This window comes from Paramormyrops kingsleyae, chromosome 19 (genome assembly GCF_048594095.1).
Source record: "Paramormyrops kingsleyae isolate MSU_618 chromosome 19, PKINGS_0.4, whole genome shotgun sequence".
Taxonomy (NCBI): Eukaryota; Metazoa; Chordata; class Actinopteri; order Osteoglossiformes; family Mormyridae; genus Paramormyrops; species Paramormyrops kingsleyae.
Genome location: NC_132815.1, coordinates 9,677,823 through 9,749,462, shown reverse-complemented (window position 1 = coordinate 9,749,462; position 71,640 = coordinate 9,677,823). Strand labels below are relative to the sequence as shown.

The following is a 71,640-nucleotide window of genomic DNA, read 5'->3' as shown; positions in this document are numbered from 1 at the left end:
CTACAGAAGACAGAAAGGAGAACTGGATGATTAGCTAAGAGGAAATTCGAGGTAGTTTAATGGTTGTGGGGGGAAGAGAGAAGATCAGGTAAGTAATGAACATTATCAGTCATCACATGCTGAAAAAGTTTAGTGGTAGAAAGGCATTGACATGTAATATTTTGTCCGAGCATATTGCAGATGCATTTGAAAGAGTTCTCTCGCAAAGATCAAAATCTGGGGGAAGAGAGCAATTTCAGAAAGCATTTTGTGACTGAGCATATTGCATATACATTTGCAAGACAGCTCTTTCAAAGCTGAAAATATGGTGAAGAGAGTCTTTAAATGAATCACTCAACCTGATTTACTAAGTTTTGCAGTAGGCAATTCAGATGTTATGGGAATCAGTGACAGGATCTGATGAAGAGTGATACATACCACGTGTTGTACTTGGTGTTGTAGTGGTGCTGGTTGTTTCAGTAATTGTGCTGGTTGTTTCAGGAGCTACAGGAGACACAATGGACAACTGGATAATTAGCTAAGAGGAAATTCTAGATAGTTCAATGGTTGTGAGGGGAAGAGAGAAGATCAGGTAAGTAATGAACATTATCAGTCATCACATGCTGAAAAAGTTTAGTGGTAGAAAGGCATTGACATGTAATATTTTGTCCGAGCATATTGCAGATGCATTTGAAAGAGTTCTCTCGCAAAGATCAAAATCTGGGGGAAGAGAGCAATTTCAGAAAGCATTTTGTGACTGAGCATATTGCATATACATTTGCAAGACAGCTCTTTCAAAGCTGAAAATATGGTGAAGAGAGTCTTTAAATGAATCACTCAACCTGATTTACTAAGTTTTGCAGTAGGCAATTCAGATGTTATGGGAATCAGTGACAGGATCTGATGAAGAGTGATACATACCACGTGTTGTACTTGGTGTTGTAGTGGTGCTGGTTGTTTCAGTAATTGTGCTGGTTGTTTCAGGAGCTACAGGAGACACATAAGAACATAAGAACATAAGAAATTTACAAACGAGAGGAGGCCATTCGGCCCATCAAGCTCGTTTGGGGAGAACTTAGCTAATATCTCAGAGTTGTTAAAATCTTATCTAGCTCTGATTTAAAGGAACCCATGGTTTTAGCTTCCACTACAATAGCAGGAAGACTATTCCATACTCTGACTACACGCTGTGTAAAGAAGTGCTTCCTCAAATTTGTTTTAAAATGTTCTCCCGCTAATTTCCACTTATGGCCACGAGTTCTAGTATTTAGACTAATATTGAAATAGTTATTTGGCTGAACAGCATCCAGACCCGTTAGAATCTTATAGACCTGAATCATATCCCCCCTTAGTGTCCTTTGCTCAAGGCTGAACAGATTCAGTTCCGCTAACCTCTCCTCGTAAGACATTCCTCTAAGACCAGGAATCATTCTCGTAGCTCTTCGTTGCACCTTTTCTAAGGCAGCAATGTCCTTCTTGAGGTATGGTGACCAAACCTGCACACAGTATTCTAGGTGGGGTCTTACCAAGGAATTATATAAGTGTAACATCACCTCCCTTGACTTAAACTCCACACATCTAGAGATATAACCCAACATTCTGTTCGCCTTTTTTATTGCTTCCCCACATTGGCGAGAGTGGGACATGGAAGCATCAACATACATACCGAGATCTTTCTCGTAATCAGCTACCTTTATTTCAGTGGAACCCATAAAATATCTGTACTGTATATTTCTGTTCCCTGCATGGATTACCTTACATTTATCTGTGTTAAATTTCATCTGCCAAGTATCAGCCCATTCGCTAATTAAATCCAGATCCCGTTGAAGCCTCTCTGCTGCTAGATTAGTATCTGCTACCCCGCCCACCTTAGTGTCGTCTGCAAATTTAACCAGTTTACTATATGTATTCGTGTCAATATCATTAATGTAAATTAGGAACAATAGTGGTCCTAAAATTGAACCCTGCGGTACCCCACTATAAACGGAGGCCCACTGTGACATAGTGCCTCTAATAACTACTCTCTGCTTCCTATCAGTTAGCCAGTTTTTGATCCAAGCTGCCACAGTTCCTAAAATTCCTGCAGCTTTAAGCTTTAACAAGAGCCGTTTGTGGGGGACAACATCAAAGGCTTTCTGGAAATCTAAGTAAATCACATCGTAGGCCTTTTTGTGATCAATTTCACTTGTAGCTTCCTCAAAGAACTCAAGCAGATTCGTTAAGCAGGATCTACCTCTCCTAAATCCATGTTGGCTATCCTTTATAATGTTATTTGCATCTAGGTAATCTACCATTTTCACTTGAATTATAGCTTCCATTATTTTTCCAGTAATGCTAGTTAAACTGATTGGCCTATAGTTTGCTGGATTACTTCTATCCCCTTTTTTGAATATGGGTGTTATATTAGCATGCTTCCAATCTGATGGTACCACACCCGCAGATAACGATTTCTGGAATATTAAAGTCAAAGGTTGGCTAATAATATCCCTCATCTCTTTCAAGACTAAAGGTAAGATGCCATCAGGCCCCTGCGATTTATTTATTTTGAGTTTAGCTAGGCTTAGTGTCACATCAACCTCAGTTATACATATATTGGTTAAAGACGATGCTGTATTCGTATTAATTGGTGGTAAGTTACTTGTGTTCTCTATTGTGAACACCCTTGAAAAATAATCATTAAACTCGTTTACCATATCAATTTCATTATCAATTATAAGGCCCTTACTATCCTGCAAATTAGTGATTTCAGCTTTTAGTGCTCTCTTAGAGTTAAAATATTGGAAGAAACCTTTACTGTCATGCTTAGCCTCCAATGCAATTTTTCTTTCTACATCCCTCTTTGATAGCCTAATGTCATTTTTTAACTCTGCCTGTAGACTTAGATACTCCTGCTTGATTTTGAAATCATTAGTTATTTTCCAGTTGTGGAACAGAGCCCTTTTCCTCCTGACTTTATTCTTAATTTCCTTAGTAAACCACCTTGGTTGTCGTTTCCTAGATTTAGTTTTGCTGGAAACAGGTATGAAGTCCTCTTGCACTTGCAACAATGTGCTTTTGAAAAATTCCCATGCCTCTTCAACTGTTTTGCTATTTAACTCTGTCCAGTTTACAGTTTCTAATTTCCGTCTCATACCATTAAAGTTAGCCTTCCTAACATTGTATACTTTTAATTTAGACTTTGCTCTTCGGACACTAAAATTAACCTCAAATTTAACCATGTTATGATCACTACCGTACAATGGGTCTAAAACCTCTAATTTTCCAATCCTATCCTGGTTATTACAAAAAACGAGATCAAGAAGGGCTTCTCCCCTGGTAGGAGTATTAACAAACTGAGTAAAAAAACAATCCTGTACTAATTCCACCATCTCAAGTTCATTTACAGAAGAGCCAGAGACTGTGTCCCACTGTATCCCAGGTAAATTAAAATCACCCATAACCACCACATCATTTTTATTACTCATAATCCTGATATCATCATATAATATTCTGCTTTCCTCTACAGCTACATTAGGTGCCCTATAACAAACCCCGACAATTAGGCCATTTGAATCTTTAGCATCAAATGGACAACTGGATAATTAGCTAAGAGGAAATTCTAGATAGTTCAATGGTTGTGGGGGGAAGAGAGAAGATCAGGTAAGTAATGAACATTATCAGTCATCACATGCTGAAAAAGTTTAGTGGTAGAAAGGCATTGACATGTAATATTTTGTCCGAGCATATTGCAGATGCAATTGAAAGAGTTCTCTCGCAAAGCTCAAAATCTGGGGGACGAGAGCAATTTCAGAAAGCATTTTGTGACTGAGCATATTGCATATACATTTGTAAGACAGCTCTTTCAAAGCTGAAAATATGGTGAAGAGAGTCTTTAAATGAATCACTCAACCTGATTTACTAAGTTTTGCAGTAGGCAATTCAGATGTTATGGGAATCAGTGACAGGATCTGATGATGAGTGATACATACCACGTGTTGTACTTGGTGTTGTAGTGGTGCTGGTTGTCACAGGAGCTACAGAAGACAGAAAGGAGAACTGGATGATTAGCTAAGAGGAAATTCGAGGTAGTTTAATGGTTGTGGGGGGAAGAGAGAAGTTCAGGTTAGCTATGAACATTGTTAGACATCACATGCTGAAAAAGTTTAGTGGTAGAAAGGCATTGACATGTAATATTGTGACCGAGCATATTGTATATGCATTTGCAAGAGTTCTCTCGCAAAGCTCAAAATATGGGGAAGAGAGTCTTTAATTGAATCACACAACCTGATTTACTAAGGTTTGCGGTAGGCAATTTACTGCAAAGTGCGCCATTATTGAATGCCAAATAAAACATGACTTATTTTGCATTTCCCTTGGTAGAATGGGCGTCTCATTATTTAAATGAACTGCCTGCGTCTGTCTCCATCAGATTGTGCATTTTAGTAGGACATGTATAGTACTGGCCATTCCCACTGGAGCTTTTATTTTGATTGCGTCCTCACTCTAATCTCCACTATTTAGTATATCTGGCCTTAAAGGGACAGATACAGATGTTATGGGAATCAGTGACAGGATCTGAGGAAGAATGATACAGTACATACCACCTGTTGAACTTGGTGCTGTAGTGGTGCTGGTTGTCACAGGAGCTACAGAAGACAGAAAGGAGAACTGGATGATTAGCTAAGAGGAAATTCGAGGTAGTTTAATGGTTGTGGGGGGAAGAGAGAAGATCAGGTAAGTAATGAACATTATCAGTCATCACATGCTGAAAAAGTTTAGTGGTAGAAAGGCATTGACATGTAATATTTTGTCCGAGCATATTGCAGATGCATTTGAAAGAGTTCTCTCGCAAAGATCAAAATCTGGGGGAAGAGAGCAATTTCAGAAAGCATTTTGTGACTGAGCATATTGCATATACATTTGTAAGACAGCTCTTTCAAAGCTGAAAATATGGTGAAGAGAGTCATTAAATGAATCACTCAACCTGATTTACTAAGTTTTGCAGTAGGCAATTCAGATGTTATGGGAATCAGTGACAGGATTTGATGAAGAGTGATACATACCAACTGTTGTACTTGGTGTTGTAGTGGTACTGGTTGTTTCAGTAATTGTGCTGGTTGTTTCAGGAGCTACAGGAGACACAATGGACAACTGGATAATTAGCTAAGAGGAAATTCTAGATAGTTCAATGGTTGTGCGGGGAAGAGAGAAGATCAGGTAAGTAATGAACATTATCAGTCATCACATGCTGAAAAAGTTTAGTGGTAGAAAGGCATTGACATGTAATATTTTGTCCGAGCATATTGCAGATGCATTTGAAAGAGTTCTCTCGCAAAGATCAAAATCTGGGGGACGAGAGCAATTTCAGAAGGCATTTTGTGACTGAGCATATTGCATATACATTTGCAAGACAGCTCTTTCAAAGCTGAAAATATGGCGAAGAGAGTCTTTAAATGAATCACTCAACCTGATTTACTAAGTTTTGCAGTAGGCAATTCAGATGTTATGGGAATCAGTGACAGGATCTGAGGAAGAATGATACATACCACGTGTTGTACTTGGTGTTGTAGTGGTGCTGGTTGTCACAGGAGCTACAGAAGACAGAAAGGAGAACTGGATGATTAGCTAAGAGGAAATTCGAGGTAGTTTAATGGTTGTGAGGGGAAGAGAGAAATTCAGGTTAGCTATGAACATTGTCAGACATCACATGCTGAAAAAGTTTAGTGGTAGAAAGGCATTGACATGTAATATTGTGACCGAGCATATTGTATATGCATTTGCAAGAGTTCTCTTTCAAAGCTCAAAATATGGGGAAGAGAGTCTTTAATTGAATCACACAACCTGATTTACTAAGGTTTGCGGTAGGCAATTTACTGCAAAGTGCGCCATTATTGAACGCCAAATAAAATATGACTTATTTTGCATTTCCCTTGGTAGAATGGGCGTCTCATTATTTAAATGAACTGCCTGCGTCTGTCTCCATCAGATTGTGCATTTTAGTAGGACATGTGTAGTACTGGCCATTCCCACTGGAGCTTTTATTTTGATTGCGTCCTCACTCTAATCTCCACTATTTAGTATATCTGGCCTTAAAGGGACAGATTCAGATGTTATGGGAATCAGTGACAGGATCTGAGGAAGAATGATACATACCACCTGTTGAACTTGGTGTTGTAGTGGTGCTGGTTGTCACAAGAGCTACAGAAGACAGAAAGGAGAACTGGATGATTAGCTAAGAGGAAATTCGAGGTAGTTTAATGGTTGTGGGGGGAAGAGAGAAGTTCAGGTTAGCTATGAACATTATCAGTCATCACATGCTGAAAAAGTTTAGTGGTAGAAAGGCATTGACATGTAATATTATGACTGAGCATATTGCAGAGGCATTTGCAAGAGTTCTGTCGCAAAGCTCAAAATCTGAGGAAAGAGAGCAATTTCAGAAAGCATTTTGTGACTGAGCATATTGCATGTACATTTGCAAGACAACTCTTTCAAAGCTCAAAATATGGTGAAGAGAGTCTTTAAATGAATCACTCAACCTGATTTACTAAGGTTTGCAGTAGGCAATTCAGATGTTATGGGAATCAGTGACAGGATTTGATGAAGAAAGATACATACCAACTGTTGTACTTGGTGTTGTAGTGGTGCTGGTTGTTTCAGTAATTGTGCTGGTTGTTTCAGGAGCTACAGGAGACACAATGGACAACTGGATAATTAGCTAAGAGGAAATTCTAGATAGTTCAATGGTTGTGCGGGGAAGAGAGAAGATCAGGTAAGTAATGAACATTATCAGTCATCACATGCTGAAAAAGTTTAGTGGTAGAAAGGCATTGACATGTAATATTTTGTCCGAGCATATTGCAGATGCATTTGAAAGAGTTCTCTCGCAAAGATCAAAATCTGGGGGAAGAGAACAATTTCAGAAAGCATTTTGTGACTGAGCATATTGCATATACATTTGCAAGACAGCTCTTTCAAAGCTGAAAATATGGTGAAGAGAGTCTTTAAATGAATCACTCAACCTGATTTACTAAGTTTTGCAGTAGGCAATTCAGATGTTATGGGAATCAGTGACAGGATCTGATGATGAGTAGAGCTTAGATCGGGCCCAAAAAATTAAACCCGATCCTACCCGAGCCCGTGCACCTTGTGTCCGAGCCCGACCCGGTCCGACACATTAACTGTAATTATGAGTCCGAGCCCGATTTAAACCCGACTATTTTTTAATACGTGAGCCGTTGTAACAGACGTTCTCAACTACAATTCTAAGTTGTTTGAACTACAGAAATTAGTTTAGATTTATCTTAATGAAAAATGCAACAAGGACGAAGCATGTAAACTGCATTGTTTGTTTATTCAGAATGGATCGCAAATAGATCCGAATGAAAAAAAAACGTGAACAATGATAAACACAGAAAATGAACAAGTAATTAACTTTGGATGGCATATTTAATAAATATGATAAGTTTTAGAATATTTTTAAACAAAATAGGTAATAGCGGAACTGTTGTTCTGATGTCCGCAATTATTGAGACACGTTTAGAAGAAAAGCACGTTTTCACTTATCCAGTTCGCTTGCTGCTGGAACCAGTTTGTGTGCTCGGCATCGAACTTTAAGTAAAGGGTTAAGAAAAAGGTTAAATCCTTCCGTAAGCAGCCAACGAGGTATGTGTAAATTGAGTTTTAGTTAAGTTTGTTGTATTTAGCCATGTAAATGCTAACTGAGGTTCGTGTTAACTGTATATGAATTCTCTAAGCTGTCTTTATTGTTATTTATGTTTATATTTCATTTGAATTTCAATGTTTGTTAGCTAATATTGTAAGTAAATGTGCTTGATTTTGTGTTTCCGTATCTGTATTTAGTTCTCACGTCTGCCATGATGGTGATAATAACGAAGCCACTGTCTTTCGAATAAACCGTCGGCTCAGTTAAATGCAAAGGACTCTTGTGCTCGTGTCTTACGGGAGGGAGCTACATTTATAATTATGGCATAGCTCTCCACCCAATTAGGCTAATTAAGTAATGATTTAAAAAATAAAAAAACACACACAAATGCTTGATCATGGCCCCGCCCAGCCCGGCCCGGCCCGGCCCGAAGATAGTGGCAGGAAATATCGGCCCGACCCGGCCCACGGGTCGGCTCGGGTCAAGTCTGGGCTCGGCCTCGGGCAGAGAATCTAAACTCTAATGATGAGTGATACATACCACGTGTTGTACTTGGTGTTGTAGTGGTGCTGGTTGTCACAGGAGCTACAGAAGACAGAAAGGAGAACTGGATGATTAGCTAAGAGGAAATTCGAGGTAGTTTAATGGTTGTGGGGGGAAGAGAGAAGTTCAGGTTAGCTATGAACATTGTTAGACATCACATGCTGAAAAAGTTTAGTGGTAGAAAGGCATTGACATGTAATATTGTGACCGAGCATATTGTATATGCATTTGCAAGAGTTCTCTCGCAAAGCTCAAAATATGGGGAAGAGAGTCTTTAATTGAATCACACAACCTAATTTACTAAGGTTTGCGGTAGGCAATTTACTGCAAAGTGCGCCATTATTGAACGCCAAATAAAACATGACTTATTTTGCATTTCCTTTGGTAGAATGGGCGTCTCATTATTTAAATGAACTGCCTGCGTCTGTCTCCATCAGATTGTGCATTTTAGTAGGACATGTGTAGTACTGGCCATTCCCACTGGAGCTTTTATTTTGATTGCGTCCTCACTCTAATCTCCACTATTTAGTATATCTGGCCTTAAAGGGACAGATTCAGATGTTATGGGAATCAGTGACAGGATCTGAGGAAGAATGATACATACCACCTGTTGAACTTGGTGTTGTAGTGGTGCTGGTTGTCACAGGAGCTACAGAAGACAGAAAGGAGAACTGGATGATTAGCTAAGAGGAAATCCGAGGTAGTTTAATGGTTGTGGGGGGAAGAGAGAAGTTCAGGTTAGCTATGAACATTATCAGTCATCACATGCTGAAAAAGTTTAGTGGTAGAAAGGCATTGACATGTAATATTATGACTGAGCATATTGCAGACGCATTTGCAAGAGTTCTGTCGCAAAGCTCAAAATCTGAGGAAAGAGAGCAATTTCAGAAAGCATTTTGTGACTGAGCATATTGCATATACTTTTGCAAGACGACGCTTTCAAAGCTCAAAATATGGGGAAGAGAGTCTTTAAATGAATCACTCAACCTGATTTACTAAGTTTTGCAGTAGGCAATTCAGATGTTATGGGAATCAGTGACAGGATCTGATGATGAGTGATACATACCACCTGTTGAACTTGGTGCTGTAGTGGTGCTGGTTGTCACAAGAGCTACAGAAGACAGAAAGGAGAACTGGATGATTAGCTAAGTGGAAATCCGAGGTAGTTTAATGGTTGTGGGGGGAAGAGAGAAGTTCAGGTTAGCTATGAACATTATCAGTCATCACATGCTGAAAAAGTTTAGTGGTAGAAAGGCATTGACATGTAATATTATGACTGAGCATATTGCAGAGGCATTTGCAAGAGTTCTGTCGCAAAGCTCAAAATCTGAGGAAAGAGAGCAATTTCAGAAAGCATTTTGTGACTGAGCATATTGCATGTACATTTGCAAGACAACTCTTTCAAAGCTCAAAATATGGTGAAGAGAGTCTTTAAATGAATCACTCAACCTGATTTACTAAGGTTTGCAGTAGGCAATTCAGATGTTATGGGAATCAGTGACAGGATTTGATGAAGAAAGATACATACCAACTGTTGTACTTGGTGTTGTAGTGGTGCTGGTTGTTTCAGTAATTGTGCTGGTTGTTTCAGGAGCTACAGGAGACACAATGGACAACTGGATAATTAGCTAAGAGGAAATTCTAGATAGTTCAATGGTTGTGCGGGGAAGAGAGAAGATCAGGTAAGTAATGAACATTATCAGTCATCACATGCTGAAAAAGTTTAGTGGTAGAAAGGCATTGACATGTAATATTTTGTCCGAGCATATTGCAGATGCATTTGAAAGAGTTCTCTCGCAAAGATCAAAATCTGGGGGAAGAGAACAATTTCAGAAAGCATTTTGTGACTGAGCATATTGCATATACATTTGCAAGACAGCTCTTTCAAAGCTGAAAATATGGTGAAGAGAGTCTTTAAATGAATCACTCAACCTGATTTACTAAGTTTTGCAGTAGGCAATTCAGATGTTATGGGAATCAGTGACAGGATCTGATGATGAGTAGAGCTTAGATCGGGCCCAAAAAATTAAACCCGATCCTACCCGAGCCCGTGCACCTTGTGTCCGAGCCCGACCCGGTCCGACACATTAACTGTAATTATGAGTCCGAGCCCGATTTAAACCCGACTATTTTTTAATACGTGAGCCGTTGTAACAGACGTTCTCAACTACAATTCTAAGTTGTTTGAACTACAGAAATTAGTTTAGATTTATCTTAATGAAAAATGCAACAAGGACGAAGCATGTAAACTGCATTGTTTGTTTATTCAGAATGGATCGCAAATAGATCCGAATGAAAAAAAAACGTGAACAATGATAAACACAGAAAATGAACAAGTAATTAACTTTGGATGGCATATTTAATAAATATGATAAGTTTTAGAATATTTTTAAACAAAATAGGTAATAGCGGAACTGTTGTTCTGATGTCCGCAATTATTGAGACACGTTTAGAAGAAAAGCACGTTTTCACTTATCCAGTTCGCTTGCTGCTGGAACCAGTTTGTGTGCTCGGCATCGAACTTTAAGTAAAGGGTTAAGAAAAAGGTTAAATCCTTCCGTAAGCAGCCAACGAGGTATGTGTAAATTGAGTTTTAGTTAAGTTTGTTGTATTTAGCCATGTAAATGCTAACTGAGGTTCGTGTTAACTGTATATGAATTCTCTAAGCTGTCTTTATTGTTATTTATGTTTATATTTCATTTGAATTTCAATGTTTGTTAGCTAATATTGTAAGTAAATGTGCTTGATTTTGTGTTTCCGTATCTGTATTTAGTTCTCACGTCTGCCATGATGGTGATAATAACGAAGCCACTGTCTTTCGAATAAACCGTCGGCTCAGTTAAATGCAAAGGACTCTTGTGCTCGTGTCTTACGGGAGGGAGCTACATTTATAATTATGGCATAGCTCTCCACCCAATTAGGCTAATTAAGTAATGATTTAAAAAAAAAAAAAACACACACAAATGCTTGATCATGGCCCCGCCCAGCCCGGCCCGGCCCGGCCCGAAGATAGTGGCAGGAAATATCGGCCCGACCCGGCCCACGGGTCGGCTCGGGTCAAGTCTGGGCTCGGCCTCGGGCAGAGAATCTAAACTCTAATGATGAGTGATACATACCACGTGTTGTACTTGGTGTTGTAGTGGTGCTGGTTGTCACAGGAGCTACAGAAGACAGAAAGGAGAACTGGATGATTAGCTAAGAGGAAATTCGAGGTAGTTTAATGGTTGTGGGGGGAAGAGAGAAGTTCAGGTTAGCTATGAACATTGTTAGACATCACATGCTGAAAAAGTTTAGTGGTAGAAAAGCATTGACATGTAATATTGTGACCGAGCATATTGTATATGCATTTGCAAGAGTTTTCTCGCAAAGCTCAAAATATGGGGAAGAGAGTCTTTAATTGAATCACACAACCTGATTTACTAAGGTTTGCGGTAGGCAATTTACTGCAAAGTGCGCCATTATTGAACGCCAAATAAAACATGACTTATTTTGCATTTCCCTTGGTAAAATGGGCGTCTCATTATTTAAATGAACTGCCTGCGTCTGTCTCCATCAGATTGTGCATTTTAGTAGGACATGTGTAGTACTGGCCATTCCCACTGGAGCTTTTATTTTGATTGCGTCCTCACTCTTATCTCCACTATTTAGTATAGACAATTGGATGATTAGCTAGGAGGAAATTCTATGCAGTTCAATGGTTGTGGGAGATAGAGAAAAGTTCAGGTTAGCTGAATAAAAACATATCAAATTTTAAAATGAATCAATCTGAAATATTTTCACGTAACAAACCAAGTTACCTGTTATGGCCACCTGACCAAGACCAGGGGCGTAATAATTATAAACAATGAGAACAAAAATAAACAGTAATAAATATCTTAAAAGAGGCGATTGCATACTGTCAGCATACCTTGCCTGTAACTGATATTGAAGCCTCTTCCTTGAATGCTATCATCCGTGGTGAAGGACACCTCCATGAAGTTCCCCGTGGAGCTGAGGCTTAGTCCCTTGGCAGTTAAACCGCAGAACGAAACATTGTTGCTGCCGGTGTTGACTACGAGCTGGTCATAGATGCACCCCGACACCTTCTCCAACTCAATGTCGAGGAAGGTTATTTGCACGACAAACCCGGCTGGGGCCTGCAGTGTCCACCTGCATGCCTGGTTATTGGGGTAAACTCCGGGGTAGCAGGGGGACGAAAAGGATCCCTCTGGTGCGACCAGCACCTGGTTGCAATCGACCTGACAGCCCAGCACTGTCGAACCACAGTAGAACCACAACGTCACTCAAGACTTCGAAAACCAATCAGGGACAAGGACAGCAAGGACAGTCCAAGGAAGGGGACAATGAAGTCAATACAGGCAGCAGTACAGTCAGGCCAAGGGGGACAAACAAAGTATTAGTGGAGCAGAGTACACAACAGTGTTACCTGCATCATGTTACATGTTCTGCATGTCTTCTAAACAGCTATTAATAATTTAATATGTATAGATCCAGGTGCCATACTACAAGGAACAGAATGTTCACCTTGTATTACTTTCTGTATTGTACTAAAAATGTCCTTTAAGGTCATGATATTTGATATTTTTAAGGCAAACCTAGGTTGAAAATTTAAAGCAAAAGGAGAACACATTCATACAGTAGATGCTGTTAAAAATAGGAACTGGAGATGTTGAGGGGAAAAAAATATCCCAAAGTAAATATTAAAAAGAAGTATATTAAATATTAAAAAATATTTAAAAATTCAGACATTACCTGCTGAAAAAAATATATGTTACATTTAGGAGTATTTTGGGGACAGAACATGTGTAACAAAGAAAAATTATGCTGATACTGAGGCTTTCTGAAAGCGGATATTTGAGCAAGAGAAATACAATAACAATTATTATTATTTTAGCATAATCATTCATGCTCCAGTTTCGTTGTTTGTTTTCATTTTAAGGTTTCTCAGAATAGAGCAGTATTTGGTAGCATGAAATGGACGAAACATGACAGAGCATTCATCCATGTTGTCTTTGGAGTTCATTCATAATGTTCAATTGTTACATATTCCCTTACCTTCTCTTTTGTGCCTGACTTTTACAGCTGGATAGCTGGCATCAATGTTTCTTACCTAAAATATATATTTATATATATTTATAATGATATAATGATAATCCAATGTTATACATTTATCTTGCAGATACTGGCTGCTGGTTCACAGAAATCTCACCAATCATGGTTATTACAGGGTTCTTCAATGGCATGGGAATCTATTGTGACTGTAGCTGATTTGGTCCTTCATAGTTTGTTAAGATGTCTAGAGGGAGCTGAGTCTGTAGCCCCCATTCAACTGGACAAAGTTACGCAAACTAAAAATGTCCTACATCCCTCAGTACCAAATCAGAAGAGCTGGGAAGACATACTGGGTTAGTTTTTCTCAAAGTTAACTCTTAATGCCTAGTGTTTGGAAACTGTTACCTATGCAAATAATGGTTCAGTGAAGGAAACACATTTTTAAAACTGCATCTTTTCTATTTTTTGTAAAATGTTTATTGTTTTATGGCCTCTGTAGTCATGAAATTCTTGAAAGACTAGTGCTTGGCTACCTGAAGAACAGTGTTAGGCCAGCAGATCTGTGGGTGATGCAGTCAAAATACAGCTACATTACATCCCTCAACACCTCAACTGCTCTGGGGTATGTTAGGATACTGCTTTTAGACTTTAGCTCAGCATTTAATAACACCATCCCTGAACTTCTACACTATAAATTACCCTAACTCTGTCTGTCAGAAGACCACTAACTTCTGCACAGGAAAAAGACAAGAAGTGAGGTTTGGGGAATCTGGATCTGCGACGATTGGCAGTCGTCAAAGTAGGCACACTTCCTTTGTTGCTGTTCACCTACACAAATGACTGCACCTGTAACAACCCTTAGTGAATGTATCGATGATACAACAAGCATCCAAGAAAGTAACATGTCTGTTCATTGATTATAACATCTGTATAGTACCCGAAAACAAAAACAAAGGAAGATCCTCTGTTGATGAACCTGAGGGAAATAACTGAATCCTTTACTCTGGAGATCACCCACTTAGGCAATTAATATAGTATTAAATGTCACTAGTGTCAGCGAGTTCCCTATGAAGCACTGACATATTACAACAACTGTATAGTACCAGAAAACAAAAAGAAAGGAGGATATTCTCTGAGTATCTAAGAATTAAAGCCTGACCAACAAAATAATGATCCTCGATTCTATACTTTCATCTACATGCTTGTGGCAGAAACTTGACTGTGGACAGGACACAGCTCACAGTTTTCCACATGCCTCAGTTCCAGTTGGCAGAGTCAGTTTTCAAATAGCACTGCAGGGCAATGGCTGTTCTCTGCCTTGACCTCACTGTGGCAGTGCAACACTTACACATTTACTTACTTCTTATTTAAAGTTTAATTATTACTCTGAGGAATAATTCTAAAATGAATGCATTTACAACAAAAAATTTAATTTTTGTATAGCGCATTATCACAATATTACATTGTCTCAAAGTGTTTTACAGCATCCCCACCCAAAGCCCCCAGTGAGTAAGCCATAGGTGACAGTGGCAAGGAAAAACTCCAGAGAAGGAGTTAAAACCTTGGGAGGGACCAGACTCAAAGGGGGAGCCCATCCTCCAGGGGCCGGCAGGGAGAGTCAAATACAGTAAAATTTGAGACACAAACGGGGAGCAGGGGGGAGATGACAAGGTGCCAACACTCCCTCCAATCGCCAGGCAACCAGAAGGCAGGCAGCGGGTCATACATGGAAAGCAGTGGGTCATACATGAAAGATTTAGTGTAAGAGAATTCTTTAGTGTAAAGATCACTTACCTGGGAAAGATAATCTGGGCTTTCCATGAATTCCTCAGTTCCAAAAATGCATATTACCATCAAGATGGTGATTAATGACAGGTGTTGTATTGCCATCTCTAGATCAAAATAGAAACAAATTGTTTTACATTTTTTTCTAAACTTAGTCATTTTGAAGTCAAATTAAATTAAAATTCACAGAACAGATTTCTTTAGTACTGCTTTCTCATCATGTTTGATATTTTTTTTAGCAGTATTTGTTGTCCTCTTAATCTCTGTCCAGTTAGGAAGATAGGTGTTTATCTGTATGAATCTTTGCTCAAATATTTTGACTGTGATCATAGAACAGGGGTCTCCAACTCCGGTCCTGGAGAGCTACTATCCAGTAAGTTTTCTATCCTACCTGGCTTCTGATGAGCCACACTAGTTCTCAGGTAAATACCAGGAGCAGGTGTGGCTCATCAGTAGCATCTGATTAGGATGCCTCCTGGACGCCTCCGTGGTGAGGTGTTCCGGGCATGTCCCACTGGGAGGAGGCCCCGGGGAAGACGCAGGACATGCTGGAGGGACTATGTCTCTCGGCTGGCCTGGGAACGCCTCGGGATTCCTCCAGAGGAGCTGGATGAAGTGGCCGGGGAGAGGAAAGTCTGGCCGGGGAGAGGAAAGTCTGGCTTTCCCTGCCCCCGCGACCCGACCTTGGATAAGCGGGAGATAATGGATGGATGGATGGATATTTACCTTAATAAAAATGCTATTAATAGTGGTATTAATAGTGTCTGCTGTGAGAGAGAGAGCACTAGAGCATTCAGTATCAGCATGATAGAGGATACGCGACTCATGAACCACATGGGCGCACTTCACTGAAAGCAGCTCGAATTTGCATTGCATGCAAACCATGCATGATTGTGAAGGAGGGTGGGCAGGAAGTATCGCATTCGGTAAGACAAAACAATGATCACTATCCGTAAAAGCATTCCAAACCAGTAACCTGCTATAGCGTCTGGAGTAAAGACAATAGTATGAAAGATGTTAAATATAAGTGTAGGCTAGGCTACTCTGGGTAGGTTCAAGGTTGGGTTTCTTTCATTTTATTAATTATCAGAAGACTTAAGACTTCCGGGTTGAGTGAATGCTGGCGTGATTTGCTGCCGCTGCTCTCCGGTATCTTTTTCTATTTTTCTATTTGGTTTTCCGGCGTCTTCCTCTGCGATGTTGTCTGGTAGGATCTGTGTACTGTTCGTATTTGTCTGGACTCTCCTGTCGTTGGTCCTTCAACCCGGTTTTGGACTTTACCAGTGTACAGCTGACGAGCTCCTCCAACTTCGTTTTCTTCTGGCTGCTCTACCTGCCGGCTGCGCTTCATCTTCACACAGACGCGTGTGCATGCGAATGCGTCGCATTCCTCCCTCGCCGAAAGTATATTCATCGGGGCTCTCGCCGGGATTTTCTTCATGACAAATCCAAACCAATACAGTCATTCTGTATTGGTTTGGATTTGCATGATGGCATCATTACGCAATGACAACACTGTAGCATTATGTATATTACTCACTGACGTTATTCAAATTGATTAGTCATTTTGATGAAAAATGTGATTTAAAATTTGTTAGATATTGTTTTGTATGTTTATTATCACTTTTTACCTTTTAAAAGTAATAACACAACACTTAAAAAGAAAGTGTCTGTGTGGAAGATATGTGCCAATAAATTTGCAACATTTTTACAGAATTACGCATCCAAACACTGTGAGCACTGTATATTTTAGTTTAGGTTTCCATAATTGTATGTCTGAAACTTGAAGGATTTAGCTAGCTACAGTAGTACAAAATATCACAGTGTAATGCTGTTTGCTATTTCTATAGCTATAGTGCAGTGCACAAGAGGTCCAAAGATAAACAAATCATTAATTTAGCTGAACAATATTTTTAAACAGTAATGTATTTATTTTATTTCAGTTTATTTTGGAAGCAATATTTATTGTTTTCATCTGTGTCTTATTTTTTTATTTTTATGGAAATGTTTAACGATAATATCCCTGCTTTGTGTACTGCATGTATATATTGCATGGATAGTTTTGTTTAAAATTTTTATTGCCACACTTCACGAGCATGACTTCTAACAGCAGCTTTGCACTACAGCGCTACCCCAAGCCTGACGTTAAAGTGCACGATTGCCTGGTGGGTTGGCGGTAGAAGAATGAAAATTCAGCGTCACGGACGGTCCAGCACTATGGTGTGCCCAGTTTCACGTGAAGTATGAACCAGACGCACAGGGGATCATATGGTGGCCCTGAAAGCCCCGAGCACGTCAACATTAACACAACGCAAAAAAATGTTTTGTCGAGATGGTTTGGTATCATTCTTTTTGCGTTTTCTTAATGATGTGTTTTCCTAATGTTTTTGCATCATGTTAATGTTGACGTGCTCTGGGCTTTCAGGGCTCCTATAGGATCAGGAATTGCACACACAAAGAGGAACATAGAAGGAGATACGTACAAGCAATCAGGAAAGACTAGGGAGATCGTACACTCAATAAATGTACAGTAAGGCAATTTCTCACACTGGGTACACTTGATAACTTTCACTGAAACATATTCCCATTCTTACTATTTTATTACTGGTATAACTATTTTTTTTATTAGTGTGTGGTCAAAAATAATAGCAAAAACAGGTTACTAGGTAAACTTTACATTAATTGCACCTTCCTAATGCCTTTATAATGCATTCATAGAACATTCATAAGCAGCACATACAGTATGTGCACCATAACACCCTAACATTCCTTAACAGCTTAAATATACACTCACCTAAAGGATTATTAGGAACACCATACTAATACGGTGTTTGACCCCCTTTCGCCTTCAGAACTGCCTTAATTCTACGTGGCATTGATTCAACAAGGTGCTGAAAGCATTCTTTAGAAATGTTGGCCCATATTGATAGGATAGCATCTTGCAGTTGATGGAGATTTGTGGGATGCACATCCAGGGCACGAAGCTCCCGTTCCACCACATCCCAAAAATGCTCTGTTGGGTTGAGATCTGGTGACTGTGGGGGCCATTTTAGTACAGTGAACTCATTGTCATGTTCAAGAAACCAATTTGAAATGATTCGAACTTTGTGACATGGTGCATTATCCTGCTGGAAGTAGCCATCAGAGGATGGGTACATGGTGGTCATAAAGGGATGGACATGGTCAGAAACAATGCTCAGATAGGCTGTGGCATTTAAACGATGCCCAATTGGCACTAAGGGGCCTAAAGTGTGCCAAGAAAACATCCCCCACACCATTACACCACCACCACCAGCCTGCACAGTGGTAACAAGGCATGATGGATCCATGTTCTCATTCTGTTTACGCCAAATTCTGACTCTACCATTTGAATGTCTCAACAGAAATCGAGACTCATCAGACCAGGCAACATTTTTCCAGTCTTCAACTGTCCAATTTTGGTGAGCTCGTGCAAATTGTAGCCTCTTTTTCCTTTTTGTAGTGCAGATGAGTGGTACCCAGTGGGGTCTTCTGCTGTTGTAGCCCATCCGCCTCAAGGTTGTGCGTGTTGTGGCTTCACAAATGCTTTGCTGCATACCTCGGTTATAACGAGTGGTTATTTCAGTCAAAGTTGCTCTTCTATCAGCTTGAATCAGTCGGCCCATTCGCCTCTGACCTCTAGCATCAACAAGGCATTTTCGCCCACAGGACTGCCGCATACTGGATGTTTTTCCCTTTGCACACCATTCTTTGTAAACCCTAGAAATGGTTGTGCGTGAAAATCCCAGTAACTGAGCAGATTGTGAAATACTCAGACCGGCCCGTCTGGCACGAACAACCATGCCACGCTCAAAATTGCTTAAATCACCTTTCTTTCCCATTCTGACATTCAGTTTGGAGTTCAGGAGATTGTCTTGACCAGGACCACACCCCTAAATGCATTGAAGCAACTGCCATGTGATTGGTTGATTAGAAAATTGCATTAATGAGAAATTGAATATGTGTTCCTAATAATCCTTTAGGTGAGTGTATATATTAATAGCAAACATTATATAACAAACATTATAATCGTATAATCAAATAATGTATGATACATTTAAGCTGTTAAGTATTTTTGGATGTAAAGGTATACAGTACTTATATACAAGCTGCTTGTGAATGTTCTGTGAATGCATTATGAAGGTGTAATTAGTGTAAAATGTTACCGATTGTTGTAATAAAAATTCAGAATTAGCTGACTGTTCCCTATGTCTTGTAATTTAAAGGAAAATGTAAATATTCCTAAAGGAAACACAGAATGCTTTCATTTATTTATCACATCAGTAACAGAAACCAGAACATGTGCAGCATTAAATGTTTCTCCTTTTAACTGGAAACTGAATTGGTGGCACAGGTTGGCCTCAGATGACATGGTATGTTGATGAAGAATAATGATGTTAAGAAGCTTTTCTTACCTTTCCTGTGCTCTTGATGTACTGTACTGCACTGTAATCTCACTTACAGTATGACACCTGCTGCAAGCTGTGAAGAGCACAGGAAGCAGACATGTGACATTGTAACAGAGAGATGTGAATGACAGAAAAAAAATATTCAAAACAAAAACTGTATGCCAAGAACCCATCCAAACTGGTTTTGTCATGGAGAGTTCCTGTCTGACCCCGGCCCCTCTTCCTCTTCGTTTGGCCAGCAGGTGTGGCTGGCCAATTTGCCTTTTCCCCTCTCCATAATACAATCCTTCTATCCTTGTGTATTTCCCTGTTCCTCAGAATGCCGCATAGCCCAGTGGGCTGAGTGTGCTTGAGAGCCTGTGGACCTGTGAGTTTGAGGCTGGCTTTCCTTCATGTTTACTGTTTTGGTATTTGCATTGGGCCTTAGTCATTATGTATTACGTGTCTTTTTTATCTTCCTAGTGCTAGATTCTGTCTCCTAGTTTCATTGTTAGTCTCTTAGTTCCATAATTAAGTTTCATAGTTCTACCTCTATCCTGGATGGATGGATGGATGGATGCATGCATTAATTAATCATGTCATGTCCTTAGTAATATATATTAAATCTAATCCTTGCTGAGTCACAAGATAAATCGCACATTTTTAGTTGACTGTTAAATATTATGTTCTTGAACCTTTACTGTATTATCAGTAGTTGCTAGGCTGATGGAGAAGATTGCAGAGTAGCCAGTCTCTCAGATGTCAGTCAGTATGTGATGTTGGAAAAAATTGAATTGTTGTGTTAGTCTGACTTACATATTTTAAAAGTCTGGCATGCGTTAGTCCTACTGAAATCGTACTAAATCGGCTTTCTCAAAGTCACAGCCAGATAATGCGGAGTTGATTTACTCCTGCATGTATATGTTCAATTGGACCCAAACTGGCCTAGTTGCTCTGTACATTCTGTACATTGCCCTGGAAATAACAGAAGAAGCTGGTACACTGTAAAAAAAAATGTTCAGCCAACTCAAAAATTCAAGGCAACATGCTGCAATACATTTTTGAGTTAAGCTAGTCAGTTCTGACTGATCTTGGAGATTAGAGAGCTGTGGTTGTGGTGTTTTTTTTTCCTGATATGCAGTTTTATAGCATGTTGATGTCAAGTCAGAGAAAAAAAGTCTAGGAGACGTACTGGACGTGTCTCCAGAGTGGTATATATTTTAATGTTGTAGCAGTGCATTTGATTGTGGGTCCTGCCCTTGGATGATTAGTATATGCAGAAAGGTATCAGGACAGTTGTGATGCCCTTTTCTGTGCAGCTCCCGGTACTGCGCACTCCCCTGTAGACCAATGGTGCTGGATGTATATTTGCATAGCATGATACAGTACTTTCTTTGACTTAACAGATTCTTTTTTCTTAATCCACCGTGATTGTGATGAATAGAGCAAGAGAACAAAAAACCACAGAAATGGCTTTTGTGTGCTTGCCAGTGACTTGGTGAGATGGAGTAGCCTCTATGGTTTAGAGAAGGCATCAGAAAATGCTATGGAAAATGAACTGCTTTGCTTCTATTCTCAGCCTAGACTCTCTAGGAAATGCATCCAGACCATATGTACCTCTACAATTGATATATTGACTTTAACAGAATGTGCTGCAAAGCATAATAATAATATTTCTTTGGGGATGCATATACTCATCCTATTTTTTTTTTTCCTCCACCACCCAAATTTTAATTCTTGTAACTGTAATGTGTCGGTGTATTGCTGACCTTCCCGAGGGATTAGTAAAGTACTATCTAATCTAATCTAATCTAATACATACAGTATGAACTATACTACTCAGACCAATTAGCATACATCAACCCAGAAGAACTAGCAATAAAATGTGGTACAGACTAATATCAGTGCCATACCATCCTTGCTCGTGGTGGGTTTCTAAAAATTAAGCTTAATGAAAATCTGAATATTAAATGAGAAAAGTGATTTGATTTGTTCTTCCATCCCAAGTTGTGGTCTAAAGACAAAAGTTACTGTTTCTGGCCACTGTATCTTGTTTATAGCTATTTATGCAAGGATGTAACAATGCGTTTTAATAAAGTGGACTGTTGCAGTAAACTGGCTTTTGGGTTATTTAGTTGTTTCAAATTATATTCATTAGTTGAGCATGAGCAGTTTTATTGGTTTAAATTGCAAAAATCTAATGTATTAGATTGAGTACTTTAAGTTGAACTGACTTGAAAAAAATATATTAACCAAACATAAAACAGGTTCCAATGGTAATATAAGTTTTTTAGTACTCTAAAGAAGGCAACTTGAAATATTACAGTTGAATCTTGCTATTTAAAAAAGTTAATGAAAACATTAACTCTTAAAATGTCACCTAAACAAGGCAGGTTTATTTAAATTTAATTTGACTCCTCAAACAAAGTTGACTAAACCTCTGCACCTATGTTAATCAAACTTGCAAAATAGTGTTGACAATTTAACAATCTAAGTTTATTGAAACTTTGTACCTAGGTTAATCTAACTTGTATTAGTGTTGCCTTAAGTCTTAAGTCAAAGTTAGCTGAACCTCTGTCTATAGGTTTGTTGAACTTTTGTAACTGAGTTGACTTAACTCAAAAATGTATTGCAGCATGTTGCCTTGAATTTTTGAGTTGGCTGAACATTTTTTTTTACAGTGTACACAGAAGATAAAGAAGCCAACGGAGAATAACCATTCATCAACAAAATGACAAAATCCAAACCCATTCATTTTTGGACTGACGAAGAACTAGAGTTCATGCTGTGTCAGCTGAAAGGATTATATTCTGAAATACATGGATGGTCAAAAAATACGTAATGGAGACCTGTTTAAACAAGTGGCGAAACAGCTGGAAGATGCTGGATTTAAAATGAGTCCCAAGCAAATCCATGTTCAGTGGAAGCACCTGAAACAGGTCTACGAGTGGCCACAATCCAGTTTCTTGCCCAAACTCCGAAATATTGAAGGAGCTGTTTGGATGCTGACCATTGTCTCAAGCTGCAAAGCAAATGTTTTTCATGTCATTGTGCGCCTCAGCGGACGAATGCCTGCTGCACTCCAACTTCATCATCTAAGCTGACAATGTGTTAGTTACAGCGATCCCTCAACCTCTGAACCAAGCCCTATGTAACAGATCTGCGGATCGCCCTATTGGCCTAGGCGAATCCTGTGTATTCCATCGTTCGGGATAAATGGGAGTTCGGCAATACTGAGGAAAGCGCAGGAGTAATCTGAATACCAGACTCGAAATCATGACTCAAAAGTTTTTAGTTAAATTGGGGTCAGATATAATTTGGTTTTACCCAGAAGGGTACGTAACTTTGCTGGAGCGCTCGGAAGGACATATGCACATTCATAGCCTTGAATTCCATCATTAGACCAGTGGGCGGCTCCCTACAACCTCAATCTAAAGTGAGGGGAATGTGGAAAAAAAAATCTGCTTGAGACACTTAACTAGGTCTGAAGCCCAGTTCAGTCTGAAATCTACTGGGAAGGTCAAGAAGATCCAGGAAAGACCCAGCATTTCTGACAGAAGCTTTGCTTAAACGCCCAAACTCCGTGTGGCCAGGCGTTCTGATTGGTGAAGTGGCAGGTGCTCTTGTTTTTGCTGTAATTATAACACATAAACCTGGATTATAAACTAACATATGCCCAAAGTCTAGCAACAGTTAGAAATGTCTATTTCATGTTGCGGTTGTATAGATTTATTAATAAGCTTCTGACACTAAGGTTGAATCAGTTTTTTTTTTCCATGTTCAAACAATTTATTGTCAGGTCACAATGGTTTGTAATAAAAATATGTTGCTTTCAAGCTGTATTCTTCACAAAAATGGTGAATTTGGTGTTTTTATTTGCATTACTACCATTATTACCATATATACATCTAAATATTTCATGGTTTTCATCAATTTGCAGAAATATCCTCATAATTTCATTTGATTTCATTCCCTAATATTCATGTATTCAGACATTATTTGCCTTCTCAGCATATTTGGACAGGTACAGTGCATCTTTATATGAATTCTATTGTCACGTCCAGCCCCGCCTTGCTTGTCTGTTCCCTGCGTGTTCCTCGGGCATGGCTTCTACTCAGCCGCGCCTGAAACTTATTAGTCTTACCTCTTGTTCCTGCCCTCTTGTTAACTAACCACAGCTGCCTTGTATTTACTCCTCTGTTAGTTATGTATATTAGTGTCTCTTAGTCCTGTGCTCCCTGTTCAGTCTCTGTTCTCTGTCTGCGTGTGTGATCTTACCTTTTCCCTGCAAACACCCATGCAAGGGGTTCACCCTGATGCACCCTGCATTCGGCTCGTCCTTCTCCCGCTGCCTACCTGACATCCACGGGTACTTTCTTTGACAAAAATTATAATAAATTTTTGCCATCATAACATATAATAAAAATCATTTTATAAATGGTAATGTTATTATTTGGAGCCTCGAAAACTAACAAATTCTACACATTAATGATGCTTTCAGATCTCGAATTTGTCTCCTTATTCATTTAGAAATCTGAAAAGAGACATTCAGACACTTGAATGGTAATAATTTTATTATGCATAGCATTACACAGCCAAAAATATGAAACAGAAAATTGATTATATTATTGACACCATATTTCACTATGAAAATATGCTGATCAATTACCACAATGAGATAAACATATTTCATTATACTTCATCAGGACTGTTCTTGCAGAATTTCCTTAAAAAATGGAGAGAGACTAACATTGCAGCTGGAAGCATAAGTGATTGAATACAGTGTTTGTAAAAAAAAAAAGATAAATTTATAAATATCCAAAGACTCGAAAGTGACAAAAAAATGCTAATTAATTAAGAGCTGATGGGAAAAAATTAAAATATAAAACAAATCCTTTTATTTACTTACATATTTGTTGTAATAATTTATTAGCAGGGTTCCCACGCACCCTTGAAAACCATGGAAAAAAACATGTAAATTGAGAAGAATCAATTTATTATTCTTTTGTAAAACCACATATCTGTCTCTGAGAAATATTCACAGCTTCAGTTGAGCAGCCAGGCAGCTATGAAGTGATAAATGCATCAGAAGCACTCAGATTTGTTGAAGCCTCAGAAACATTATAAAAGTCTGAAAAATAAAGAGCATTGGATGTTACTGCAAACGGCCAATTACACAGATTAAAGTTCACATGTGGCACCAGCATAACAAATAAAATGTTTGCTAGAAACCACTCAACCTGTGTGATTTTCTTTCATTAAACACTGGTGTAAACTGGACATAAGAAGGGATATCTTCTACATCATTATCATACAGACACAAAGCATCCCAATCAGACTATGGAGTAAATCTCAGTAACATTATTACATAGATTATTAGAATGTAGCAATTTAACTTACTCTTTCCCCTTCGCCTAATACGGTCAGCCAGAGAGGACAAAGATGGACCAGCATTTGTGCTCTGTTAGAGAGACAAACCACACATAATTTATCTTGTCTCTGATACTTGAAATTGCAAATTTTGTAACATTAACTTAGAGTAATCCAATTTCTAAATCAAGTATAATAGAGCACTTGGTTTTGTTCTGAGTATATCTCCTCCAGCCATACGAAGTGAGTACAGTATTAAAGAATGTGATTTTGCGTGTCTAAGAAACACTTAAAATGGGACAAGTGAACATTACACTCGAAATGCAATGATGGTGTTACCTTTGTTCGGGAAGACAGCAAAGGCAAAAATGAAAATCTTCCAGCAACAGCTGATCGAATCTGTCCATAAAGAAAAGGGCTCTATCATGTGTGTGTCATACATGCCAATGTATAATAAAGCTCAAATTTCCAATAGTATTCCAAATACAGAAATGTAAGTACTTACTCTGCTGTCTATAAGCGTCCCAAACACTAAAATGAAGCAGCCCTTAAAATAAGTTTTAAAAATTATTGTTAGTATTTATAGGATGCATATGAAAAAAAAGATGGATTTGTATAAATATTTCAGTTAATGACTTAGCTTCTAACTAAAAAAAGTTCCATTGTTTTTGCTGATTTTTGTAAAGTTCATACCATTTAAATGTAATGTCAGAAATCAATAATTGCAGGTATCAATTACTATTTCCACATACCTGAAAGGCATTGAAGATTGTAAATACAATCTGGATTCCAAGATTATCAGGTGCCACCATGGTCCCTATGCCAAGTCCCCAGGTGATGCCAAAGATGGGAGTCAAAACACCGACACACCTTGCGATGACCACCAGAGCATTCTTCTCCTCAGACTGATGGTTCTCACCAACACCCCTCATCAGTAGTTTAACCACAATCACGATTAGAATGAGCAGGTTCACAACGACGATGATCAAGGCCGGAATCACAAATGCCAGGAGGGCCTTAGTCTGGTACCAGTTCAACCAACATACGCCATCTTGCCCAAAGTAGCCATTTTTGGGGGCAGTGACTGCAATGGTGATTATGGCAATGATGAGTGGTGCCCCGTAGCCCACTGAGAAGGCAATGGCCATCATAGTGCTCTTTGACATGTGGGAGAAAACCATCATGGTACGGTAGAAGAGGAAGAGAGCTGAGATCAGCATCCAGAAGAACAAGGCAAGGTAAAAGAAGTGAATGAAGAAGGTTGCAGCACTGCATGCATTCTTTGGTGCGCTCTGGCCTGACACTGCTGCTCCAATTATGAACCATATGTCAGCAATCAGCAGAGACAGAGCAATGTTCACTATAGCGACGTGTCGCATGTGTGACGTGCTGTTCTTAGTGACAACGCTCCACACAAATGCTTCAATTATAAGGCATAAGACCAGGCATCCCATTGATATGCTGACTCCAATATACGTGATGTAATTCAAAAGAACCTCAATGGATTTAGGTACAAAAGGTGACATTAATATGGAAAAGGAAGTCAGGTGGTTACAGGAACAGGTGACCCTGTCATTTGTTTCAGATTGCAGTTCACATCCAGTAGAGTCCCAGCCTCCGATGCCTTCAAAGTTCCAAAAAACACACTGGCTGTTTACCTTTGTTTTGTTTGTTTTATCAAATGTCAGTGAAACATTATTAATGGTTTCGTTTACATAGGCTAACATGACAACTCCATTGATGGAGCTGTCCGTACTGTTTCCAGTGGTCCTGTTAGGTAAGACAAACTGAAGAGTCTTAAAGACGATTGTTGTGATACTCGTGTTGTTGGGAAGACCTTGATTTGGGATGAATATCTGAGATGAAATCATGGGTTCATTGAAAGGGCCTGTTAATGTTGTTTTGATTAACTGAATGTTTGTTGTATTAATTGTAAAGGAATTGCTTGATAGACTGTGTGTAATGTTTTCTATTGATTCCAGTAAAGCAGAGCTTGTGCTTTGGGATCTGTTGTTACTGTTCAGTCCTGTCCAGGATTGCTGAGTTTCAGGTGACACCAAAATTGATACGGTCTCCAAAACACCCTGAATGTATGGGTAAAATCCAATAATTATGTTAAATACATACATGTGTAAATACATATGTTAAGTACATGACTTTAAGATGTAGGGTATACTACTTTTTTCCTGGATTTTTTATGTTATAGTTAAGCACAGTATTTTTTTTATCAGGGTTTGAAATCCTATTTGTATTAAATAAACATCATTTCCTTCATATTTACACAACAGACCATATATGAAAGTAACATGGTGCTAATTATAAAATTAATAATGCGGCGTAGCCATTACAAACCAAATAACTAAGACAGTCTAAACTTACATCCCAATATGATGCCCCCCCCCCTCCAAAAAAACATTGCTGTTTCAACATACCTGCATTGAAGTTTCGCTTATATTTTGTGAAACACTTGCAACTATGCCAAGTATGTTCACAATAGAGGAAATGGTGGCTGATGACTGTGTTATGTCTGATTTATAACTGGTAGTGGTTGTCTTAAGGTCATTCACAAATGATGATACACTAGCTGGACTCAGATTCTGTGGACAGGTAAACAAGAATTAAAAATGAACAGAAGAATTTAAGACAGATTTTTTTAGACAAATGTTCATACCCCTCTCCTGGAGCCGACACCTTATCGTGGTGGAGGGGTTTGCATGTTCCAATGATCCCAGGAGCTAAGTTGCCTGGGGCTTTATGCCACTGGTAGAGTCACCAAAGGCAAACAGGTCCTGGGTAAGGAACCAGACGAAGTGCGGCTCACAAGACCCCTTATGATGAGTTATAACATGGATCCACGATTTCCCTTGCCCGGATGTGGGTCACCGGGGCCCCCCCTGGAGCCAGGCCTGGGGATGGGCCTTGATGGCGAGCGCCTGGTGGCCAGGCCTGCACCCATGGGGCCTGGTCGGGCACAGCCCGAACAAGGCACGTGGGTCCCCCCTCCAATGGGCTCACCACCTGTAGGAGGGGCCATAGGGGTCGGGTGCAGTGCGAGTTGGACAGTGGCCGAAGGCGGGGACCTTGGCGGTCTGATCCTCGGCTGCAGAAGCTAGCTCTAGGGACATGGAATGTCATCTCTGGTGGGGAAGGAGCCTGAGCTGGTGCGCGAGGCAGTGAAGTTCCGACTAGATGTAGTTGGGCTCACCTCGACGCATGGCCTGAGCTCTGGAACCAGTCTCCTCGAAGGGGGTTGGACCCTCTTCCACTCTGGAGTTGCTCACGGGGAGAGGCGCCGAGCTGGTGTGGGCATACTTATTGCCCCCTGGCTGGGCGCCTGTACATTGGGGTTTACCGCGGTGGACGAGAGGGTAGCCTCCCTTCATCTTCGGGTGGGGGGATGGGTCCTGATGCGCCAAACGGCAGTTCAGAATACCCACCCTTTTTGGAGTCCTTGGAAGGGGTGTTGGAGAGCGCTCCTCCCGGGGACTCTCTTGTTCTGCTGGGGGACTTCAATGCTCACGTGGGCAATGACAGTGAGACCTGGAGGGGCGTGATTGGGAGGAAAGCCCCCCCGATCGGAAGCCGAGTGGTGTTTTGTTATTGGACTTCTGTGCTCGTCACGGATTGTCCATAATGAGCACCATGTTCAAGCATAAAGGTGTCCATATGTGCACTTGGCACCAGGACACCCTAGGCCGCAGTTCGATGATCGACTTTGTGGTCGTGTCATCGGACTTGCGGCCGCATGTATTGGACACTCAGGTGAGGAGAGGGGCGGAGCTGTCAACCGATCACCACCTGGTGGTGAGTTGGCTCCGCTGGTGGGGGAGGAAGCCGGTCAGACCTGGTAAACCCAAGCGTATATTGCGGGTCTGCTGGGAACTTCTGGCGGAATCCCCTGTCAGGGGGAGTTTCAACTCCTACCCCCGGCAGAACTTTGCCCATGTCCCGGGGGAGGTGGGGGACATTGAGTCCGAATGGGCCATGTTCCGCGCCTCCATTGTCGAGGCGGCTGACCGGAGCTGTGGCAGTAAGGCGGTCGGTGCTTGTCGAGGTGGCAATCCCCGAACCCGCTGGTGGACACCGGCGGTGAGGGATGCCGTCAAGCTGAACATGGAGTCCTATCAGGCCATTTTGGCCTGTGGGACTCCGGAAGCAGCTGATAAGTATCGGCGGGCCAAGCGGAACGCGGCTTTGGCGGTCGCTGAGGCAAAAACTCGGGTATGGGAGGAGTTTAGCGAGGCCATGGAGAACGACTTCCGGATGGCTTCGAAGAGATCCTGGTCCACCATCCGGCGTCTCAGAGCGGGAAAGCAGTGCAGCATCAATACTGTTTATGGTGGGGATGGTGCACTGTTGACCTCAGCTTGGGATGTTGTGGGTCGATGGAGGGAATACTTCGAAGACCTCCTCAATCCCACCGACACGCCTTCCAATGAGGAAGCAGAGTCTGGGGACTTGGATGTGGACTCGCCTATCTCTGGGGCAGAGGTTGCTGAGGTGGTTAAAAAGCTCCTCAGTGGCCAGGCCTCGGGGGTGGATGAGATCCACCCGGAGTTCCTCAAGCCTCTGGATGTTGCGGGGCTGTCTTGGTTGACATGCATCTGCAGCATCGCATGGACATCGGGGGCGGTGCCTCTGGATTGGCAGAACGGGGTGGTGGTCCCCCTCTTCAAGAAGGGGGACCGGAGGGACACTCCTCAGCCTCCCTGGTAAGGTCTATTCGGGGGTGCTGGAGAGGAGGGTCCGTCGGATAGTCGATCCTCGGATTCAGGAGGAGCAGTGTGGTTTTCGCCCTGGCTGTGGAACAGTGGACCAGCTCTATACTCTCGGCAGGGTCCTTGAGGGTGCGTGGGAGTTTGCCCAACCAGTCTACATGTGCTTTGTATCATTCGACCGCGTCCCTCGGGGAGTCCTGTGGGAAGTGCTCCGGGAGTATGGGGTGCCGGGCTGCCTTATAAGGGCTGTTCGGTCCCTGTACAACCGGTGTCAGAGCTTGGTCCGCATTGCCGGCAGTAAGTCGGACTCGTTCCCGGTGAGGGTTGGACTCCGCCAGGGCTGCCCTTTATCACCAATTCTGTTCATAACTTTTATGGACAGAATTTCTAGGCGCAGCCAGGGCGTTGAGGGTGTCCGGATTGGTGACCTCAGGATTAGGTCTCTGCTTTTTGCAGATGATGTGGTTCTGTTGGCCTCATCAGACCATGACCTTCGGCTCTCACTGGAGCAGTTCGCAGCCGAGTGTGAAGCGGCTGGAATGAAAATCAGCACCTCCAAATCCGAGACCATGGTCCTCTGCCGGAAAAGGGTGGAGTGCTCTCTCTGGGTTAGGTCCTTCCCCAAGTGGAGGAGTTTAAGTATCTTGGGGTCTTGTTCACGAGTGAGGGAAGGATGGAACGGGAGATCGATAGGCGGATTGGTGCGGCGTCAGCAGTGATGCGGGCGCTGCATCGGTCTGTCCTGGTGAAGAAGGAGCTGAGCCAAAAGGCAAAGCTCTTGATTTACCAGTCGATCTACATTCCTACCCTCACCTATGGTCACGAGCTGTGGGTAGTGACCGAAAGAACGAGATCGTGAGTGCAAGCGGCCGAAATGAGTTTTCTCCGCAGGGTGGCTGGGCTCTCCCTTAGAGATATGGTGAGGAGCTCGGTATTCGGGAGGGACTCAGAGTAGAGCCGGGCATCTGCTTAGGACGCCTCCTGGACGCCTCCCTGGTAAGGTGTTCTGGGCATGTCCCACTGGGAGGAGGCCCTGGGGAAGACCCAGGACACGCTGGAGGGACTATGTCTCTCCGCTGGCCTGGGAACGCCTCGGGATTCCCCCAGAGGAGCTGGAAGAAGTGGCCGGGGAGAGGGAAGTCTGAGTTTCCCTACTGAGACTGCTGCCCCCGCGACCCGACCTCGGATAAGCGGAAGCTAATGGATGGATGGATGGATGGATGTTCATACCAAGATACCAAGTACCAATGTTTTGGAATAGTCAGTAACTACCAATTCATTGAGTGTACAAACAGTATGATTTGTAGAAAAAAACACAGACTCACATATTGCTTAATTTAACTTAATCTGTTGATAACGGCGACATTATAATGTTTCCATAACTTAAACTTGGAATTTTAAATGACCATTTTTAAAATTGATAACAGATAACAGAAAAGTCAGTGAACTAACAATATAGCAATTATTTCCTTTAAAATGAATTTTAGACAAAACATCAGATTCTTTCCCTATAATTAGTTTCCTTGAAATGCAATATATAATGTAAACTTAACCTATATGAAATGACACAGTGGCTGAGTGGATAGTACTGCTACTTCACATCTACAGGGCTAGGAAATCAAATCACATCTACGCCCTGTGTGTATGGAGTCTGCATGTTCTCCTTATCACTGTATTATCATGCATGATGTGTGGAAACATATTGTAGTTCTTCAGAATGACACAATGTACATATGATTAATGTACTCTATCACCTTATACTGGCTAAGCAGTATGACAACAGGTGGGTGGATGAATGATTAGTATTCAAAATGTGCTACAGTACCTGAGAAAACAACGCCAATGTATTTACTGCGCTGAAGACACAGTTGTCCTCCTGAATGTTCCAATTTGGCTTTGCACAAATTGCAGTCCTGTTGCCTGTAAAATTGGCTGGGCAAAGTACAGTTGATATATTTCCATTCATACCAGTACCGTATGTTGGGTCATTACAGTCAGGCACTGGAATAAATACATGTGAAGATGGATTAGGGCTTTAAGATGCTTAAAGTTGGATTAATGTTTTAAGATTAGTGAAGCAAAGTCATGTTTCCACTGGGATTACATAATTTTTTACAAATGCAGCCAATGGACAAAATGCATTGTATTGTGCATTTTTAACAAAGGGAATGAAAATTCATTTTGAATAGGGCTGCATTCTGAATAGGGCCGCTTGTCTTAAAACACTCATTAACCTCGTACCTCCACTGAAAAACATTAGCGTTACATTATCTGTCAATGTTTGAGTTGTAGATGCTTTCTTGACAATCACTTGGCATGTGAGTTCCTTTGTATTACATTGCTTTGGTACTGGGTATGCAGCACTGACACAAAGCATGTTTGTTGTGGTCTGTACTGTAAAACGAAAAACATCAAATGTACAATATTCAACTGCAATATTAAACATATCAAATATTCAAACAAATACTTTTGTCACATTTACATACATTTTTAAACTTTGAGTGACACAATGTCTTTTTTTACATTGAGTTTATTTGTTACTGTTTAAAAGGATAATCTTATTGAAAATTTATTATCCAGATGCAGACCAGCTTTACATGCAGAGTACCTGGATATTAAATCAGTTTAAACATCTTTTAAAGAAATTTATGCATACAATAATGTAAAATAATATTGATGCCCATGTAAATTACATGTCCATAGAGCAATGTACAGGAACTTGCCAAGGGACAATAAAACAAATATATATTTATTTGAAATTGTAAAAATTACCAGAGGGTATTTCAACAGAACCGTCCATCCATTTTGCTGTAACGTTGTTAATTAGGTAGTATGTAACACAACACTCCAATGGGATATTTTCATTTGCTCCACATCGAACATTAATTGCTAATTTATTCAGCTGAATAATGGGAGGAATGACATCTGTCACTGAAATGGATTCCTCGTGGGTGAATGTCAAGAACGACTGAGTCATTGTGAACGTGTATATTCCTAGATTATAAAGAGAAAAACAATGTCAAAAAACACGGATATTATTCACAATCAACAGCAGATAAAAGTATTACCAAGCACCTTAGCCAGGGAGCTCATTTATAAAATATAAATTTTAACTTTTCACATTGATGTATTCCTGAAGGCCGGGTTTCCAAATCAGCTTTTTATTTCATAATGCTTATTTTCATAATAATGGTGCGCTCTGTCAGTCACTGTCAGGGGGGTGGAATATTCGAGCTTGTGATTGGATAAAGTGTTTCCGCGAAAACAGTTTAAATTTACACAAATTTGGAGTTTCATTGGTTAAGATTAAAATTTGAAATATTATCAGATGGCAACCAATATAATGCAGTACAGACTGAACCCTTGAATAGATCAGTATTAGTCTGGGTATATCTTGGTACTGAAAGACCTTTTTTAACATGTACATTTGTACCATGTAGACGTGGTATAGAAAATGCATGTCTCCTTGGGTTTTTTTAAACGGGAATGTTTACCATGTCTAGAGGGTGAAAAATGCCATGTGGAGATGTTTTCTATCTCGTACAGTATACCCCGACGGCTAGTGTTGGGGAGTAAGGAGTTACATTACATAACGCCGTTACATGTAATTACAATATTTTTTTTATTATAATCCGTTACAGTTACAGTACTAGAGTAACTCTAGAGTAGTAAAAGTGTAATTAAATTACAGTTACTTATGGAAATATTCATGATTACAATTTAGTTACAGTACATCATAAGACTGCATGCAAAACCTTGCTAATATCTTTAATAACAGTATTTTTATTGCTTTTCAAAACATCCTCCTTTGCTATTTCCCTCCATAGCCGAAAGTTTGAAACTATTCAATACTTATGATTGTTTATCCTGTCGCGTCTACATTTGCAGCCAATTCTGCTAATTAACTTGCCGGAGCGGTCTGAGTTTCTGTTGCAGGCAATGGCAGACAAGAAAAGGAATGTATTCCATTGCTGGAAATATAAAAAAAAATTCCGATATATTACAGAACAAAGGCACAAATTTAACTATGCAATGCAGTGCGTGTTTACCGACTGTAAAGATGTTGTCTAAACAGGACACATCTAGAGGTAAGTGCAGCTTATTGTAACTGCAAACAGTCATATTAAATGTAGCACCCTTTCCCCGGATACTGCGATTAAGAGAGGGGCCCTGAGTACGTTCCACACCGGCTCGTCGTTTACATCACCCTGCGTACCATCCAAAACCGTAAGAAACACAATTACCAATCGATCGAATGCAAACTCCCTGGATTTTTCATTAACAATAGATATATTAAATCAACCAAAGCAATATATATACATATCCCAACCCCAATGAGTTCAAATAACTGAGTATTTACAAAACACAAAAATAAACATGTCGCTCTATGTCCATGAAATAAGTCAAAAGAATGGAAAACAGGGGAAAACGGTTGCAGGCCTGTTTCGGTGCTCGGGAGCGGTGACTTGGTGCTTATTTGATGCCAGAGGAAACCCCAAGCTTCTCCGGTAACTTGGGGCGCTGTCCGGATTATCTCCTTGGAAGCAACTCCTGGGAGTAGGTTCTCTGACAATCCGGTCAATTCCTTACTTTTCCGTCGCTGGAAACAAACTACATTTGCTCCGCTATTCTACACATCCAACTACTGACTTCCTTTACATCCTCTACAGCTTCCCAGGACTTTTCAAACCACTTCCTATATCTGCTATGCTGAGTAATGAATCACAAAGGATTAGCAAATCACAGGCTCAGTCCCACCAACCTCAAAGTGATTGACAGAGCGCTCTGGCATCATGAAATAAACAGCTGGTTTATAGAACCGTCATTCAGAAATACATCAATGTAAAAAGCTGAACTTTATTGTGAAATATAGTTTAATTAATTAAGTTGAAATATAATATCTAATGAAAATCACAAAATTATTGCAAAATACAATTTAATGATTATACATAGTAGACACACTTATAGTATACAATATTATGAAATGTGATACCTTTTATTTAATTATTTAAAAATAAAACAATAAAATTATTGAAATATTTGCTCATTTATTTACAAAGATATATATTTAAATATTTCACTTTAAGTATTATGGCATTCCATATATTACATCCTATTACTAACATACTATAAAAGTTATCAGTTTTGCTAAACACCTGTCAACAAAATTTTTAGATTTTCAGAAATGACCGATAATTAAATTTGTAGTACTTGGATAAAGCTGAGTAAGGAGGATGAAACGTGACATAATCGTAAATAAAAAATGAATAGAGATATAAATTTATTTAATTTCCAATTCCAAAGATTTATAGAAACATAAATTTATTTTGAAATGTTTTTATTATTCCAAAGATTTTTTTTTAATTGTGTTTTTTTATTCCAGTTTAATTCCACATCTGTATGTAAATGAGTTGGGCAGCCTTAAGCCTTTTTTCTAAAGCACTATTGCCCAGGGGGGACTTTGCTGATCTCTGCTCCATTACCTTTTAACATGTTCATCAACATGAACAGTGCACATATTGACATAGTTTTGGCACCATAAATATGAACGGTATAGAAATCTCACGACTTGGAAAGTCATGCAGTGCGAACTTAGCATTACTAACATGTCAGCTAAAACTTCTACTCATCCAAACAAGGCCAAGGTCATGGAGTGCAGATCAGCTTAGTCTGCTGGCCAGTAGTGCCTTAGAGAAAGGATTAGGGCTGCCCAACTCATTTACAAAGAGATGAATAAAAAAAAGAAAAAAAAAACAATAATAAAAAATCTTTAGAATAAAATACAATTTTAGATAAATTTTTGGAATCTAATAAATAAATACATTTATTTTTCTATAAATCTTTGGAATATAATTTTTTTTTCTATAAATCTTTGGAATGAAAAAATATGTAAATACATTTTTCTATTGATTGATTTATTTATGATTATGTCACGTTTCATCCTCCATAGCTGAGCCCATGCAATCTGGAAAATGGGTTATTGGATGTTTCACAGCAACATAAAAGTAAATGAAAAGTTTTGGTAGACAGAGTATACCGGGTTAGTCACCATTTAATACCATCACTATTGCCACTCTTTATTGTACATTAATACTCACTGATGACTCACTGATTTATTTTAACCTAAAAATAATAAGTTGGTTATCTGCTTACCATTGTCACCACCGCTCATGTCCTGAACAGTCAGTGTGGGAGGTGAATTGGTGATTGAATACTTTGCATTGTTTGACACCGGCAGACCATTCACGGACCATGACCCAGTTCCCATTTGCATAGTTACTGGAACCACACAAGTCAGCTGCAAAGTGGAACCAGGATATATAATATCATAGTTCTTTATAAAAGGCTGATTTCCTTAAAGAAATAAGGAGGGGAGAAGCTGTTAGCATGCAATCATACAGTAACAATCAGAGCTGCTGGTGCGTCGCACAAACCCCCCAGCATCCAGCATCCCTGGAGTAGCTGGGGTTAATAGTCTTGCTCAAAGGGTCGACAGTGATATGGTTACTCTGTTGGACATGGGATCTAAACCAACAACCATCTGGACACAACATACCTCTGAATAATTAAGAGAATTATGACAACTGTTCTGTGCCTTGTGCTAACACAGAGTCTTTTTTCTGCCATCAAAATAGCAAAATGGATTTGGACATGCCCATAAATGTTTCTTGCATCTTGGCTTTATGCTTTGCTTTAGATTGTCAGATAGAGACAGGCTTAGGGCGTTAGATAGAGCCTAAGTCTTCACCTTAGTCAACAAAGTTCCAATTACTTCAAGTGAAACTTGGTATATCTGTCTGCAGTGACAAACCATTTAGTGCCTGTGATTTTCATCCTACCTTGAACAACTCCACCGAAGGAACTTCGGTCAACACTGTAACCCTGGGCCTGAAGATCCACTGCAACCTGACTGTTCAGTGTGGCAATTGCAGTGGAATTCACACTGTTTGCCTCCAGTACAAAGTCTGTAATCACACTGCCACTCCTGTCAAACAACATATAGGAATATCGTCTAAATTACAGAAATAATAATGTGTTTTGAGTATTTATAAAAATGTATGTTATTTTTCTTAAATCGCCTACTGCTATATTTGCACTAATAGTATTAGTATTTTCAACTACTATTGAGACTATTACTACTACTATTCTACTAATAATAATGATAAAGAACAGCAAAAACAAGCAGCCTACCTAAATATATTGTGTTTTAAGGAGAAAACTTACCTGAAGCCAAGGACATAGACTCTAACAAAACCATTTAATTTTTTGTAATTTGCAGTGAGCTGGGTAAAAGAACAAATCTTATGTTAATTAAAATGCCTGCTTAGTAAACTGCTTTTGGCAGCCTCTTCAAACAGTAAATTGATATGTACTTTGTTGATAACATGCTGCTCTTCAGTTGTATAGCAGAGTAATACACAGAATTATAAACTGATAGGTTTGCTTAAAAATGGATAAAATATAAATTACACCAAAAATTATATTTAAGGTAATGTGTGTATTGTATATATCTGAATGTTGGAACTATTTAAGAACATATACTTACAGTTGCTTCCATGTCTGATTTAAATATGTTGAACATTGAGCTTGAAGAATTAGCCAAATCTTGGTTAAAGTCACGTAGAATTTTAAACAACATTTTCAGGGTAAATGCTTTAAAAGGATGAAAGACAAATGGTAATTAATTGAGAATAAATACTTAAAAAAAAAATCAAGAAATTGTTTTGCGTGATCAGCTACCATTAGGAAATGCATACATGTAATCAGAGTAGATAGAGTTTGATGTTTGGGGTGGGGAGCACCTTAAAAATTTAAATGTCTATTTTTTGGGAGGTGGGGGGGCAAGAAAGGCAAATTAAATGTTGCGGGTACATGTCCCCCTGTCCCTCATGGTTCCTAAATCATTTACACTTACATTTACATTTACAGCATTTGGCAGACGCCCTTAGCCAGAGCGACTTACATCCCTGCGTTAAGTTTAACCTAACGGTAAAACCTGAAAAATTACAAAGAATTGGGGTCTCCTTAAACTTGCCAGGCAGGGAAAGGGTCCCCCATGATACACTATGACATTTTGCTGACTGGGAGAGGAATTCCCCCAGAGATTGCAGATAACCTGTATCATTTGCTGTCATGGCAAAACTGGCCAAAAACCAAGAATCTCATGGGTAAAACAGAGATACATTTAAACAAACCCTGTTGCTCATTCATTGTGTTTTTCGAAAGGTTCAAGAAGCTTATTTGTCACATTAAACAGTTAAACATGTACTACATGCAATGAAATGTAACATTGAATCACTCCTGAGACTGCAGTGGTTTATATAAAAACAAATAACTAAAAAGCTAAAATTAAAACGAAAACTCAAGGAGAATAATGGTACATACCAGGATTTGGACTTGTGGTGGAGGGCAAAACTCCTAAAGGAAGGAAGAAAAATGATATCAAGTGACGTTATTTGTTTTACAATATACAAAGACAAAAAGGATAACTGTATGATTAGCGAGAAGGAAATTCTAGGTAGTTCTGTTGGGAATAGAAGAAGTCTAGATAGTAGCTGCCTGTGTCTGTCTCAATCAGTTTGTGCATTTTAGTAGATCACCCACAGAACTGGGAAATCCCACTGGAGTTTTTATTTTGATTGCGTCCGCAGACTACTGTACACTGTTTAGCAAATCTGGCCCTAAGTGTACTGATTCAGATGATCTGGGAATCAAACACAGGATCTGATGAAGACTGATACATACCAACTGTTGTCTTAGCTTTTGGAGTGGTTCTGGTTGTCACTGGAGCTACAGAAGACAAAGGACAACTGGAAGATTAGCTAAGAGGAAATTCTAGGTAGTTCAATGGTTGTGGAGGGAAGAGGGAATTTCAGGTTAGCTATGAACATTATCAGACATTACCTGCTGAAAAAATGTGTTACATTTAGGAGTATTTTGGTGGAAGAAAAAAAACATAAAATTGCGCTGATACAAGTCAAGAGGATATTTCATGCAGGAGGAATTCATAGACAAATGAAATATCTTTTTAGATGAGAATGTTCCCAAATTCTGCATATCCAATGTTTCACTTTCCTTTAATTCAATGACTAAGGAATAATATGGCAAATGTGAAACAATTGGAATGACCGGGTAGTTTACAGAGGGGGGTGGAAGAAACTAGGGAGGGAAGGAATAAAAATGTATCAAATTCTGCAAGCCTACTCATTCATGCTGTATTAATATAATGAAACAGACTGATAAGGGAATGAATCAGAGAACATGAGTTTACTTCAGTGGGAGAAGATACAGAAGACAGGAAGAAGAAAGTGTTATTTAACAAGTCACAAAATAACACAAACACAAGGGGATATTCCAGGCCCCTGTAGCCATTGCTGCAAATAAACCTAAATTGCTGCTTTTCTGAAAAAGTTAGTGAATTCCGCATACACATTATTTGATCATTGTTTAGGGTGAGATTACTTAATGGTTTATGCCAGCACAGACCCTCTTTTGGTGTTAAAATGACAGAAAAATGATGCAAGAATTTTCGGGATTTACTTAAGCTGCGTAGTGAAAATTTAGTGGTGGAAAGGTGTTGACATGGTTAATTTTGTGACTGACCAAACTGCATAGGGATTTGTAGGAGTTCTCATGCAAAGCACAAAGTTTGGGGAAAAAGAGTATTTAAATGAATCACGCAACATGATTTACTAAGCTTTGCGGTAGGCAATTTACTGTAAATTCCACAATTAATCCCAAAAAAAGCATGACTTACTTTGCGTTTCCCTTGGTAGAATGGAAGTGTCATTATTTCAATGAACTGCTTGTGCCTGTATTCATAGGTTTGTGCATATATAGTAGATCTCCCATAGAAATTCAACAGGCGCTTCTTTTTTAATTGCATTCTCATGCTAACTTGCCCTGCTTAATAAATCTGGCCCTAAATGTACTGATTCAGATGATCTGCCAATCAATCATAGAATCTGCTGAAGATGGATACATACCAGTTGTTGGCTTAGCTTTTGGAGTGGTGTTTCTAACAAAACCTACAGAAGACAGAAAGGACCATTGGATGATTAGCTAAAAGGAAATTCTAGGTAGTTCAATGGTTGCGGAGGGAAGAGAGAAATTCAGGTGAGCAATGAATATTATCAGATGTTACTTGCTGAAAAAAAATGTTTTCAAAAACTGTACCTGCTGAACAAACCCTCGACTGGTGCAAAAACAATGCAAGAATTTTCGGGACTTACTGAAGCTGCGCCGTGAAAAATTAGTGTTGGAAACGTATTGACACAGGTCATTTTGGGACTGAACATATTGTATATGCATTTGCAAGAATTTTCTTTCAAAGCTCAAAATTTGGGGGAAGAGAGTATTTAAAATCAATCTCGCAATGTGATTTACGAAGGTATGCAGTAGGCAATTTACTGCAAAGTGCGCTATTATGGAGCGCCAAATAAAAAATGACTTATTTTGCGTTTCCCTTGGTAGAATGTGTGTGTCATTATTTAACTGAACTGCCTTCATCAGTTTACACATTTTAGAGCATGCAGAGAACTGGCCAATCACACTGGAGTTTTTATTTTGATTGCGTCCGCAGACTACTGTACACTGTTTAGCAAATCTGGCCCTAAATGTACTGACTCAGATGATCTGGGAATCAAACACAGGATCTGATGAAGACTGATACATACCAACTGTTGTCTTAGCTTTTGGAGTGGTTCTGGTTGTCACTGGAGCTACAGAAGACAAAGGACAACTGGAAGATTAGCTAAGAGGAAATTCTAGGTAGTTCAATGGTTGCGGAGGGAAGAGGGAATTTCAGGTTAGCTATGAACATTATCAGACATTACCTGCTGAAAAAATGTGTTACATTTAGGAGTATTTTGGTGGAAGAAAAAAACATAAAAAAATTGTGCTGATACAAGTCAAGAGGATATTTCATGCAGGAGGAATTCATAGACAAATCAAATGTCTTTTTAGATGAGAATGTTCTCAAATTCTCCATATCCAATGTTTCACTTTCCTTTAATTCAATGACTAAGAAATAATATGGCAAATGTGAAACAATTGGAAAGACTGGGTAGTTTACAGAGGGGGGTGGAAGAAACTAGGGAGGGAAGGAATAAAAATGTATCAAATTCTGCAAGCCTACTCATTCATGCTGTATTAATATAATGAAACAGACTGATAAGGGAATGAATCAGAGAACATGAGTTTACTTCAGTGGGAGAAGATACAGAAGAGAGGAAGAAGAAAGTGTTATTTAACAAGTCACAAAATAACACAAACACAAGGGGATATTCCAGGTCCCTGTAGTCATTGCTGCAAATAAACCTAAATTGCTGCTTTTCTGAAAAAGTTAGTGAATTCCGCATGCACATTATTTGATCATTGTTTAGGGTGAGATTACTTAATGGTTTGTGCCAGCACAGACCCTCTTTTGGTATTACTTGCTGAAAAAAAATGTTTTCAAAAACTGTACCTGCTGAACAAACCCTTGGTTGGATTGGTTGTTTGGCACAAAAACAATGCAAGAGCTATCGAGATTTACTGAAGGGGCACCGTGAACAGTTAGTGTAGGAAAGGCATTGACATGTAATTTTGTGACTGAACATATTGCACATACATTTGCAAGACGACTCTTTCAAAGCTCAAAATATGGGGAAGAGAGTATTCAAATGAATCACGCAACCTGATTTACTAATGTTTGCGGTAGCCAATTTGCTGCAAAATGTGCCATTACTGAACGCCAAATAAAACATGACTTATTTTGCATTTCCCTTGGTAGAATGGGCGTCTCATTATTTAAATGAACTGCCTGCATCTGTCTCCATCAGATTGTGCATTTGAGTAGGACATGTGTAGTACTGGCCATTCCCACTGGAGCTTTTATTTTGATTGCGTCCTCACTCTAATCGCCACTGTTTCGAAAATCTGGCCTTTAACCCTCTGGAGCCTAGGGGTAGGAAACACACTTTCACTGACTGGGGCATGATCACACATTTCTTCAAATATCATAAACTTAATTCATGACAAATAAATTATTTCTTATATATTTGTTTTGCCATCACACTCATCTTTATTTTAATATATATTGTAAATATGTCAGATTTTTGTTAAGTTTGAAATTTGACATCAAAATATAGACATTGCAAAATGCAGTTTGGAACATTTGCAGAAACATTATAAAAGTACATAGTAAGCAATGCTGGCAGTTTGTTTTGATCCCAGATATCTGATCACCAAAGTCTTGGCTACATGAAGATGACTAAATGGTGTGGTTGCAACATTCATTTGGATAAATAAATAAGAAAAACCTAACTCATGTAACTATTTCTGGCTCCTTTCATTGAATATGTAGCAACTTTCATGTGTATGAATGAGCCATTGTCACCTGGCCACGTCCCCAACCCCCTTTTATGGCGATGAAGGGGATGTATCTGGATCGCGTTTCACCGTTGCGCTGTTAATCAAATTACCATGCAAATGCGATTTGAATACGCGCTAATGCGGCTATTTAGAATGTGAATAGCGATCTTCAGGTAAGAGCGGTATACACGCCCCCGATGCAGGTAAAACAAAGTAAGATGACAAGGTTTACTTTTTTGCCGATTTAACCTAATTAAAAAAACTTTAATACTTCCGACAATGGACGTTTTGAAAAGAAGACAGATTACGGATTTATCCAGCGTTTTTTTCATTATTCTACATTAAGATTTCAGCGAAATATAAACTGAAATAGACGCGAAAAGTACGCGATGTCGCCGACGACATACTCGACCCCAGAGAGTTAATTAAAGGGACAGATTCAGATGTTATGGGAATCAGTGACAGGATCTGAGGAAGAATGATACATACCACGTGTTGTACTTGGTGTTGTAGTGGTGCTGGTTGTCACAGGAGCTACAGAAGAGAGAAAGGAGAACTGGATGATTAGCTAAGAGGAAATTCGAGTTAGTTTAATGCCATTACAGATGTTATGGGAATTCTAAGTAGTTCAATGGTTGTGGGGGGAAGAGAGAAGTTCAGGATAGCTATGAACATTATCAGTCATCACATGCTGAAAACGTTTAGTGGTAGAAAGGCATTGACATGTAATATTGTGACTGAGCATATTGCAGATCCATTTGCAAGAGTTCTGTCGCAAAGCTCAAAATCTGGGGCAAGAGAGCAATTTCAGAAAGCATTTTGTGACTGAGCATATTGCATATACATTTGCAAGACGACTCTTTCAAAGCTCAAAATATGGTGAAGAGTGTCGTTAAATGAATAATGCAACCTGATTTACTAAGGTTTGCGATAGGCAATTTACTGCAAAATGCGCCATTATTGAACGCCAAATAAAACATGACTTATTTTGCGTTTCCCTTAGTAGATTGGGCATCTCATTATTTAAATGAGCTGCCTGTGTCTGTCTCCATCAGATTGTGCATTTTAGTAGGACATGTGTAGTACTGGCCATTCCCACTGGAGCTTTTATTTTGATTGCGTCCTCACTCTAATCGCCACTGTTTCGAAAATCTGGCCTTTAAAGGGACAGATTCAGATGTTATGGGAATCAGTGACAGGATCTGTGGAAGAATGATACATACTACCTGTTGTACTTGGTGTTGTAGTGGTGCTGGTTGTCACAGGAGCTACAGAAGAGAGAAAGGAGAACTGGATGATTAGCTAAGAGGAAATTCGAGTTAGTTTAATGCCATTACAGATGTTATGGGAATTCTAAGTAGTTCAATGGTTGTGGGGGGAAGAGAGAAGTTCAGGATAGCTATGAACATTATCAGTCATCACATGCTGAAAACGTTTAGTGGTAGAAAGGCATTGACATGTAATATTGTGACTGAGCATATTGCAGATCCATTTGCAAGAGTTCTGTCGCAAAGCTCAAAATCTGGGGCAAGAGAGCAATTTCAGAAAGCATTTTGTGACTGAGCATATTGCATATACATTTGCAAGACGACTCTTTCAAAGCTCAAAATATGGTGAAGAGTGTCGTTAAATGAATAATGCAACCTGATTTACTAAGGTTTGCGATAGGCAATTTACTGCAAAATGCGCCATTATTGAACGCCAAATAAAACATGACTTATTTTGCGTTTCCCTTAGTAGATTGGGCATCTCATTATTTAAATGAGCTGCCTGTGTCTGTCTCCATCAGATTGTGCATTTTAGTAGGACATGTGTAGTACTGGCCATTCCCACTGGAGCTTTTATTTTGATTGCGTCCTCACTCTAATCGCCACTGTTTCGAAAATCTGGCCTTTAAAGGGACAGATTCAGATGTTATGGGAATCAGTGACAGGATCTGTGGAAGAATGATACATACTACCTGTTGTACTTGGTGTTGTAGTGGTGCTGGTTGTCACAGGAGCTACAGAAGAGAGAAAGGAGAACTGGATGATTAGCTAAGAGGAAATTCTAGGTAGTTCAATGGTTGTGGGGGGAAGAGACAAGTTCAGGTTAGCTATGAACATTATCAGTCATCACATGCTGAAAAAGTTTACTGGTAGAAAGGCATTGACATGTAATATTTTGACCGAGCATATTGCAGATGCATTTGAAAGAGTTCTCTCGCAAAGCTCAAAATCTGGGGGAAGAGCGCAATTTCATTAAGCATTTTGTGACTGAGCATATTGCATATACATTTGCAAGACAACTCTTTCAAAGCTGAAAATATGGTCAAGAGAGTCTTTAAATGAATCACTCAACCTGATTTACTAAGGTTTGCAGTAGGCAATTCAGATGTTATGGGAATCAGTGACAGGATCTGATGAAGAATGATACATACCAACTGTTGTACTTGGTGTTGTAGTGGTGCTGGTTGTTTCAGGAGTGGTGCTGGTTCTCACAAGAGCTACAGAAGACAGAAAGGATAACTGGATGATTAGCTAAGCGGAAATTCTAGGTAGTTCAATGGTTGTGGGGGTAAGAGAGAAGTTCTGGTTAGCTATGAACATTATCAGTCATCACATGCTGAAAAAGTTTAGTGGTAGAAAGGCATTGACATGTAATATTTTGACCGAGCATATTGCAGATGCATTTGAAAGAGTTCTGTCGCAAAGCTCAAAATCTGGGGGAAGAGTGCAATTTAAGAAAGCATTTTATGACTGAACATATTGCATACACATTTGCAAGACAACTCTTTCAAAGCTGAAAATATGGTGAAGAGAGTCTTTAAATGAATCACTCAACCTGATTTACTAAGGTTTGCAGTAGGCAATTCAGATGTTATGGGAATCAGTGACAGGATCTGATGAAGAATGATACATACCAACTGTTGTACTTGGTGTTGTAGTGGTGCTGGTTGTTTCAGGAGTGGTGCTGGTTCTCACAAGAGCTACAGAAGACAGAAAGGATAACTGGATGATTAGCTAAGAGGAAATTCTAGGTAGTTCAATGGTTGTGGGGGGAAGAGAGAAGTTCAGGTTAGCTATGAACATTATCAGTCATCACATGCTGAAAAAGTTTAGTGGTAGAAAGGCATTGACATGTAATATTTTGACCGAGCACATTGCAGATGCATTTGAAAGAGTTCTCTCGCAAAGCTCAAAATCTGGGGGAAGAGCACAATTTCAGAAAGCATTTTGTGACTGAGCATATTGCATGTACATTTGCAAGACAACACTTTCAAAGCTGAAATTATGGTGAAGAGAGTCTTTAAATGAATCACTCAACCTGATTTACTAAGGTTTGCAGTAGGCAACTCAGATGTTATGGGAATCAGTGACAGGATCTGATGAAGAATGATACATACCAACTGTTGTACTTGGTGTTGTAGTGGTGCTGGTTGTTTCAGGAGTGGTGCTGGTTCTCACAAGAGCTACAGAAGACAGAAAGGATAACTGGATGATTAGCAAAGAGGAAATTCTAGGTAGTTCAATGGTTGTGGGGGTAAGAGAGAAGTTCTGGTTAGCTATGAACATTATCAGTCATCACATGCTGAAAAAGTTTAGTGGTAGAAAGGCATTGACATGTAATATTTTGACCGAGCATATTGCAGATACATTTGAAAGAGTTCTGTCGCAAAGCTCAAAATCTGGGGGAAGAGTGCAATTTCAGAAAGCATTTTATGACTGAACATATTGCATACACATTTGCAAGACAACTCTTTCAAAGCTGAAAATATGGTGAAGAGAGTCTTTAAATGAATCACTCAACCTGATTTACTAAGGTTTGCAGTAGGCAATTCAGATGTTATGGGAATCAGTGACAGGATCTGATGAAGAATGATACATACCAACTGTTGTACTTGGTGTTGTAGTGGTGCTGGTTGTTTCAGGAGTGGTGCTGGTTCTCACAAGAGCTACAGAAGACAGAAAGGATAACTGGATGATTAGCTAAGAGGAAATTCTAGGTAGTTCAATGGTTGTGGGGGTAAGAGAGAAGTTCTGGTTAGCTATGAACATTATCAGTCATCACATGCTGAAAAAGTTTAGTGGTAGAAAGGCATTGACATGTAATATTTTGAACGAGCATATTGCAGATGCATTTGAAAGAGTTCTGTCGCAAAGCTCAAAATCTGGGGGAAGAGTGCAATTTCAGAAAGCATTTTATGACTGAACATATTGCATACACATTTGCAAGACAACTCTTTCAAAGCTGAAAATATGGTGAAGAGAGTCTTTAAATGAATCACTCAACCTGATTTACTAAGGTTTGCAGTAGGCAATTCAGATGTTATGGGAATCAGTGACAGGATCTGATGAAGAATGATACATACCAACTGTTGTACTTGGTGTTGTAGTGGTGCTGGTTGTTTCAGGAGTGGTGCTGGTTCTCACAAGAGCTACAGAAGACAGAAAGGATAACTGGATGATTACCTAAGAGGAAATTCTAGGTAGTTCAATGGTTGTGGGGGTAAGAGAGAAGTTCTGGTTAGCTATGAACATTATCAGTCATCACATGCTGAAAAAGTTTAGTGGTAGAAAGGCATTGACATGTAATATTTTGACCGAGCATATTGCAGATGCATTTGAAAGAGTTCTGTCGCAAAGCTCAAAATCTGGGGGAAGAGTGCAATTTCAGAAAGCATTTTATGACTGAACATATTGCATACACATTTGCAAGACAACTCTTTCAAAGCTGAAAATATGGTGAAGAGAGTCTTTAAATGAATCACTCAACCTGATTTACTAAGGTTTGCAGTAGGCAATTCAGATGTTATGGGAATCAGTGACAGGATCTGATGAAGAATGATACATACCAACTGTTGTACTTGGTGTTGTAGTGGTGCTGGTTGTTTCAGGAGTGGTGCTGGTTCTCACAAGAGCTACAGAAGACAGAAAGGATAACTGGATGATTAGCTAAGAGGAAATTCTAGGTAGTTCAATGGTTGTGGGGGGAAGAGAGAAGTTCTGGTTAGCTATGAACATTATCAGTCATCACATGCTGAAAAAGTTTAGTGGTAGAAAGGCATTGACATGTAATATTTTGAACGAGCATATTGCAGATGCATTTGAAAGAGTTCTGTCGCAAAGCTCAAAATCTGGGGGAAGAGTGCAATTTCAGAAAGCATTTTATGACTGAACATATTGCATACACATTTGCAAGACAACTCTTTCAAAGCTGAAAATATGGTGAAGAGAGTCTTTAAATGAATCACTCAACCTGATTTACTAAGGTTTGCAGTAGGCAATTCAGATGTTATGGGAATCAGTGACAGGATCTGATGAAGAATGATACATACCAACTGTTGTACTTGGTGTTGTAGTGGTGCTGGTTGTTTCAGGAGTGGTGCTGGTTCTCACAAGAGCTACAGAAGACAGAAAGGATAACTGGATGATTACCTAAGAGGAAATTCTAGGTAGTTCAATGGTTGTGGGGGTAAGAGAGAAGTTCTGGTTAGCTATGAACATTATCAGTCATCACATGCTGAAAAAGTTTAGTGGTAGAAAGGCATTGACATGTAATATTTTGACCGAGCATATTGCAGATGCATTTGAAAGAGTTCTGTCGCAAAGCTCAAAATCTGGGGGAAGAGTGCAATTTCAGAAAGCATTTTATGACTGAACATATTGCATACACATTTGCAAGACAACTCTTTCAAAGCTGAAAATATGGTGAAGAGAGTCTTTAAATGAATCACTCAACCTGATTTACTAAGGTTTGCAGTAGGCAATTCAGATGTTATGGGAATCAGTGACAGGATCTGATGAAGAATGATACATACCAACTGTTGTACTTGGTGTTGTAGTGGTGCTGGTTGTTTCAGGAGTGGTGCTGGTTCTCACAAGAGCTACAGAAGACAGAAAGGATAACTGGATGATTAGCTAAGAGGAAATTCTAGGTAGTTCAATGGTTGTGGGGGGAAGAGAGAAGTTCAGGTTAGCTATGAACGTTATCAGTCATCACATGCTGAAAAAGTTTAGTGGTAGAAAGGCATTGACATGTAATATTTTGACCGAGCATATTGCAGATGCATTTGAAAGAGTTCTCTCGCAAAGCTCAAAATCTGGGGGAAGAGCACAATTTCAGAAAGCATTTTGTGACTGAGCATATTGCATGTACATTTGCAAGACAACACTTTCAAAGCTGAAATCATGGTGAAGAGAGTCTTTAAATGAATCACTCAACCTGATTTACTAAGGTTTGCAGTAGGCAATTCAGATGTTATGGGAATCAGTGACAGGATCTGATGAAGAATGATACATACCAACTGTTGTACTTGGTGTTGTAGTGGTGCTGGTTGTTTCAGGAGTGGTGCTGGTTCTCACAAGAGCTACAGAAGACAGAAAGGATAACTGGATGATTAGCTAAGAGGAAATTCTAGGTAGTTCAATGGTTGTGGGGGGAAGAGAGAAGTTCAGGTTAGCTATGAACATTATCAGTCATCACATGCTGAAAAAGTTTAGTGGTAGAAAGGCATTGACATGTAATATTTTGACCGAGCACATTGCAGATGCATTTGAAAGAGTTCTCTCGCAAAGCTCAAAATCTGGGGGTAGAGCACAATTTCAGAAAGCATTTTGTGACTGAGCATATTGCATGTACATTTGCAAGACAACTCTTTCAAAACTGAAATTATGGTGAAGAGAGTCTTTAAATGAATCACTCAACCTGATTTACTAAGGTTTGCAGTAGGCAATTCAGATGTTATGGGAATCAGTGACAGGATCTGATGAAGAATGATACACACCAACTGTTGTACTTGGTGCTGTAGTGGTGCTGGTTGTTTCAGTAGCTACAGAAGACACAATGGACAACTGGATAATTAGCTATGAGGAAATTTTAGGTAGTTCAATGGTTGTGGGGGGAAGAGAGAAGTTCTGGTTAGCTATGAACATTATCAGTCATCACATGCTGAAAAAGTTTAGTGGTAGAAAGGCATTGACATGTAATATTTTGACCGAGCATATTGCAGATGCATTTGAAAGAGTTCTCTCGCAAAGCTCAAAATCTGGGGGAAGAGTGCAATTTCAGAAAGCATTTTGTGACTGAGCATATTGCATACACATTTGCAAGACGACTCTTTCAAAGCTGATAATATGGTGAAGAGAGTCTGTAAATGAATCACTCAACCTGATTTACTAAGGTTTGCAGTAGGCAATTCAGATGTTATGGGAATCAGTGACAGGATCTGATGAAGAATGATACACACCAACTGTTGTACTTGGTGTTGTAGTGGTGCTGGTTGTTTCAGGAGTGGTGCTGGTTCTCACAAGAACTACAGAAGACAGAAAGGATAACTGGATGATTAGCTAAGAGGAAAGTCGAGGTAGTTTAATGGTTGTGAGGCGAAGAGAGAAGTTCTGGTTAGCTATGAACATTATCAGTCATCACATGCTGAAAAAGTTTAGTGGTAGAAAGGCATTGACGTGTAATATTTTGACCGATCATATTGCAGATGCATTTGAAAGAGTTCTTTCGCAAAGCTCAAAATCTGGGGGAAGAGTGCAATTTCAGAAAGCATTTTATGACTGAACATATTGCATACACATTTGCAAGACAACTCTTTCAAAGCTGAAAATATGGTGAAGAGAGTCTTTAAATGAATCACTCAACCTGATTTACTAAGGTTTGCAGTAGGCAATTCAGATGTTATGGGAATCAGTGACAGGATCTGATGAAGAATGATACATACCAACTGTTGTACTTGGTGTTGTAGTGGTGCTGGTTGTTTCAGGAGTGGTGCTGGTTCTCACAAGAGCTACAGAAGACAGAAAGGATAACTGGATGATTAGCTAAGAGGAAATTCTAGGTAGTTCAATGGTTGTGGGGGGAAGAGAGAAGTTCAGGTTAGCTATGAACATTATCAGTCATCACATGCTGAAAAAGTTTAGTGGTAGAAAGGCATTGACATGTAATATTTTGACCGAGCATATTGCAGATGCATTTGAAAGAGTTCTGTCGCAAAGCTCAAAATCTGGGGGAAGAGCACAATTTCAGAAAGCATTTTGTGACTGAGCATATTGCATGTACATTTGCAAGACAACACTTTCAAAGCTGAAATTATGGTGAAGAGAGTCTTTAAATGAATCACTCAACCTGATTTACTAAGGTTTGCAGTAGGCAATTCAGATGTTATGGGAATCAGTGACAGGATCTGATGAAGAATGATACATACCAACTGTAGTACTTGGTGTTGTAGTGGTGCTGGTTGTTTCAGGAGTGGTGCTGGTTCTCACAAGAGCTACAGAAGACAGAAAGGATAACTGGATGATTAGCTAAGAGGAAATTCTAGGTAGTTCAATGGTTGTGGGGGCAAGAGAGAAGTTCTGGTTAGCTATGAACATTATCAGTCATCACATGCTGAAAAAGTTTAGTGGTAGAAAGGCATTGACATGTAATATTTTGACCGAGCATATTGCAGATGCATTTGAAAGAGTTCTGTCGCAAAGCTCAAAATTTGGGGGAAGAGTGCAATTTCAGAAAGCATTTTATGACTGAACATATTGCATACACCTTTGCAAGACAACTCTTTCAAAGCTGAAAATATGGTGAAGAGAGTCTTTAAATGAATCACTCAACCTGATTTACTAAGGTTTGCAGTAGGCAATTCAGATGTTATGGGAATCAGTGACAGGATCTGATGAAGAATGATACATACCAACTGTTGTACTTGGTGTTGTAGTGGTGCTGGTTGTTTCAGGAGTGGTGCTGGTTCTCACATGAGCTACAGAAGACAGAAAGGATAACTGGATGATTAGCTAAGAGGAAATTCTAGGTAGTTCAATGGTTGTGGGGGTAAGAGAGAAGTTCTGGTTAGCTATGAACATTATCAGTCATCACATGCTGAAAAAGTTTAGTGGTAGAAAGGCATTGACATGTAATATTTTGACCGAGCATATTGCAGATGCATTTGAAAGAGTTCTGTCGCAAAGCTCAAAATCTGGGGGAAGAGTGCAATTTCAGAAAGCATTTTGTGACTGAGCATATTGCTTACACATTTGCAAGACAACTCTTTCAAAGCTGAAAATATGGTGAAGAGAGTCTTTAAATGAATCACTCAACCTGATTTACTAAGGTTTGCAGTAGGCAATTCAGATGTTATGGGAATCAGTGACAGGATCTGATGAAGAATGATACATACCAACTGTTGTACTTGGTGTTGTAGTGGTGCTGGTTGTTTCAGGAGTGGTGCTGGTTCTCACAAGAGCTACAGAAGACAGAAAGGATAACTGGATGATTAGCTAAGAGGAAATTCTAGGTAGTTCAATGGTTGTGGGGGGAAGAGAGAAGTTCAGGTTAGCTATGAACATTATCAGTCATCACATGCTGAAAAAGTTTAGTGGTAGAAAGGCATTGACATGTAATATTTTGACCGAGCATATTGCAGATGCATTTGAAAGAGTTCTCTCGCAAAGCTCAAAATCTGGGGGAAGAACACAATTTCAGAAAGCATTTTGTGACTGAGCATATTGCATGTACATTTGCAAGACAACTCTTTCAAAACTGAAATTATGGTGAAGAGAGTCTTTAAATGAATCACTCAACCTGATTTACTAAGGTTTGCAGTAGGCAATTCAGATGTTATGGGAATCAGTGACAGGATCTGATGAAGACTGATACATACCAACTGTTGTACTTGGTGTTGTAGCGGTGCTGGTTGTTTCAGGAGTGGTGCTGGTTGTTTCAGGAGCTACAGAAGACAGAATGGACAACTGGATAATCAGCTAAGAGGAAATTCTGGGTAGTTCAATGGTTGTGGGGGGAAGAGAGAAGTTCTGGTTAGCTATGAACATTATCAGTCATCACATGCTGAAAAAGATTAGTGGTAGAAAGGCATTGACATGTAATATTTTGACAGAGCATATTGCAGATGCATTTGAAAGAGTTCTCTCGCAAAGCTCAAAATCTGGGGGAAGAGAGCAATTTCAGAAAGCATTTTGTGACTGAGCATATTGCATATACATTTGCAAGACAGCTCTTTCAAAGCTGAAAATATTGTGAAGAGAGTCTTTAAATTAATCACTCAACCTGATTTACTAAGGTTTGCAGTAGGTAATTCAGATGTTATGGGAATCAGTGAAAGGATCTGATGAAGAATGATACATACCAACTGTTGTACTTGGTGTTGTAGCGGTGCTGGTTGTTTCAGGAGTGGTGCTGGTTGTTTCAGTAGCTACAGAAGACAGAATGGACAACTGGATAATCAGCTAAGAGGAAATTCTAGGTAGTTCAATGGTTGTGGGGGGAAGAGAGAAGTTCTGGTTAGCTATGAACATTATCAGTCATCACATGCTGAAAAAGATTAGTGGTAGAAAGGCATTGACATGAAATATTTTGACAGAGCATATTGCAGATGCATTTGAAAGAGTTCTCTCGCAAAGCGCAAAATCTGGGGGAAGAGCACAATTTCATTAAGCATTTTGTGACTGAGCATATTGCATATACATTTGCAAGACAGCTCTTTCAAAGCTGAAAATATTGTGAAGAGAGTCTTTAACCCCTTGGAACCGGCCATCCCGCCGGCGGGATCTGACAGAAATTTCGCAAAACCGTTTAAATAACTCCGCGAGTTTTTGTCATATACACATTTTAAAAATACTCTCAGAAACCTTGGACGGTCTACTTTTCAAATATATATAGGTAGAAACTAAATATATTTTTACAGCTTCGTGATACGAATTGAAAGAACAAGAGTGACTGACTTAAGCGTCTGCGTCTCGAAGCGGCTCTGATCGCCCACCCACTTGCAAATCGCGCTATTCGCATGATAATAACATGATAATCCGACAGTTAGTATTGGGTAAAGAAATATGTGAATACGCCCATTGTGACCGAAATAAACAAGAGCACATGTCTGGGTAGTGTTTACACTGATCGGCTACAATATAGCACACGGATACGTCTCTGCCGCTGAAGCTTTGCGCCAGTGTTGCCACTTTCAGCAGCGAAGCTCATACCTGTGTTCATAGCTCAGTGGGCTAAGCCTGTGTGCCTGCAATCACGTGGTCGCCGATTCAAACGCAGCGTATTTAGAACGTGAATAGCGATCTTCCGCTGAGAGCGATCCCAAACGCTCCCGACGCAAGTAAAACCAAGAAAGGTGACACGATTTGCTTTTTTGCCTATTTAACCTAATTTTAAAAACTTTAATACTTCTGACAATGGAAGTTTTGAAAAGAAGACAGATAACGGATTTAGTCAGTGTTTTTTTCACGATTCTACATAATGATTTCAGCGAGATATAAACTGAAATACACGAGAAAGATACGCGGTCGATGATGCCCTCGTCCCCAGAGCGTCAATAATAGTCACTGCATCATATTTATCGCTTTCTATATTTATATAGTCACAGTTTTTCATTTTTCATTCCATCTATCAATAAACTGTGAAAGGGATTTTATTGTTGCTACTTTTCTTGCGTTTCAAACTGCCTTTCCAAAGTGATGGGTGTGGGGTGCAGTGACATTCCAGACTGATGGGCCATTGACAGTATGCAAACTACTACAGGTGTGAGGACACCTATCTCATCAATATTCATTGTGAAGACCACTGACTTTGAGAAAAAGAGTGTCACTCCAAAGTTCTAACACTTTAGTAATCAAACCATATAAAATTTCTGAATGTCACTTTCACCTATGTGTAGCCAACCCCTGTGTCTATAAGCTTCAGAGCTCAAAAGTCTTACCTAGAAATGTCTATAATGTGATTTTTTACAATTTCTCAGCATGTCTGAAAATAGGTTTTTGAAAAGTATATGTTTAAAGTTGATTTTAACAAAAATTAGAATAATAACATTCTAAGAGGTCTCAGATTATTGGTGCTGAGTTTGTGCTGAATAAAAGCAAATGTATCACTTTGGGATAAATGTTTTTTAGATAGGTGAAATATTTTAAAATGTCAAGGCATGTCAGACTACCTCGAAAGTGGAAAAAAGGCCTCAGGGCCCAGGGGGTTAAATTAATCACTCAACCTGATTTACTAAGGTTTGCAGTAGGTAATTCAGATGTTATGGGAATCAGTGAAAGGATCTGATGAAGAATGATACATACCAACTTTTGTACTTGGTGTTGTAGTGGTGCTGGTTGTTTCAGGAGTGGTGCTGGTTGTTTCAGTAGCTACAGAAGACACAATGGACAACTGGATAATTAGCTATGAGGAAATTCTAGGTAGTTCAATGGTTGTGGGGGGAAGAGAGAAGTTCAGGTTAGCTATGAACATTATCAGTCATCACATGCTGAAAAAGTTTAGTGGTAGAAAGGCATTGACATGTAATATTTTGACCGAGCATATTGCAGATGCATTTGAAAGAGTTCTCTCGCAAAGCTCAAAATCTGGGGGAAGAGCACAATTTCAGAAAGCATTTTGTGACTGAGCATATTGCATGTACATTTGCAAGACAACTCTTTCAAAACTGAAATTATGGTGAAGAGAGTCTTTGAATGAATCACTCAACCTGATTTACTAAGGTTTGCAGTAGGCAATTCAGATGTTATGGGAATCAGTGACAGGATCTGATGAAGAATGATACATACCATCTGTTGTACTTGGTGATGTAGTGGTGCTGGTTGTTTCAGGAGTGGTGCTGGTTCTCACAAGAGCTACAGAAGACAGAAAGGATAACTGGATGATTAGCTAAGAGGAAATTCTAGGTAGTTCAATGGTTGTGGGGGTAAGAGAGAAGTTCAGGTTAGCTATGAACATTATCAGTCATCACATGCTGAAAAAGTTTAGTGGTAGAAAGGCATTGACATGTAATATTTTGACCGAGCATATTGCAGATGCATTTGAAAGAGTTCTGTCGCAAAGCTCAAAATCTGGGGGAAGAGCACAATTTCAGAAAGCATTTTGTGACTGAGCATATTGCATGTACATTTGCAAGACAACTCTTTCAAAACTGAAATTATGGTGAAGAAGGTCTTTAAATGAATCACTCAACCTGATTTACTAAGGTTTGCAGTAGGCAATTCAGATGTTATGGGAATCAGTGACAGGATCTGATGAAGACTGATACATACCAACTGTTGTACTTGGTGTTGTAGCGGTGCTGGTTGTTTCAGGAGTGGTGCTGGTTGTTTCAGGAGCTACAGAAGACAGAATGGACAACTGGATAATCAGCTAAGAGGAAATTCTGGGTAGTTCAATGGTTGTGGGGGGAAGAGAGAAGTTCTGGTTAGCTATGAACATTATCAGTCATCACATGCTGAAAAAGATTAGTGGTAGAAAGGCATTGACATGTAATATTTTGACAGAGCATATTGCAGATGCATTTGAAAGAGTTCTCTCGCAAAACTCAAAATCTGGGGGAAGAGAGCAATTTCAGAAAGCATTTTGTGACAGCATATTGCATATACATTTGCAAGACAGCTCTTTCAAAGCTGAAAATATTGTGAAGAGAGTCTTTAAATTAATCACTCAACCTGATTTACTAAGGTTTGCAGTAGGTAATTCAGATGTTATGGGAATCAGTGAAAGGATCTGATGAAGAATGATACATACCAACTGTTGTACTTGGTGTTGTAGTGGTGCTGGTTGTTTCAGGAGTGGTGCTGGTTGTTTCAGTAGCTACAGAAGACACAATGGACAACTGGATAATTAGCTATGAGGAAATTCGGGGTAGTTTAATGGTTGTGGGGGGAAGAGAGAAGTTCAGGTTAGCTATGAACATTATCAGTCATCACATGCTGAAAAAGTTTAGTGGTAGAAAGGCATTGACATGTAATATTTTGACCGAGCATATTGCAGATGCATTTGAAAGAGTTCTCTCGCAAAGCTCAAAATCTGGGGGAAGAGCACAATTTCAGAAAGCATTTTGTGACTGAGCATATTGCATGTACATTTGCAAGACAACTCTTTCAAAACTGAAATTATGGTGAAGAGAGTCTTTAAATGAATCACTCAACCTGATTTACTAAGGTTTGCAGTAGGCAATTCAGATGTTATGGGAATCAGTGACAGGATCTGATGAAGACTGATACATACCAACTGTTGTACTTGGTGTTGTAGCGGTGCTGGTTGTTTCAGGAGTGGTGCTGGTTGTTTCAGGAGCTACAGAAGACAGAATGGACAACTGGATAATCAGCTAAGAGGAAATTCTAGGTAGTTCAATGGTTTTGGGGGGAAGAGAGAAGTTCTGGTTAGCTATGAACATTATCAGTCATCACATGCTGAAAAAGATTAGTGGTAGAAAGGCATTGACATGAAATATTTTGACAGAGCATATTGCAGATGCATTTGAAAGAGTTCTCTCGCAAAGCGCAAAATCTGGGGGAAGAGCACAATTTCATTAAGCATTTTGTGACTGAGCATATTGCATATACATTTGCAAGACAGCTCTTTCAAAGCTGAAAATATTGTGAAGAGAGTCATTAAATTAATCACTCAACCTGATTTACTAAGGTTTGCAGTAGGTAATTCAGATGTTATGGGAATCAGTGAAAGGATCTGATGAAGAATGATACATACCAACTGTTGTACTTGGTGTTGTAGTGATGCTGGTTGTTTCAGGAGTGGTGCTGGTTGTTTCAGTAGCTACAGAAGACAGAATGGACAACTGGATAATTAGCTAAGGGGAAATTCTAGGTAGTTCAATGGTTGTGGGGGGAAGAGAGAAGTTCTGGTTAGCTATGAACATTATCAGTCATCACATGCTGAAAAAGATTAGTGGTAGAAAGGCATTGACATGTAATATTTTGACCGAGCATATTGCAGATGCATTTGAAAGAGTTCTGTCGCAAAGCTCAAAATCTGGGGGAAGAGTGCAATTTCAGAAAGCATTTTGTGACTGAGCATATTGCATACACATTTGCAAGACAACTTTTTCAAAGCTGAAAATATGGTGAAGAGAGTCTTTAAATGAATCACTCAACCTGATTTACTAAGGTTTGCAGTAGGCAATTCAGATGTTATGGGAATCAGTGACAGGATCTGATGAAGAATGATACATACCAACTGTTGTACTTGGTGTTGTAGTGGTGCTGGTTGTTTCAGGAGTGGTGCTGGTTCTCACAAGAGCTACAGAAGACAGAAAGGATAACTGGATGATTAGCTAAGGGGAAATTCTAGGTAGTTCAATGGTTGTGGGGGGAAGAGAGAAGTTCAGGTTAGCTATGAACATTATCAGTCATCACATGCTGAAAAAGTTTAGTGGTAGAAAGGCATTGACATGTAATATTTTGACCGAGCATATTGCAGATGCATTTGAAAGAGTTCTCTCGCAAAGCTCAAAATCTGGGGGAAGAGCACAATTTCAGAAAGCATTTTGTGACTGAGCATATTGCATGTACATTTGCAAGACAAGTCTTTCAAAACTGAAATTATGGTGAAGAGAGTCTTTAAATGAATCACTCAACCTGATTTACTAAGGTTTGCAGTAGGCAATTCAGATGTTATGGGAATCAGTGACAGGATCTGATGAAGAATGATACATACCAACTGTTGTACTTGGTGTTGTAGTGGTGCTGGTTGTTTCAGGAGTGGTGCTGGTTCTCACAAGAGCTACAGAAGACAGAAAGGATAACTGGATGATTAGCTAAGAGGAAATTCTAGGTAGTTCAATGGTTGTGGGGGTAAGAGAGAAGTTCAGGTTAGCTATGAACATTATCAGTCATCACATGCTGAAAAAGTTTAGTGGTAGAAAGGCATTGACATGTAATATTTTGACCGAGCATATTGCAGATGCATTTGAAAGAGTTCTGTCGCAAAGCTCAAAATCTGGGGGAAGAGCACAATTTCAGAAAGCATTTTGTGACTGAGCATATTGCATGTACATTTGCAAGACAACTCTTTCAAAACTGAAATTATGGTGAAGAGAGTCTTTAAATGAATCACTCAACCTGATTTACTAAGGTTTGCAGTAGGCAATTCAGATGTTATGGGAATCAGTGACAGGATCTGATGAAGACTGATACATACCAACTGTTGTACTTGGTGTTGTAGCGGTGCTGGTTGTTTCAGGAGTGGTGCTGGTTGTTTCAGGAGCTACAGAAGACAGAATGGACAACTGGATAATCAGCTAAGAGGAAATTCTGGGTAGTTCAATGGTTGTGGGGGGAAGAGAGAAGTTCTGGTTAGCTATGAACATTATCAGTCATCACATGCTGAAAAAGATTAGTGGTAGAAAGGCATTGACATGTAATATTTTGACAGAGCATATTGCAGATGCATTTGAAAGAGTTCTCTCGCAAAGCTCAAAATCTGGGGGAAGAGAGCAATTTCAGAAAGCATTTTGTGACTGAGCATATTGCATATACATTTGCAAGACAGCTCTTTCAAAGCTGAAAATATTGTGAAGAGAGTCTTTAAATTAATCACTCAACCTGATTTACTAAGGTTTGCAGTAGGTAATTCAGATGTTATGGGAATCAGTGAAAGGATCTGATGAAGAATGATACATACCAACTTTTGTACTTGGTGTTGTAGTGGTGCTGGTTGTTTCAGGAGTGGTGCTGGTTGTTTCAGTAGCTACAGAAGACACAATGGACAACTGGATAATTAGCTATGAGGAAATTCTAGGTAGTTCAATGGTTGTGGGGGGAAGAGAGAAGTTCAGGTTAGCTATGAACATTATCAGTCATCACATGCTGAAAAAGTTTAGTGGTAGAAAGGCATTGACATGTAATATTTTGACCGAGCATATTGCAGATGCATTTGAAAGAGTTCTCTCGCAAAGCTCAAAATCTGGGGGAAGAGCACAATTTCAGAAAGCATTTTGTGACTGAGCATATTGCATGTACATTTGCAAGACAACTCTTTCAAAACTGAAATTATGGTGAAGAGAGTCTTTGAATGAATCACTCAACCTGATTTACTAAGGTTTGCAGTAGGCAATTCAGATGTTATGGGAATCAGTGACAGGATCTGATGAAGAATGATACATACCAACTGTTGTACTTGGTGATGTAGTGGTGCTGGTTGTTTCAGGAGTGGTGCTGGTTCTCACAAGAGCTACAGAAGACAGAAAGGATAACTGGATGATTAGCTAAGAGGAAATTCTAGGTAGTTCAATGGTTGTGGGGGTAAGAGAGAAGTTCAGGTTAGCTATGAACATTATCAGTCATCACATGCTGAAAAAGTTTAGTGGTAGAAAGGCATTGACATGTAATATTTTGACCGAGCATATTGCAGATGCATTTGAAAGAGTTCTGTCGCAAAGCTCAAAATCTGGGGGAAGAGCACAATTTCAGAAAGCATTTTGTGACTGAGCATATTGCATGTACATTTGCAAGACAACTCTTTCAAAACTGAAATTATGGTGAAGAGGGTCTTTAAATGAATCACTCAACCTGATTTACTAAGGTTTGCAGTAGGCAATTCAGATGTTATGGGAATCAGTGACAGGATCTGATGAAGACTGATACATACCAACTGTTGTACTTGGTGTTGTAGCGGTGCTGGTTGTTTCAGGAGTGGTGCTGGTTGTTTCAGGAGCTACAGAAGACAGAATGGACAACTGGATAATCAGCTAAGAGGAAATTCTGGGTAGTTCAATGGTTGTGGGGGGAAGAGAGAAGTTCTGGTTAGCTATGAACATTATCAGTCATCACATGCTGAAAAAGATTAGTGGTAGAAAGGCATTGACATGTAATATTTTGACAGAGCATATTGCAGATGCATTTGAAAGAGTTCTCTCGCAAAACTCAAAATCTGGGGGAAGAGAGCAATTTCAGAAAGCATTTTGTGACAGCATATTGCATATACATTTGCAAGACAGCTCTTTCAAAGCTGAAAATATTGTGAAGAGAGTCTTTAAATTAATCACTCAACCTGATTTACTAAGGTTTGCAGTAGGTAATTCAGATGTTATGGGAATCAGTGAAAGGATCTGATGAAGAATGATACATACCAACTGTTGTACTTGGTGTTGTAGTGGTGCTGGTTGTTTCAGGAGTGGTGCTGGTTGTTTCAGTAGCTACAGAAGACACAATGGACAACTGGATAATTAGCTATGAGGAAATTCGAGGTAGTTTAATGGTTGTGGGGGGAAGAGAGAAGTTCAGGTTAGCTATGAACATTATCAGTCATCACATGCTGAAAAAGTTTAGTGGTAGAAAGGCATTGACATGTAATATTTTGACCGAGCATATTGCAGATGCATTTGAAAGAGTTCTCTCGCAAAGCTCAAAATCTGGGGGAAGAGCACAATATCAGAAAGCATTTTGTGACTGAACATATTGCATGTACATTTGCAAGACAACTCTTTCAAAACTGAAATTATGGTGAAGAGAGTCTTTAAATGAATCACTCAACCTGATTTACTAAGGTTTGCAGTAGGCAATTCAGATGTTATGGGAATCAGTGACAGGATCTGATGAAGACTGATACATACCAACTGTTGTACTTGGTGTTGTAGCGGTGCTGGTTGTTTCAGGAGTGGTGCTGGTTGTTTCAGGAGCTACAGAAGACAGAATGGACAACTGGATAATCAGCTAAGAGGAAATTCTAGGTAGTTCAATGGTTTTGGGGGGAAGAGAGAAGTTCTGGTTAGCTATGAACATTATCAGTCATAACATGCTGAAAAAGATTAGTGGTAGAAAGGCATTGACATGAAATATTTTGACAGAGCATATTGCAGATGCATTTGAAAGAGTTCTCTCGCAAAGCGCAAAATCTGGGGGAAGAGCACAATTTCATTAAGCATTTTGTGACTGAGCATATTGCATATACATTTGCAAGACAGCTCTTTCAAAGCTGAAAATATTGTGAAGAGAGTCATTAAATTAATCACTCAACCTGATTTACTAAGGTTTGCAGTAGGCAATTCAGATGTTATGGGAATCAGTGACAGGATCTGATGAAGAATGATACATACCAACTGTTGTACTTGGTGTTGTAGTGATGCTGGTTGTTTCAGGAGTGGTGCTGGTTGTTTCAGTAGCTACAGAAGACAGAATGGACAACTGGATAATTAGCTAAGGGGAAATTCTAGGTAGTTCAATGGTTGTGGGGGGAAGAGAGAAGTTCTGGTTAGCTATGAACATTATCAGTCATCACATGCTGAAAAAGTTTAGTGGTAGAAAGGCATTGACATGTAATATTTTGACCGAGCATATTGCAGATGCATTTGAAAGAGTTCTCTCGCAAAGCTCAAAATCTGGGGGAAGAGCACAATTTCAGAAAGCATTTTGTGACTGAGCATATTGCATGTACATTTGCAAGACAACTCTTTCAAAACTGAAATTATGGTGAAGAGAGTCTTTAAATGAATCACTCAACCTGATTTACTAAGGTTTGCAGTAGGCAATTCAGATGTTATGGGAATCAGTGACAGGATCTGATGAAGACTGATACATACCAACTGTTGTACTTGGTGTTGTAGCGGTGCTGGTTATTTCAGGAGTGGTGCTGGTTGTTTCAGGAGCTACAGAAGACAGAATGGACAACTGGATAATCAGCTAAGAGGAAATTCTAGGTAGTTCAATGGTTGTGGGGGGAAGAGAGAAGTTCTGGTTAGCTATGAACATTATCAGTCAGCACATGCTGAAAAAGTTTAGTGGTAGAAAGGCATTGACATGTAATATTTTGTCCGAGCATATTGCAGATGCAATTGAAAGAGTTCTCTCGCAAAGCTCAAAATCTGGGGGAAGTGCGCAATTTCAGAAAGCATTTTGTGACTGAGCATATTGCATGTACATTTGCAAGACAACACTTTCAAAGCTGAAATTATGGTGAAGAGAGTCTTTAAATGAATCACAACCTGATTTACTAAGGTTTGCAGTAGGCAATTCAGATGTTATGGGAATCAGTGACAGGATCTGATGAAGAATGATACATACCAACTGTTGTACTTGGTGTTGTAGTGGTGCTGGTTGTTTCAGGAGTGGTGCTGGTTCTCACAAGAGCTACAGAAGACAGAAAGGATAACTGGATGATTAGCTAAGAGGAAAGTCGAGGTAGTTTAATGGTTGTGAGGTGAAGAGAGAAGTTCTGGTTAGCTATGAACATTATCAGTCATCACATGCTGAAAAAGTTTAGTGGTAGAAAGGTATTGACGTGTAATATCTTGACCGATCATATTGCAGATGCATTTGAAAGAGTTCTTTCGCAAAGCGCAAAATCTGGGGGAAGAGCGCAATTTCATTAAGCATTTTGTGACTGAGCATATTGCATATACATTTGCAAGACAACTCTTTCAAAGCTGAAAATATGGTGAAGAGAGTCTTTAAATGAATCACTCAACCTGATTTACTAAGGTTTGTAGTAGGCAATTCAGATGTTATGGGAATCAGTGACAGGATCTGATGAAGAATGATACATACCAACTGTTGTACTTGGTGTTGTAGTGATGCTGGTTGTTTCAGGAGTGGTGCTGGTTGTTTCAGGAGCTACAGAAGACAGAATGGACAACTGGATAATTAGCTAAGGGGAAATTCTAGGTAGTTCAATGGTTGTGGGGGGAAGAGAGAAGTTCTGGTTAGCTATGAACATTATCAGTCATCACATGCTGAAAAAGTTTAGTGGTAGAAAGGCATTGACATGTAATATTTTGACCGAGCATATTGCAGATGCATTTGAAAGAGTTCTGTCCCAAAGCTCAAAATCTGGGGGAAGAGTGCAATTTCAGAAAGCATTTTGTGACTGAGCATATTGCATACACATTTGCAAGACAACTCTTTCAAAGCTGAAAATATGGTGAAGAGAGTCTTTTAATGAATCACTCAACCTGATTTACTAAGGTTTGCAGTAGGTAATTCAGATGTTATGGAAATCAGTGACAGGATCTGATGAAGAATGATACATACCTACTGTTGTACTTGGTGTTGTAGTGGTGCTGGTTGTTTCAGGAGTGGTGCTGGTTGTTTCAGTAGCTACAGAAGACACAATGGACAACTGGATAATTAGCTATGAGGAAATTCTAGGTAGTTCAATGGTTGTGGGGGGAAGAGAGAAGTTCTGGTTAGCTATGAACATTATCAGTCATCACATGCTGAAAAAGTTTAGTGGTAGAAAGGCATTGACATGTAATATTTTGACTGAGCATATTGCAGATGTATTTCAAAGAATTCTCTCGCAAAGCTCAAAATCTGGGGGAAAAGAGTAATTTCAGAAAGCATTTTGTCACTGAGCATATTGCATGTACATTTGCAAGACAGCTCTTTCAAAGCTGAAAATACAGTATGGTGAAGAGAGTGTTTAAATGAATCACTCAACCTGATTTACTAAGGAGTGCAGTAGGCAATTCAGATGTTATGGGAATCATTGACAGGATCTGATGAAGAATGATACATACCAATTGTTGTACTTGGTGTTGTAGTGGTGCTGGTTGTTTCAGGAGTGGTGCTGGTTGTTTCAGTAGCTACAGAAGACACAATGGACAACTGGATAATTAGCTATGAGGAAATTCTAGGTACTGTAGTTCAATGGTTGTGGGGGGAAGAGAGAAGTTCTGGTTAGCTATGAACATTATCAGTCATCACATGCTGAAAAAGTTTAGTGGTAGAAAGGCATTGACATGTAATATTTTGACTGAGCATATTGCAGATGTATTTCAAAGAATTCTCTCGCAAAGCTCAAAATCTGGGGGAAAAGAGTAATTTCAGAAAGCATTTTGTCACTGAGCATATTGCATATACATTTGCAAGACAGCTCTTTCAAAGCTGAAAATACAGTATGGTGAAGAGAGTGTTTAAATGAATCACTCAACCTGATTTACTAAGGAGTGCAGTAGGCAATTCAGATGTTATGGGAATCATTGACAGGATCTGATGAGCAATGATACATACCAACTGTTGTACTTGGTGTTGTAGTGGTGCTGGTTGTTTCAGGAGTGGTGCTGGTTCTCACAAGAGCTACAGAAGACAGAAAGGATAACTGGATGATTAGGTAAGAGGAAATTCTAGGTAGTTCAATGGTTGTGGGGGGAAGAGAGAAGTTCTGGTTAGCTATGAACATTATCATTCATCACATGCTGAATAAGTTTAGTGGTAGAAAGGCATTGACATGTAATATTTTGACCGAGCATATCGCAGATGCATTTGAAAGAGTTCTCTCGCAAAGCTCAAAATCTGGGGGAAGAGAGCAATTTCAGAAAGCATTTTGTCACTGAGCATATTGCATAAACATTTGCAAGACAACTCTTTCAAAGCTGAAATTATGGTGAAGAGAGTCTTTAAATGAATCACTCAACCTGATTTACTAAGGAGTGCAGTAGGCAATTCAGATGTTATGGGAATCAGTGACAGGATCTGATGAAGAATGATACATACCAACTGTTGTACTTGGTGTTGTAGTGGTGCTGGTTGTTTCAGGAGCTACAGAAGACAGAATGGACAACTGGATAATTAGCTAAGAGGAAAATCTAGGTAGTTCAATGGTTATGGGGGGAAGAGAGAAGTTTAGGTTAGCTATGAACATTATCAGTCATCACATGCTGAAAACGTTTAGTGGTAGAAAGGCATTGACATGTAATATTTTGACCGAGCATATTGTAGATGCATTTGAAAGAGTTCTCTCGCAAAGCTCAAAATCTGGGGGAAGAGAGCAATTTCAGAAAGCATTTTGTCACTGAGCATATTGCATATACATTTGCAATACAACTCTTTCAAAGCTGAAATTATGGTGAAGAGAGTCTTTAAATGAATCACTCAACCTGATTTACTAAGGAGTGCAGTAGCCAATTCAGATGTTATGGGAATCAGTGACAGGATCTGATGAAGAATGATACATACCAACTGTTGTACTTGGTGTTGTAGTGGTGCTGGTTGTTTCAGGAGTGGTGCTGGTTGTTTCAGGAGCTACAGAAGACAGAATGGACAACTGGATAATTAGCTAAGAGGAAATTCTAGGTAGTTCAATGGTTGTGGGGGGAAGAGAGAAGTTCAGGTTAGCTATGAACATTATCAGTCATCACATGCTGAAAAAGTTTAGTGGTAGAAAGGCATTGACATGTAATATTTTGACCGAGCATATTGCAGATGCATTTGAAAGAGTTCTCTCGCAAAGCTCAAAATCTGGGGGAAGAGAGCAATTTCAGAAAGCATTTTGTGACTGAGCATATTGCATATACTGTACATTTGCAAGACAGCTCTTTCAAAGCTCAAAATATTGTTAAGAGAGTCTTTAAATGAATCACTCAACCTGATTTACTAAGGTTTGCAATAGGTAATTCAGATGTTATGGGAATAAGTGACAGGATCTGATGAAGAATGATACATACCAATTGTTGTACTTGGTGTTGTAGTGGTGCTGGTTGTTTCAGGAGTGGTGCTGGTTGTTTCAGTAGCTACAGAAGACACAATGGACAACTGGATAATTAGCTATGAGGAAATTCTAGGTACTGTAGTTCAATGGTTGTGGGGGGAAGAGAGAAGTTCTGGTTAGCTATGAACATTATCAGTCATCACATGCTGAAAAAGTTTAGTGGTAGAAAGGCATTGACATGTAATATTTTGACCGAGCATATTGCAGATGCATTTGAAAGAGTTCTCTCGCAAAGCTCAAAATCTGGGGGAAGAGCACAATTTCAGAAAGCATTTTGTCACTGAGCATATTGCATACACATTTGCAATACAACTCTTTCAAAGCTGAAAATATGGTGAAGAGAGTCTTTAAATGAATCACTCAACCTGATTTACTAAGGTTTGCAGTAGGCAATTCAGATGTTACGGGATTCAGTGACAGGATCTGATGAAGAATGATACATACCAACTGTTGTACTTGGTGTTGTAGTGGTGCTGGTTGTTTCAGGAGTGGTGCTGGTTCTCACAAGAGCTACAGAAGACAGAAAGGATAACTGGATGATTAGCTAAGAGGAAATTCTAGGTAGTTCAATAGTTGTGGGGGGAAGAGAGAAGTTCAGGTTAGCTATGAACATTATCAGTCATCACATGCTGAAAAAGTTTAGTGGTAGAAAGGCATTGACATGTAATATTTTGACCGAGCATATTGCAGATGCATTTGAAAGAGTTCTGTCGCAAAGCTCAAAATCTGGGGGAAGAGCACAATTTCAGAAAGCATTTTGTGACTGAGCATATTGCATGTACATTTGCAAGACAACTCTTTCAAAACTGAAATTATGGTGAAGAGAGTCTTTAAATGAATCACTCAACCTGATTTACTAAGGTTTGCAGTAGGCAATTCAGATGTTATGGGAATCAGTGACAGGATCTGATGAAGACTGATACATACCAACTGTTGTACTTGGTGTTGTAGTGGTGCTGGTTGTTTCAGGAGTGGTGCTGGTTCTCACAAGAGCTACAGAAGACAGAAAGGATAACTGGATGATTAGGTAAGAGGAAAGTCGAGGTAGTTTAATGGTTGTGAGGCGAAAAGAGAAGTTCTGGTTAGCTATGAATATTATCAGTCATCACATGCTGAAAAAGTTTAGTGGTAGAAAGGCATTGACGTGTAATATTTTGACCAATCATATTGCAGATGCATTTGAAAGAATTCTTTCGCAAAGCGCAAAATCTGGGGGAAGAGCGCAATTTCATTAAGCATTTTGTGACTGAGCATATTGCATATACATTTGCAAGACAACTCTTTCAAAGCTGAAAATATGGTGAAGAGAGTCTTTAAATGAATCACTCAACCTGATTTACTAAGGTTTGCAGTAGGCAATTCAGATGTTATGGGAATCAGTGACAGGATCTGATGAAGAATGATACATACCAACTGTTGTACTTGGTGTTGTAGTGGTGCTGGATGTTTCAGGAGCTACAGAAGACAGAATGGACAACTGGATAATTAGCTAAGAGGAAATTCTAGGTAGTTCAATGGTTATGGGGGGAAGAGAGAAGTTCAGGTTAGCTATGAACATTATCAGTCATCACATGCTGAAAAAGTTTAGTGGTAGAAAGGCATTGACATATAATATTTTGACCGAGCATATTGCAGATGCATTTGAAAGAGTTCTCTCGCAAAGCTCAAAATCTGGGGAACAGCGCAATTTCAGAAAACATTTTGTGACTAAGCATATTGCATGTACATTTGCAAGACAACTCTTTCAAAGCTGAAATTATGGTGAAGAGAGTCTTTAAATGAATCACTCAACCTGATTTACTAAGGAGTGCAGTAGGCAATTCAGATGTTATGGGAATCATTGACAGGATCTGATGAAGAATGATACATACCAACTGTTGTACTTGGTGTTGTAGTGGTGCTGGATGTTTCAGGAGCTACAGAAGAAAGAATGGAAAACTGGATAATTAGCTAAGAAGAAATTCTAGGTAGTTCAATGGTTATGGGGGGAAGAGAGAAGTTCAGGTTAGCTATGAACATTATCAGTCATCACCTGCTGAAAAAGTTTAGTGGTAGAAAGGCATTGACATATAATATTTTGACCGAGCATATTGCAGATGCATTTGAAAGAGTTCTCTCGCAAAGCTCAAAATCTGGGGGAAGAGAGTAATTTCAAAAAGCATTTTGTCACTGAGCATATTGCATATACATTTGCAAGACAACTCTTTCAAAGCTGAAATTATGGTGAAGAGAGTCTTTAAATGAATCACTCAACCTGATTTACTAAGGAGTGCAGTAGGCAATTCAGATGTTATGGGAATCAGTGACAGGATCTGATGAAAAATGATACATACCAACTGTTGTACTTGGTGTTGTAGCGGTGCTGGTTGTTTCAGGAGTGGTGCTGGTTGTTTCAGGAGCTACAGAAGAAAGAATGGAAAACTGGATAATTAGCTAAGAGGAAATTGTAGGTAGTTCAATGGTTGTGGGGGGAAGAGAGAAGTTCAGGTTAGCTATGAACATTATCAGTCATCACATGCTGAAAACGTTTAGTGGTAGAAAGGCATTGACATGTAATATTTTGACCGAGCATATTGCAGATGCATTTGAAAGAGTTCTCTCGCAAAGCTCAAAATCTGGGGGAACAGCGCAATTTCAGAAAACATTTTGTGACTAAGCATATTGCATGTACATTTGCAAGACAACTCTTTCAAAGCTGAAATTATGGTGAAGAGAGTCTTTACATGAATCACTCAACCTGATTTACTAAGGAGTGCAGTAGGCAATTCAGATGTTATGGGAATCATTGACAGGATCTGATGAAGAATGATACATACCAACTGTTGTACTTGGTGTTATAGCGGTGCTGGTTGTTTCAGGAGTGGTGCTGGTTGTTTCAGGAGCTACAGAAGACAGAATGGACAATTGGATAATCAGCTAAGAGGAAATTCTAGGTAGTTCAATGGTTGTGGGGGGAAGAGAGAAGTTCTGGTTAGCTATGAACATTATCAGTCATCACATGCTGAAAAAGTTTAGTGGTAGATAGGCATTGACATATAATATCTTGACCGAGCATATTGCAGATGCATTTGAAAGAGTTCTCTCGCAAAGCTCAAAATCTGGGGGAAGAGAGTAATTTCAAAAAGCATTTTGTCACTGAGCATATTGCATATACATTTGCAAGACAACTCTTTCAAAGCTGAAATTATGGTGAAGAGAGTCTTTAAATGAATCACTCAACCTGATTTACTAAGGAGTGCAGTAGGCAATTCAGATGTTATGGGAATCAGTGACAGGATCTGATGAAGAATGATACATACCAACTGTTGTACTTGGTGTTGTTGTGGTGCTGGTTGTTTCAGGAGTGGTGCTGGTTGTTTCAGGAGCTACAGAAGAAAGAATGGAAAACTGGATAATTAGCTAAGAGGAAATTGTAGGTAGTTCAATGGTTGTGGGGGGAAGAGAGAAGTTCAGGTTAGCTATGAACATTATCAGTCATCACATGCTGAAAACGTTTAGTGGTAGAAAGGCATTGACATGTAATATTTTGACCGAGCATATTGCAGATGCATTTGAAAGAGTTCTCTCGCAAAGCTCAAAATCTGGGTGTAGAGAGCAATTTCAGAAAGCATTTTGTCACTGAGCATATTGCATAAACATTTGCAAGACAACTCTTTCAAAGCTGAAATTATGGTGAAGAGAGTCTTTAAATGAATCACAACCTGATTTACTAAGGAGTGCAGTAGGCAATTCAGATGTTATGGGAATCAGTGACAGGATCTGATGAAGAATGATACATACCAACTGTTGTACTTGGTGTTGTAGTGGTGCTGGTTGTTTCAGGAGCTACAGAAGACAGAATGGACAACTGGATAATTAGCTAAGAGGAAATTCTAGGTAGTTCAATGGTTGTGGGGGGAAGAGAGAAGTTCTGGTTAGCTATGAACATTATCAGTCATCACATGCTGAAAAAGTTTAGTGGTAGAAAGGCATTGACATGTAATATTATGACCGAGCATATTGCAGATGCATTTGAAAGAGTTCTCTCGCAAAGCTCAAGATCTGGGGGAAGAGAGCAATTTCAGAAAGCATTTTGTGACTGAGCATATTGCATATACATTTGCAAGACAACTCTTTCAAAGCTGAAAATATGGTGAAGAGAGTCTTTAAATGAATCACTCAACCTGATTTACTAAGGAGTGCAGTAGGCAATTCAGATGTTATGGGAATCATTGACAGGATCTGATGAAGAATGATACATACCAACTGTTGTACTTGGTGTTGTAGCGGTGCTGGTTGTTTCAGGAGTGGTGCTGGTTGTTTCAGGAGCTACAGAAGACAGAATGGACAACTGGATAATTAGCTAAGAGGAAATTCTAGGTAGTTCAATGGTTGTGGGGGGAAGAGAGAAGTTCTGGTTAGCTATGAACATTATCAGTCATCACATGCTGAAAAAGTTTAGTGGTAGAAAGGCATTGACATGTAATATTTTGACCGAGCATATTGCAGATGCATTTGAAAGAGTTCTCTCGCAAAGCTCAAAATCTGGGGGAAGAGAGCAATTTCAGAAAGCATTTTGTGACTGAGCATATTGCATATACATTTGCAAGACAACTCTTTCAAAGCTGAAAATATGGTGAAGAGAGTCTTTAAATGAATCACTCAACCTGATTTACTAAGGTTTGCAGTAGGCAATTCATATGTTATGGGAATCAGTGACAGGATCTGATGAAGAATGATACATACCACGTGTTGTACTTGGTGTTGTAGTGGTGCTGGATGTTTCAGGAGCTACAGAAGACAGAATGGACAACTGGATAATTAGCTAAGAGGAAATTCTAGGTAGTTCAATGGTTATGGGGGGAAGACAGAAGTTCAGGTTAGCTATGAACATTATCAGTCATCACCTGCTGAAAAAGTTTAGTGGTAGAAAGGCATTGACATGTAATATTTTGACCAAGCATATTGCAGATGCATTTGAAAAAGTTCTCTCGCAAAGCTCAAAATCTGGGGGAAGAGAGCAATTTCAGAAAGCATTTTGTGACTGAGCATATTGCATATACATTTGCAAGACAGCTCTTTCAAAGCTGAAAATATGGTGAAGAGAGTCTTTAAATGAATCACTCAACTTGATTTACTAAGGTTTGCAGTAGGCAATTCAGATGTTATGGGAATCAGTGACAGGATCTGATGATGAGTGATACATACCACGTGTTGTACTTGGTGTTGTAGTGGTGCTGGTTGTTTCAGGAGTGGTGCTGGTTCTCACAAGAGCTACAGAAGACAGAAAGGATAACTGGATGATTAGCAAAGAGGAAATTCTAGGTAGTTCAATGGTTGTGGGGGGAAGAGAGAAGTTCAGGTTAGCTATGAACGTTATCAGTCATCACATGCTGAAAAAGTTTAGTGGTAGAAAGGCATTGACATGTAATATTTTGACCAAGCATATTGCAGATGCATTTGAAAAAGTTCTCTCGCAAAGCTCAAAATCTGGGGGAAGAGAGCAATTTCAGAAAGCATTTTGTGACTGAGCATATTGCATATACATTTGCAAGACAACTCTTTCAAAGCTGAAAATATGGTGAAGAGAGTCTTTAAATGAATCACTCAACTTGATTTACTAAGGTTTGCAGTAGGCACTTCAGATGTTATGGGAATCAGTGACAGGATCTGATGAAGAATGATACATACCGATTGTTGTACTTGGGGTTGTAGCGGTGCTGGTTGTTTCCGGAGTGGTGCTGGTTGTTTCAGGAGCTACAGAAGAAAGAATCGAAAACTGGATAATTAGCTAAGAGGAAATTCTAGGTAGTTCAATGGTTGTGGGGGGAATAGAGAAGTTCTGGTTAGCTATGAACATTATCAGTCATCACATGCTGAAAAAGTTTAGTGGTAGAAAGGCATTGACATGTAATATTTTGACCGAGCATATTGCAGATGCATTTTAAAGAGTTCTCTCGCAAAGCTCAAAATCTGGGGGAAGAGCGCAATTTCAGAAAACATTTTGTGACTGAGCATATTGCATGTACATTTGCAAGACAACTCTTTCAAAGCTGAAATTATGGTGAAGAGAGTCTTTAAATGAATCACTCAACCTGATTTACTAAGGTGTGCAGTAGGCAATTCAGATGTTATGGGAATCAGTGACAGGATCTGATGAAGAATGATACATACCAATTGTTGTACTTGGGGTTGTAGTGGTGCTGGTTGTTTCAGGAGTTGCGCTGGTTGTTTCAGTAGCTACAGAAGACAGAATGGACAACTGGATAATTAGCTATGAGGAAATTCTAGGTAGTTCAATGGTTGTGGGGGGAAGAGAGATGTTCTGGTTAGCTATGAACATTATCAGTCATCACCTGCTGAAAAAGTTTAGTGGTAGAAAGGCATTGACATAAAATATTTTGACCGAGCATATTGCAGATGTATTTCAAAAGAATTCTCTCGCAAAGCTCAAAATCTGGGGGAAGAGAGCAATTTCAGAAAGCATTTTGTGACTGAGCATATTGCATATACATTTGCAAGACAGCTCTTTCAAAGCTGAAAATATGGTGAAGAGAGTCTTTAAATGAATCACTCAACTTGATTTACTAAGGTTTGC

General features: G+C 39.4%; 1 protein-coding gene across 1 annotated transcript; it reads right to left on the bottom strand.

Annotated features, from left to right (window-relative positions):
- Window positions 1-23,958: 23,958 nt before the first annotated feature.
- On the bottom strand, window positions 23,959-40,211 carry LOC111839138 (adhesion G protein-coupled receptor F5-like). Its single transcript, XM_023802780.2, has 17 exons — window positions 40,172-40,211; window positions 39,482-39,523; window positions 38,241-38,285; window positions 37,881-37,913; window positions 37,042-37,148; window positions 36,720-36,778; window positions 36,335-36,480; window positions 35,649-35,849; window positions 32,268-32,489; window positions 31,737-31,889; window positions 31,321-31,496; window positions 27,210-27,374; window positions 25,530-26,861; window positions 25,283-25,324; window positions 25,117-25,176; window positions 24,808-24,868; window positions 23,959-24,538 (listed from the first exon to the last, which is right to left on the bottom strand). Exons 5-17 carry the CDS (start codon window positions 37,132-37,134, stop codon window positions 24,474-24,476), a joined length of 2,775 nt encoding a protein of 924 aa, XP_023658548.2. The 5' UTR covers window positions 37,135-37,148; window positions 37,881-37,913; window positions 38,241-38,285; window positions 39,482-39,523; window positions 40,172-40,211; the 3' UTR covers window positions 23,959-24,473.
- Between the last annotated feature and the right edge of the window lie 31,429 nt (window positions 40,212-71,640).

Excerpts from the sequence above, each read along its gene's own strand:
- LOC111839138 (XM_023802780.2), bottom strand. The coding sequence starts at position 37,134 with ATGTTGTTTAAAATTCTACGTGACTTTAACCAAGATTTGGCTAATTCT. Across the intron at positions 31,497-31,736 it reads GCTAATGTTTTTCAGTGGAG|TGCCTGACTGTAATGACCCA; the intron begins GTACGAGGTTAA and ends TATTTATTCCAG. Across the intron at positions 27,375-31,320 it reads CATTGGCGTTGTTTTCTCAG|AATCTGAGTCCAGCTAGTGT; the intron begins GTACTGTAGCAC and ends ACCTGTCCACAG.